The sequence below is a fragment of the Sebastes umbrosus genome, chromosome 13, assembly GCF_015220745.1.
Source record: "Sebastes umbrosus isolate fSebUmb1 chromosome 13, fSebUmb1.pri, whole genome shotgun sequence".
Taxonomy (NCBI): Eukaryota; Metazoa; Chordata; class Actinopteri; order Perciformes; family Sebastidae; genus Sebastes; species Sebastes umbrosus.
This window is the reverse complement of record NC_051281.1, coordinates 7,073,815-7,126,322: the sequence shown is the minus strand read 5'-3', so window position 1 is coordinate 7,126,322 and position 52,508 is coordinate 7,073,815. Positions and strand designations below refer to the sequence as shown.

General features: G+C 42.6%; 10 protein-coding genes and 1 long non-coding RNA gene across 11 annotated transcripts in view; all 11 read right to left on the bottom strand.

Moving 5' to 3' along the window:
• The window catches only part of LOC119499691, a 15,142-nt gene extending 8,969 nt beyond the window's left edge, over positions 1-6,173 (bottom strand). The window contains exons 1-5 of the mRNA XM_037788844.1: positions 6,089-6,173; positions 4,524-4,942; positions 3,561-4,238; positions 1,557-1,772; positions 1,086-1,517 (exon numbers count right to left, since the gene is read on the bottom strand). Coding sequence (XP_037644772.1) covers positions 1,086-1,517; positions 1,557-1,772; positions 3,561-4,238; positions 4,524-4,625 — 1,428 coding nt within the window. The 5' untranslated portion in view covers positions 4,626-4,942; positions 6,089-6,173. The remainder of the gene's footprint in view (positions 1-1,085; positions 1,518-1,556; positions 1,773-3,560; positions 4,239-4,523; positions 4,943-6,088) is intronic.
• LOC119499709 lies at positions 224-959 on the bottom strand. The gene is made up of 3 exons (XR_005209427.1): positions 864-959; positions 504-551; positions 224-358 (listed from the first exon to the last, which is right to left on the bottom strand). It is a non-coding gene; the product is annotated as an uncharacterized LOC119499709 (long non-coding RNA).
• A 5,768-nt stretch (positions 6,174-11,941) lies between the features above and the next one.
• Positions 11,942-12,862, bottom strand: LOC119500411 (olfactory receptor 6N2-like). Its single transcript, XM_037790117.1, has one exon. It carries the CDS (start codon positions 12,860-12,862, stop codon positions 11,942-11,944), a length of 921 nt encoding a protein of 306 aa, XP_037646045.1.
• Positions 12,863-18,018: 5,156 nt separating this feature from the next.
• LOC119499695 (olfactory receptor 11A1-like) lies at positions 18,019-18,945 on the bottom strand. The gene has a single exon (XM_037788851.1). It carries the CDS (start codon positions 18,943-18,945, stop codon positions 18,019-18,021), a length of 927 nt encoding a protein of 308 aa, XP_037644779.1.
• Positions 18,946-21,728: 2,783 nt separating this feature from the next.
• On the bottom strand, positions 21,729-22,656 carry LOC119500410 (olfactory receptor 13C2-like). The gene is given in 2 exon segments (XM_037790116.1): positions 21,729-22,397; positions 22,399-22,656. Coding segments are annotated over 2 exon segments (927 nt in total).
• A 4,853-nt stretch (positions 22,657-27,509) lies between these two features.
• LOC119499706 (olfactory receptor 13C2-like) lies at positions 27,510-28,436 on the bottom strand. Its single transcript, XM_037788860.1, has one exon. The coding sequence runs from the start codon at positions 28,434-28,436 to the stop codon at positions 27,510-27,512; it is 927 nt and encodes a 308-aa protein (XP_037644788.1).
• A 2,782-nt stretch (positions 28,437-31,218) lies between these two features.
• On the bottom strand, positions 31,219-32,145 carry LOC119499699 (olfactory receptor 11H2-like). The gene has a single exon (XM_037788854.1). It carries the CDS (start codon positions 32,143-32,145, stop codon positions 31,219-31,221), a length of 927 nt encoding a protein of 308 aa, XP_037644782.1.
• A 2,695-nt stretch (positions 32,146-34,840) lies between these two features.
• Positions 34,841-35,767, bottom strand: LOC119499705 (olfactory receptor 6K3-like). Its single transcript, XM_037788859.1, has one exon. The coding sequence runs from the start codon at positions 35,765-35,767 to the stop codon at positions 34,841-34,843; it is 927 nt and encodes a 308-aa protein (XP_037644787.1).
• Positions 35,768-39,466: 3,699 nt separating this feature from the next.
• LOC119499704 (olfactory receptor 6N2-like) lies at positions 39,467-40,393 on the bottom strand. Its single transcript, XM_037788858.1, has one exon. It carries the CDS (start codon positions 40,391-40,393, stop codon positions 39,467-39,469), a length of 927 nt encoding a protein of 308 aa, XP_037644786.1.
• Positions 40,394-43,992: 3,599 nt separating this feature from the next.
• LOC119499702 (olfactory receptor-like protein DTMT) lies at positions 43,993-44,919 on the bottom strand. Its single transcript, XM_037788857.1, has one exon. The coding sequence runs from the start codon at positions 44,917-44,919 to the stop codon at positions 43,993-43,995; it is 927 nt and encodes a 308-aa protein (XP_037644785.1).
• Positions 44,920-48,558: 3,639 nt separating this feature from the next.
• LOC119499701 (olfactory receptor 2K2-like) lies at positions 48,559-49,485 on the bottom strand. Its single transcript, XM_037788856.1, has one exon. The coding sequence runs from the start codon at positions 49,483-49,485 to the stop codon at positions 48,559-48,561; it is 927 nt and encodes a 308-aa protein (XP_037644784.1).
• Positions 49,486-52,508: the final 3,023 nt, after the last annotated feature.

Genomic DNA, 52,508 nt, shown 5'->3' with positions numbered 1-52,508 from the left:
CGACAACCACGACCAGCGCCGCCTCGACAACCATGACCAGCGCCCCCTCGAGCACGACGACCAGCACCCCCTCGACAACCATGACCATCGCCCCCTCGACAACCATGACCAGCGCCCCCTCGAGCACGACGACCAGCGCCCCCTGGACAACCACGACCAGCGCCCCGTCCACCACGACGACCAGCGCCCCCTCGACAAACACGACCAGCACCCCCTCGACAACCGCGACCAGCGGCCCCTCGAGCACGACGACCAGCGGCCCCTCGAGCACGACGACCAGCGCCCCCTCGAGCACAACGACCAGCGCCCCGTCCACCACATCGACCAGCGCCCCCTCGACAACCACGACCAGCGCCCCCTCGACAACCACGACCAGCGCCCCCCTCGACAACCACGACCAGCGCCCCCTCGACAACCACGACCAGCGCCCCCTCGTCAACCACCACCAGCGTCCCCTCGACAACGACCACCAGCTCCCCCTCGAGCACGACGAGCAGCGCCACCTCGAGCACGACGACCAGTGCCCCCTCGAGCACGACGACCAGCGCCCCCTCGACAACCACGACCAGCACCCCCTCGACAACCACGACCAGCGCCCCCTCGACAACAACGACCAGCGCCCCCTCGACAACGACCACCAGCGCCCCCTCGACAACGACCACCAGCGCCCCCTCGACAACGATCACCAGCGTTCCCTCGAGCACGACCACCAGCGCCCCGTCCACAACCACGACCAGCGCCCCCTCGACAACCACGACCAGCGCCCCCTCGACAACCACGACCAGCGCCCCCTCGTCAACCACCACCAGCGCCCCCTCGACAACGACCACCAGCTCCCCCTCGAGCACGACGAGCAGCGCCACCTCGAGCACGACGACCAGTGCCCCCTCGAGCACGACGACCAGCGCCCCCTCGACAACCACGACCAGCACCCCCTCGACAACCACGACCAGCGCCCCCTCGACAACCACGACCAGCTCGACAACCACGACCAGCGTCCCCTCGACAACCACGACCAGCTCGACAACCACGACCAGCGTCCCCTCGACAACCACGACCAGCTCGACAACCACGACCAGCGTCCCCTCGACAACCACGACCAGCTCGACAACCACGACCAGCGCCCCCTCGACAACCACGACCAGGGCCCCCTCGACAACGACCACCAGCGTTCCCTCGAGCACGACCTCCAGCGCCCCGTCCACAACCACGACCAGCGCCCCCTCGACAACCACGACCAGCTCGACAACCACGACCAGCGCCCCCTCGACAACCACGACCAGCTCGACAACCACGACCAGCGCCCCCTCGACAACCACAACCAGCGCCCCGTCCACAACGACGAGCAGCGCCCCCTCGATCACGACGAGCAGCGCCCCCTCGAGCACGACGAACAGCGCCCCCTCGAGCACGACGACCAGCGCCCCCTCGAGCACGACGACCAGCGCCCCCTGGACAACCACGACCAGCGCCCCGTCCACCACGACGACCAGCGCCCCCTCGACAACCACGACCAGCTCGACAACCACGACAAGCGCCCCCTCGACAACCACGACCAGCGCCCCCTCGACAACCACCACCAGCGCCCCGTCCACAACGATGACCAGCACCCCGTCCACCACGACGACAAACGTCCCCTCGAGCACGACGACCAGCGCCCCCTCGACAACGACCACCAGCGCCCCCTCGAGCACGACGAGCAGCGCCCCCTCGAGCACGACGAGCAGCGCCCCCTCGAGCACGACGACCAGCGCCCCCTCGACAACCACGACCAGCGCCCCCTCGACAACCACGACCAGCGCCCCCTCGACAACCATGACCAGCGCCCCCTCGAGCACGACGACCAGCGCCCCCTCGACAACCACGACCAGCACCCCCTCGACAACCACGACCAGCGGCCCCTCGAGCACGACGACCAGCGGCCCCTCGAGCACGACGACCAGCGCCCCGTCCACCACGACGACCAGCGCCCCCTCGACAACCACGACCAGCTCGACAACCACAACCAGCGCCCCGTCCACAACGACGACCAGTGCCCCGTCCACCGCGACGACAAGCGTCCCCTCGAGCACGACGACCAGCGCCCCCTCGACAACGACCACCAGCGCCCCCTCGAGCACGACGAGCAGCGCCCCCTCGAGCACGACGACCAGCGCCCCCTCGAGCACGACGACCAGCGCCCCCTCGAGCACGACGACCAGCGCCCCCTCGACAACCACGACCAGCGCCCCCTCGACAACCACGACCAGCGCCCCCTCGACAACCACGACCAGCGCCCCCTCGACAACCACGACCAGCGCCCCCTCGACAACCACGACCAGCGCCCCCTCGACAACCACGACCAGCGCCGCCTCGACAATCATGACCAGCGCCCCCTCGAGCACGACGACCAGCGCCCCCTCGACAACCATGACCAGCACCCCCTCGACAACCATGACCAGCGCCCCCTCGAGCACGACGACCAGCGCCCCCTGGACAACCACGACCAGCGCCCCGTCCACCACGACGACCAGCACCCCCTCGACAAACACGACCAGCACCCCCTCGACAACCACGACCAGCGGCCCCTCGAGCACGACGACCAGCGGCCCCTCGAGCACGACGACCAGCGCCCCCTCGAGCACGACGACCAGCGTCTCGTCCACCACCACGACTAGCGCCCCCTCGACAACCACGACCAACGCCCCATCGACAACCACGACCAGCGCCCCCTCGACAACCACCACCAGCTCCCCCTCAACAACGAACACCAGCGTTCCCTCGAGCACGACCACCAGCGCCCCGTCCACAACCACGACCAGCTCGACAACCACGACCAGCGTCCCCTCGACAACCACGACCAGCTCGACAACCACGACCAGCGTCCCCTCGACAACCACGACCAGCTCGACAACCACGACCAGCGTCCCCTCGACAACCACGACCAGCGCCCCCTCGACAACCACGACCAGGGCCCCCTCGACAACGACCACCAGCGTTCCCTCGAGCACGACCACCAGCGCCCCGTCCACAACCACGACCAGCGCCCCCTCGACAACCACGACCAGCGCCCCCTCGACAACCACGACCAGCTCGACAACCACGACCAGCTCGACAACCACGACCAGCGCCCCCTCGACAACCACGACCAGGGCCCCCTCGACAACGACCACCAGCGTTCCCTCGAGCACGACCTCCAGCGCCCCGTCCACAACCACGACCAGCGCCCCCTCGACAACCACGACCAGCTCGACAACCACGACCAGCGCCCCCTCGACAACCACGACCAGCTCGACAACCACGACCAGCGCCCCCTCGACAACCACGACCAGCGCCCCGTCCACAACGACGAGCAGCGCCCCCTCGATCACGACGAGCAGCGCCCCCTCGAGCACGACGAACAGCGCCCCCTCGAGCACGACCACCAGCGTTCCCTCGAGCACGACCTCCAGCGCCCCGTCCACAACCACGACCAGCGCCCCCTCGACAACCACGACCAGCTCGACAACCACGACCAGCGCCCCCTCGACAACCACGACCAGCTCGACAACCACGACCAGCGCCCCCTCGACAACCACAACCAGCGCCCCGTCCACAACGACGAGCAGCGCCCCCTCGATCACGACGAGCAGCGCCCCCTCGAGCACGACGAACAGCGCCCCCTCGAGCACGACGACCAGCGCCCCCTCAAGCACGACGACCAGCGCCCCCTGGACAACCACGACCAGCGCCCCGTCCACCACGACGACCAGCGCACCCTCGACAACCACGACCAGCTCGACAACCACGACAAGCGCCCCCTCGACAACCACGACCAGGGCCCCCTCGAGCACGACGACCAGCGCCCCCTTGACAACGACCACCAGCGCTCCCTCGAGCACGACGACCAGCGCCCCCTCGAGCACGACGACCAGCGCCCCGTCCACCACGACGACCAGCGCCCCGTCGAGCACGACGACCAGCGCCCCGTCGAGCACGACCACCAGCGCTCCCTCGAGCACGACCACCAGCGCCCCCTCGAGCACGACCACCAGCGCCCCCTCGAGCACGACGACCAGCGCCCCCTCGACCACGACGACAAGCGCCCCGTCCACAACGACGACCAGTGCCCCGTCCACCGCGACGACAAGCGTCCCCTCGAGCACGACGACCAGCGCCCCATCCACCACGACGACCAGCGCCCCCTCGACAACCACGACCAGCGCCCCCTCGACAACCACGACCAGCGCCCCCTCGACAACCACGACCAGCGCCGCCTCGACAACCATGACCAGCGCACCCTCGAACTTGACGACCAGCACCCCCTCGACAACCATGACCAGCGCCCCCTCGACAACCATGACCAGCGCCCCCTCGAGCACGACGACCAGCGTCCCCTCGACAACCACCACCAGCTCCCCCTCAACAACGAACACCAGCGTTCCCTCGAGCACGACCACCAGCTCCCCGTCCACAACCACGACCAGCTCGACAACCACGACCAGCGTCCCCTCGACAACCACGACCAGCGTCCCCTCGACAACCACGACCAGCGCCCCCTCGACAACCACGACCTGGGCCCCCTCGACAACGACCACCAGCGTTCCCTCGAGCACGACCACCAGCGCCCCGTCCACAACCACGACCAGCGCCCCCTCGACAACCATGACCAGCGCCCCCTCGACAACCACGACCAGCTCGACAACCACGATCAGCGCCCCCTCGACAACCACAACCAGCGCCCCCTCCACAACGACGACCAGTGCCCCGTCCACCGCGACGACAAGCGTCCCCTCGAGCACGACGACCAGCGCCCCCTCGACAACGACCACCAGCGCCCCCTCGAGCACGACCACCAGCGCCCCCTTGAGCACGACGACCAGCGCCCCCTCGAGTACGACGACCAGCGCCCCCTCGAGCACGACGACCAGCGCCCCGTCCACCACGACGACCAGCGCCCCCTCGAGCACGACGACCAGCGCTCCTTCGAGCACGACCACCAGCGCGCCCTCGAGCACGACCACCAGCGCCCCCTCGAGCACGACCACCAGCGCCCCCTCGAGCACGACGACAAGTGCCCCCTCGAGCACGACGACCAGCGCCCCGTCCACCACGACGACCAGCGCCCCGTCCACCACGACGACCAGCGCCCCCTCGACAACCACCACCAGCGCCCCCTCGACAACGACCACCAGCGTTCCCTCGAGCACGACCACCAGCGCCCCGTCCACAACCACGACCAGCGCCCCCTCGACAACCACGACCAGCTCGACAACCACGACCAGCGCCCCCTCGACAACCACGACCAGGGCCCCCTCGAGCACGACGACCAGCGCCACCTCGACATCGACCACCAGCGCTCCCTCGAGCACGACGACCAGCGCCTCCTCGAGCACGACGACCAGCGCCTCCTCGAGCACGACGACCAGCGCCCCGTCCACCACGACGACCAGCGCCCCCTCGAGCACGACGACCAGGGGCCCCTCGAGCACGACGACCAGCGTCCCCTCGAGCACGACGACCAGCGCCCCCTCGAGCACGACGACCAGCGCCCCCTCGAGCACGACGACCAGCGCCCCCTCGAGCACGACGACCAGCGCCCCCTCGAGCACGACGACCAGCGCCCCCTCGAGCACGACGACCAGCGCCCCCTCGAGCACGACGACCAGCGCTCCTTCGAGCACGACCACCAGCGCCCCCTCGAGCACGACCACCAGCGCCCCCTCGAGCACGACGACAAGCGCCCCCTCGAGCACGACGACCAGCGCCCCGTCCACCACGACGACCAGCGCCCCGTCCACCACGACGACCAGCGCCCCCTCGACAACGACGACCAGCGCCCCCTCGAGCATGACGACCAGCGCCCCCTCGAGCACGACGACCAGGGCCCCCTCGACAACGACGACCAGCGCCCCCTCGACAACGACGACCAGCGCCCCCTCGAGCACGATGACCAGCGCCCCCTCGAGCACGACGACCAGCGCCCCCTCGAGCACGACGACCAGCGCCCAGTCCACCACGACGACCAGCGCCCCCTCGACAACGACGACCAGCGCCCCGTCCACCACGACGACCAGCGCCCCCTTGAGCACGACGACCAGCGCTCCCTCGAGCACGACGACCAGCATTCCCTCGAGCACGACCACCAGCGCCCCCTCGACCACGACGACCAACGCATCGTAGTAGTATGGTGGCCTTAGTGGTAAGGCCACAATTCAAACGGTGCTCATGGCGTTCAACACCACTCACAAAAATGTTTTTTTTTTCTCCCAAAAATAAACAAATCATTACTGAGTCTGAGTTGGTTTCTTTTCTTTTGTTTTTTAAATAAGTCAAGGTCCAGACCCTGGAATAAAACACTGGTGGAAACCCATTGAGTCTTCTGATAAAACTGCGTGTGGTCCTCATTAGTAAAATCAACCTACTAACTAATAACCGTAATCAGCCCACCTTGTAATCTGTTGAATTACATTGCTCTTCAATAACCACCACAGAAAATCAGGAATGTTACCGACCTTTTTATTGCCATTCTGTTGCTGGGGCAACAACTTTTGGCCCTGTTTACTTCCTGTCAGCTGCTGCATTCACAAACATTACAACAGGAAATACAAATGGACCAATTTAGAATGTTTATGTTGTCAAGTTTGAAAAGCTCTATAGCCAGGGGGGTGGATTTGGGGTTTTAGCATCTCTACACTGGTTACCTGTGTCCTTGAGTGAATTTGACTATTAACTATTTTAACATGACACACAATAACTATATTCTGCTATTTCCCAATAGTTGGTAATTTATTTAATACATTTTCAGGAAAAGACTACAAAGTTAATTGATATGCTTTATTTCCATGTCTGCTGATAAATAGATAATAATTAGCAAATAACTTATTTCTTAAAAAATGTCTAGTACAAAACAATTGTTGTTGGCTATGGTGTTGCGTTGGCAGACACCTTGTGGTGTAGTTTGGGAGGTACACTAGCAAAACAACAATGCACCTGCACTATGGGGGGTAGCTCCTGTGGAGGAGGGGCAGCTACAGCAACAACTAGTGACTCTAGTGGGCATCAAATAAAAGGTGCCAGTAAAGTAAACAAAGGTTTACAAAAGAAGTTTGCTTACACACAACATGCACTAACTGAGATGCACGGCAGTAACAGTTGTGATGATGTTTCTTAAAGGTGACTCAAGCGGGACACGTGGAAGTAACAGCTGGGTGCAAACTTATATCACAGGGCTGTTTAGCACACTGTGGCTCTTATCTTAACTCAGGCTGTGGAATGCTTGGCAGTTACACAGCAAGGTACAAGCTCTCTATGTTACAACAGGGCCGGTGGCACGCTGTGTCATTAAAGGAACACTTAGATTACAGCAAAATATGACAACTAGACCAGATGCATTGAATACTTGGTATTCAAATGCTGAACCAAAATTCTCTCAAGTTCTACAGCGTAGGTCAACTTGAATTAGCAGCAAAAGCAAATTATTAAAATTAACACCATAAAGGCTTAAAGTGTTAATACTCAAAATCTCTCAAATAAACAATTCCAACCACAATGTACTTGTTTAAAAGTACAACTGGACTTCTACTCCTGTGGAAGACTAGTGGTGTAGAATGTAAACACTTTTGGTTTGTTTACAAGTGGAATATGAAATTTTTGTTTTGACCAGAAATTATGCTGAAAATTAATATTGCACAATTATGAACATTTGCCAACAAGAATAATATGCCTCACACGGGGCACCATTATGTAGGGATTCTACTTAGTAGGTTTTGGTTATTAGCAAATTAATTAATAAATAATAATAGGATTATTAATATTAATAAAGATTATCAATAAACATTAATAATAAACGGGGCACCACCCTGGAATCAGGGACCAATGACCAAAACGTTAATATAGTCTCATTATATATGCTAAACTATCTATTTGGAACGTTGATTAATAATTAAATTAATAACTATAACCAAAATAGATAGTAAAGGTTGAAGGATATTGGAGTTCTTGACATAGCAGAGGTTGGAATTATTCACTCTTGTGCAACATTAAAGAGACCAGCATGTATATTCCACAAACATTTATTTACAAGATAATAAAGGTTTAAAACACAATATTAATCTAACTAAACTAAACTAAACAAACCAAACACTGTGTGTGTGTGTGTGTGTGTGTGTGTGCGCGCGTGTGCGTGTGCGTGTGCGTGTGTGTGTGTGTGCGTGCGTGCGTGCGTGTGTGTGAGAGAGAGAGAGGGGGGGAAACAAGATGGCGTCTTGTTTCAAAATGTCTGAATGGCCTACAGACCAAAATGGCGAGCACTGTAAAACTACAAAGATGGCGGAATCAAAGATGGCCACAAGCATGTCATCACGTGACCTCTTTGTTCTTCTGAGCACATGTGCTCAAGAAGGACAGAGGGGGGGGGTGATGTGGGGTTAAAATTATCTGAAGCTGTATGTTTATGTTTAACTAATTCACAGTTTCTGTATGTGATCTTAATGTGTGTTAGATATGCAGTGGGTTAGAAAAGATGGTTAGTTTGCATGCAAGACCTTGTCTATGTGAAGCATAAACTAAACACATCAGATGTGGCGAAGCCACCTACCCAGATATCAAATACAGATAAATCAACACAGTCAAACTCAATGAATAACATTAAACCAAATCAATACAAGTACATTCTAGAAATCAAAGTTGGACAGTCTTGCTCAGCCATGTGCGATTGCTAATGCTACGGTAAGCCCAGTACGTTACCAATCCATGGAAGAACAGGGTTTGTAATTCCATGTGTTGAAGTTGTGGTTCCAAATCAAAGAGGTCGTCTTTGCTGTGCAGATTGGTTAACTTGGTGCTAACTGTGAGAAGGCAGGCGCTCGCGTCTTCTGCCTTTTAGTTCCTTGTGTTGCTAGGTCTGTTTCCTAACAGACCATAGATCAGAAGCAGAACTGCTTTGCAAGTTCTGGACTTGAGAGCCGCTCACTTCAAGCCAGTCAGGAAGTGAGGAGATGAAGAGCAGGAAGAGCGCAGCAGCTCACCTCTCGCATGTCAGGAGAGATGAGAAGATGAGTAGGAAAAGAGAGAGAACAAAGCGCCCCCTCGAGCACGACCACCAGCGCCCCCTCGACAACGACGACCAGCGCCCCGTCCACCACGACGACCAGTGTCCCCTCAAGCACGACCACCAGCGCCCCCTCAAGCACGACGACCAGCGCCCCTTCGAGCACGACGACCAGTGTCCCCTCGAGCACGACGAACAACGCCCCCTCGAGCACGACGACCAGCATTCCCTCGAGCACGACCACCAGCGCCCCCTCGAGCACGACCACCAGCGCCCCCTCGAGCACGACGACCAGCGCCCCCTGGACAACGACCACCAGCGTTCCCTCGAGCACGACCACCAGCGCCCCCTCGAGCACAACGACCAGCGCCCCCTCAAGCGTGACGACCAGGGCCCCCTCGAGCACGACAACCAGGGCCCCCTCGAGCACGACGACCAGCGCCCCCCTCGAGCACGACCACCAGCGCCCCCTCGAGCACCTCGACCAGCGCCCTCTCAACAACTTTTGACTTGTGGCCTTAGTGGTAAGGCCACAAGTCAAACGGTGCTCATGGAGTTCAACACCGAGCTCCATGAGTCTTCTGATAAAACTGCGTGTGGTCCTCATTAGTAAAATCAACCTACTAACTAATAACCGTAATCAGCCCACCTTGTAATCTGTTGAATTACATTGCTCTTCAATAACCACCACAGATGTGAAAATCAGGAATGTTACCGACCTTTTTATTGCCATTCTGTTGCTGGGGGAACAACTTTTGGCCCTGTTTACTTCCTGTCAGCTGCTGCATTCACAAACATTACAACAGGAAATACAAATGGACCAATTTAGAATGTTTATGTTGTCAAGTTTGAAAAGCTCTATAGCCAGGGGGGTGGATTTGGGGTTTTAGCATCTCTACACAGGTTACCTGTGTCCTTGAGTGAATTTGACTAATAGTTGGTAATTTATTTAATACATGTTCAGGAAAAGACTACAAAGTTAATTGATATGCTTTATTTCCATGTCTTAAAAAACTCCCTGAATCATTACATTAGCTATTTACCTTTGCATAGACAATAAGTCACACAATGGTGAGATTTGTGACTGATCAGAAGTGTCTTCTATTAGTTTTGGTTTTCTAGCTACGATGAAGGGCAGCGAACAGCCGCTTCTCAAGCCTAAGGGCCTTATTTTAACCATTATATTTTATTTCAGTATATAATCATTAAATAATATTTATTCTAAAGTAATTTTCGATACATTTTGAGGTAAATATTGGGATAATTTGGCAGTAATTCCAAAGAAATTCAAATAGGTTAATTGCTAATTATCACCCAATTACCATGAAATTTGGTTACCTGTAAGGCTGTCTTTATATCTCAACAAATCAAATAAAAAAAATTCGACAAATCAACAAAAAGCTGATCCTAATAGGTTACTAGGCCTACTGCACCATATGCGTAAGAATCCGCCACACTACACTTCCCACAATCCAACTTGTCTTTTGCGTGAAAACGCACCTGTGCAGTTAATTAGGCCTAGCCAGGTTTTACGGCACAGGTGTGCAGCAGTTCATGTTCCCTGTCGGCATCTTTGGCTTAGTTTGGGTGGGGAGAGAGTGAAGTCTATAGAAGAACCGGAACGCCACCATGGCTTCTGCACTGATGGCTTGGGTTTGGATCTGTTTAACACTAGCCCAGCTCAGCTACGCAAAAAGCCACCGGTACGCACACGGACATTTGGCCGGCCAGGACGAGCTTTCTGACGACAACCAGCAGCAGCTTGAAGCTCCAGAAGACTTGACTGAGAGAAGTTTCACAGCGCCAGTTTGGAATTTCCTCCAAGGTGAAAACATGCTGCTGACTATAGACTACTCCTTTTTATCATTTAGCATTAAAGAAACACACAACATAGCCTAAATGAACTGATAAACTGTCAAACTATTAATTTCAGACCACAAGTTCCAACTCATTAGCATCATGTTAATACTCTTTGCTGACATCATCTACTATACTGTACATCTGCCTGTTTTACACTCTTTGGCCAATAGGTGCAAATGGAGCCTTGTGAAATGAACCCTTTTGCTAACCAATGTGCTTGAGAGCTTCAATGCTTCATGAAGCTTCATCTCACATCACAAGTGTTCATTTTCTAATCCACTCTGATCATGCAGCTCTGGAATGGCTGTTGTCCTTTTAAGACCCTGAGGGGCAGCTGTCTCATTGGATTAACAATGATAAAATGATAATTTGACAGACACAATAGTTGGTTTAGTCGTTTATTTTTTACAATAAAATTAAAAACTGCTTTGTCTCTCAGGCCACAAAACTACAATTTCACTTAAATACACTGCCAAATCAGAAACGTGCACATGCTCTTGCTTTCAAGGCTGCTCATTTAAAATATTGACATGTATTCAGTGCATCACAACCCCCACCCCCCTCCATAACATATCAACCACTGCTGGATCACAACTCACTGCCTTTACATTGGAAGACCTCCTGCATCTATGCATTACATTGCACCTTATAATATCTATATCCCATTCTATACTATACTGTACTATATTATATTATATTATGATATATATTGTTATTTCATCTACTTATTTCTCTCTTGTGCTGCTGCAACGGCTGATTCCCCTCTAGGGATCAATAAAGGTTTATCTTGTGTATATTTTAGGGCCATTATAAAAACTTTTGTAATATACTCAGAGATGGTAATCATACCATTACTGGTAACATGGTTCTATTTTGCTGCACTTAATTAAAAACAAACTGGAAAAAGAATAATCAGAATTGTGATTACCTTTGGACTTTTGAAAAACTTCACCAAATCACTCAGTAATTATCATTACATTGTTGAAGTGGAAGATGCTCTGTGCATTGGTGTTTTAGAAATCACATCTCTGCATTATTATGACATAGAACAACACAATAACTGTACAACAGTTAGTGCGATTTGCAGAATAACCTCTTGAGGTGTTTAAAGATTTCTTTCATTTTTAGTCCATATATGATGGGATTAAAAAGAGGATGATACATTATCATTTGTAAAGCCATTATTAAACGTACAGTTCTGGGAAATTCTGTTTCCATTCGAACTAGAAGTACATCATACGCACTCAAACATGAAAAGTTGATTAGAACCAGCAGGTGGGGTAAACATGTCTGTGCAGCTTTTCTCCTGACTGCTTTGCTACTTTCATATGATATTATAAGTATCCTGATGTATGTAAAAAGTATGAAGAGCAGAGGGAGAAGCACAGCACTTACAAAAATAAACAAGCCATATATATTCAGCACTCTTGAACTCACACAGTGAAGTGTGTGAACTGTGCTGTTGCAAATTATTCCTTTCAAAATAAAGCTACAGAGCTTTTTATTAGCACTCACTATCATCGGCACTGAAATCTGACAAGCAGGCAGAATCCAAGCTAAAATCAGGGAAATAATAACAGTTGCTTTTCTCATGATAGTTTGATATTGCAGAGGTTTACATATAGACACATATCTATCATAGGCCATGACTGACAACAGGAAGAATTCTGAACCAGCTAGAGAGTAATATGTAAACCACTGTATGAGACAGGCTGAGTAAGATATGATCTGTTTTTCTGATAAAAAGTCAATCAAAAGCTTTGGGTAGATAGCAGTGCTGTAAATAACAGAGTTGATTAGCAAAGCTGCAATGAAAATGTACATAGGCTCATGGAGGGATTTGTGAATCACTATGATGTACACAATAGTGAAATTACTGCAAATTATTATAATATATGCTGTAAACATGATCACAAAATAGAGATATCTATATGTTTGCACTTCCACATGCCCATCAAAAGTTATATATGTCACATTTAATCTAGTATCCATTAATGATGATTGAAATTAAATGTTAATAAATAAAACAGGTACATTACTAGAAGTAATTCATTGTCTTACTCAGTCATCGGTACCTGACCTTGCTGTGCACTGGTGTGGTCCGGCAAACACAGAAACACAGACACTAGAAAGTGATCTGTTTGAGTCGGTTGGCTGTTTTTATCATACTGCTTCACCCTCTATGGATCTCATTAAACAAGAAGCTACGTAAACAATTTGATCAAACTCTAGAGGCCAGAGCCCCGTTTCAGAAAGCAGGTTTAACTAACTCTGAGCCTGAACTCTGAGTTGAGGTGGGAAACTCAGAGCAAAAAGTCTAGAAGTGTAAAATTCACTAATAGCTGAATTCAGAGTTATTTTCCTCGGCATAATGAACGTGCATCAGACCCACGGGACTGCACCGCCCTGCACGCTCATATGACACATCCAGTTCTGCCAGCTTCCTCCTAGCTGTATGCAGCTGTAATAATGGATTTATTGGCTGTAATTCATCACTTTTCTATTATCCTTATTATTATATAATCTTATAATACACCCATGAGCTGTATGCTGTAAGCCTGTACCGTGGTGGACGTATTAACGTCTCTGTTCCCAAACAACCGGCTATCGGCCAGTAGCTAGTGTTGAAGAAAAATTCCCTGACCTTGGCCAACAAAAGATAAGGCGTCTTCCTTCAGCACTTTTATCGTTATAATAATTAAAACTATTGGAGTTCTCAAAAATCAGGTTCAAAAATTGGTCGAGAGGAGTCAACAGATCTTGATGCAAAAGTGTTAATTTCTGTCACCAAAAACAAACACGAGTCATCAGTTCAAACGGAGGACTCACCGACATGACAAACCAGTCCTCCTTGTATACTCTGAGCTTCATTCACAATTCTCTTTCATGTTCTTTACCCTCAGTGGGCAAAATGCCCAAAACTCATTATTTTCTTGCAAACACAGCGATTCTGACTTATTTTGGTCCTACCTCTGACGGATTTACGATTCTGAATTTTTTACCCCGAGCCTCCTCCATTCATGCCACCAGCTCAAGGTGCAACATCTCAGAGCCTCCTCATCTTGCCTACAGCATCAGCCCCCATTCGTGTGTCGCCACTCGCTTGCAAACCGCCCCCCCCCCCCCCTCTTGCCCCTCTTGCACCTGGATGTAACGTTACAGCTGATGCTGCAGGCTTGCTGGAGCCTTGCTGGCCTGGTCGGCCTTTTGCTAGAAACCCCCTGCCATGCTCAACTCCTCCCAACTAGAGAGCCAGTGTGCTTTTCCCTCACTAATAAATCAGACACCCATTTTTACGTAATATCAACATTAGCTTGTGTGACAAAATACATGATATTTGATTGTCTCTAAGTTTACGTTTTAACCAAAAATACCCTAGTATATGAACATTTTGTGTAAATACATGATATAGTTATCTTAGATTATACTTTTATGAAAAAACACCATGCAAATCTACCACTACACTAGTAGTGCTATAGCATGACATAAACAGAATTTAATGTAGTTGTAGGCTATTTACTAACACACAGGGCAAAAGCACAGGACACAACCTCTTATACATCCATGGTGTGGGGTCTATTGTACATCTATTTTGGAAGTCTTTGACATGAAAAAGTTTGAGATTTCTCTAAAAATCTGTGTGCTGCAAAAATGTTTAATAAATAAATAAGTAAATAGTTATAAAAATATGCATATTTATGATATTTGTATTGTTCAACACAGGCCATTTCGGTAGAGACATAATTTTGTTTCAATTTTGTACGGCACTTTTAAGGCGGACGTTTTACTGGACGATTGACTTTCACTTCTTATCAATATAAGTACTTTGCTAAGTCAACGTAGATGTAACAGATGTAAACAGAAATTATCATTGTTAATAAAAATAACTTAGTTTGAAGTGTTGGCAATTTACAATTTGTGAAGTGCAATAAAATGAGAGAAACATACAATTTGTATTGGTGAATTTCAATATTTAACTTGAAATAAAGAAAATGTACCTTAAAGGGAGATTTGTCAAGTATTTAATACTCATATCTTTGGGGTTTTCTGTTATATTCCTGGTGTCTTTCATTCTAGTGTCTCCTGTTTTATTTTGTTCACTCCTCTTGTGTCTTGTCTGGTTTTACTTCCTGCCTTTGTTTTTTTCCCGCCTTTGTGATTGTCTGGCTCACCCTGATTTGTTCCACCTGTGTTTAATCATCCTGCTCTCCATGTGCATTTAGTTTGTGTGTTTCCCCTGTTTCACTGTCAGTTCATTGTCATATTGAGTTCATATTGAGTTTTTATTCCAGTGTTTTGTAGTTCAAGTTTATTCCTTTTGACCATACTTTGTGGATTGTCTTTTCTGTAACCTGCCTGCTGGACCTGCCGCATTTCGTGTTCTACGTACGTTTTTTCATTATGAAATCATTGTACTCTGACTGTTGCCTCCTCATCCTTACTTGCATTGGGGTCCAAGCCTGTTATCCTGAAAACCTGACAGTTTCATTTCCCTCTACAAACATAGTAGTTTTAAGCCCAACCATGTTGTTTTTTCCTAAACCTAACTAAGTGGTTTTGTTGCCTAAACCTAAAGTGACGCCAAGGGGAGTGACAAAGCGTCAGTATGTGACGAGTTGGGGTGAAAATGTGTTTAATTTAGGGATGGTTACCGAAACCTGGTATTAAGGAGCTAAAAACCGTAGTATTTATTATCACGCTAACGCCTCTCCCCTTCTCCATGTCAGGGCTGTGGAGGAGCTCTCCACATACACGCAGCAAAGCCAGCTAACAGCAGATCGGAGAGGCTGCAGTGGAGACGGTGAAGTGAAGATTTGATACTACACTCGTTATTATAAGTAAGTCAAATAAAACCTTTGCAAGTATAAAGCCAATAATTTATTAATGCACCTGTTCAACAAGCTAATGACCTATAGGTGAGGGTTGGAGCGTAGATGGAGTGGTAAATCAAGAGCTTTGCCTTCCGGCTCAGCTCCCTCTTCACCACAATGGTCCGGTACAGGGGCCCTTATAACTGCAGAAGTCGCACCGAAAAGCCTGTCCATCTCCCGCTCCATTTTTTGGCTAATAGTGAATTGTTACAAACGTGTAAGCTATTTTGTTAAGTATAAGTGAAGGCTCTTTCATTGAATAACTTTAGTTCCCTCTAGTAAGCAGTGTTCCAGTGTATGTGTCCGGGGATTTTATTGTGAAGGGTGGAACGAAAGGAGTGAAGAGGTGATGCGCTGTTGTTGACAAAGTTGGAGTAATAAAGTTGTTGCCTTCTTGGTGCAGACTAGGGAGCCTCCGTGTTATACAAGCTAAAACAAATGCTGTCTGTGTGTAGTCTAACTGTGTAGCTAAGTTTGCCACGTATCTTAAAATTTGGCAAATTCTTGTACCTCTACAAACAAACTTACAAACAAAGGCAACCCACATTCTAAAAAAGACAAAAGGCCAGACTGGACACAGATAAATACAATTCAGTCAGGAACACTTTAGTCAAAGAAAACTTTATTTCCATTTGCAGTAATATATACAGTATATTGGCGGTATGGCTCTACTCTGGGACCTCCCTGCCCATCCACGCGCATATGTGGATCCACGTGCCTACATGGTAGCATAAGGCAAGGAGAGCACACCTCCTCGCCCTTTCATGTGCATACATGGAAAGCCAAAGGCAGGGAGAGCAGCAGCAAAGACCCATTGATTAAGTCACACACAGTATTAAAAGGAGGTGGTGGGGTGGAGGTGGGTTGCCAGCGTCTTGTAGAGGAAGCAGCAAAGGTATGGCAGGCTGAAGCAGCTTAAATAAGGTGCCCTGTATAAAATTTGCCAATGAATGCATAGAGGGGAATCAGCTGATTGGGCTGGCTTAAGATCAACTGCTATCAGCTGATAACTGTCATATGAGCAGAGTTTGACTTCATGGCCTGCCTGAACTAACGCTACACTTAATTGATGTTTTAGCCTATATCATTTTTTTTCAGCATATGGCAAGAATATCAAAACTGTGTATCATGCAGTAGGGACCTAAACTAATCCATAGGAGAATTAAGATGTCTAATAATTGGGCCCCAGGTACTCCTTCCACACCTCCTCAGTCAACTCAACACCAAGATCTGCCTCCCAGGCAGATTTGATATGGTTTGATGATGCAGCAGTAATATTAGAAAACAACAACACAAATTTTGATACAAGCTGTTGAGAACGAGGATGTTATTTCATTAAAGCATAAAAATAGTGTTCCTTGGGTTGGTTATCAAAATGTGAGAAAGGGAGATTTGTCAAGTATTTAATACTCTTATTAACATGGGTGTTGGCAAATATGCTTGCTTTATATAAATTTATGTATGTACTTATTATTGGAAATCAATTAACAACACAAAACAATGATAAATATTGTCCGGAAACCCTCACAGGTACTGCATTTAGCATAACAAATATGCTCAAATCATAACATGGCAAACTTTTTATTTATTTGACCTTTATTTAACCAGGTAAAATCAAACTGCAGCCCAACAGGCAACAACAACTGTCAGTGTGTCAATGTGCTGACTTGACTCTGACTTGCCCCAAACTGCATGTGATTATCATCAAGTGGGAATGTCTGTAAAGGGGAGAATTTCTGAATTTAAAGACAACCAGGCTGACGTAGAAAATGTGTAGCTAATATGCACACTTCAATATTTGTTAAGTCATATCGTCATCACAATATTGAACAATGTTATCACAGATTTTCCTCATAACGTGCGGGCCTAGTGTACAAATCGATTCAGATCCCGTAAAGGTTTGTTGCATGTCAACCGACCCACCCATGTTGCTGAAACACGTGGACACTATAGCCAAATGTCACATTTATATTATGGGAGAAACCTTAGGAGAGGCCATTCAAAGTGACATGCTCCCTCTTAAGACAGTCAATTAACAACAATTAACAAAAACGTATTTATTTAATAACTGCAGCATGTAAATGAATCATTACATTGTTCAAACTGAAGATACTCTTTGCTGTTTCCGTAAAAAAAGGATCTTTACAATGTGGAAACAAATCCTTACATACTTTCCAAAGATCAGAACATTCACATCTCTGCATTATTATCACAGAAGAAATGACTGCACATTAGCATCACTAACATCATTATTACTGTAAGATCACTTTTAATACATTAGACCAGTTTGGCTTGACAGAACAACCTCTTCAGGTGTTTAGAGATTTCTTTCATTTTTAGTCCGTATATAATTGGATTAAAGAGAGGATTATACAAAACCATTTGTAAAGTCATTATGGAATTCACAATTTTTGGAAAATTAGATCCCAGTCGAGCTATCGCGATATCATATGCACACAAACAGGAAAAGCTGATTAAAACCAACAGGTGAGGTAAACAGGTCTCTGCTGCTTTTTTCCTGACTTCTCTGCAACTTCGATGGGTTATTATAAGTATTTTTGTGTATGTAAAAATAATGAAGAGCATGGGCAGAATTGCAAGATCTAATAAAGCAACAACACCATATATAGTAATTACTCTTGAACTTACACATTGAAGTTTATAAATTGCATTATTACAAAATATTCCTTGTAAAGTTAAGCTACACAGTTTAGTTTCAGCACTCAGTATTGTTGGGAGTACAATATGACAAGCAGGCAGAAGCCAAGCAAAAAACAGGAAAATACTCATCGTGTTTTTTGTCATGATAGTTGGATATTGCAGAGGTTTACATATAGACACATACCTGTCATAGGCCATGGCTGACAACAGTAAGAATTCTGAACTGGCTACAGCATAAAATATATAAAATTGAAAGAGACAGGCTGAATATGATATGATCTGTTTTTCAGATAAAATGTCAACCAAAAGCTTTGGGTAAATAGCAGTGCTTAAAACAACCGAGTTCAGTAATAAAGCTGCAATGAAAATGTACATAGGCTCATGGAGATTCTTGTGTATAAAGATAAGGTACAGAATAGTAGAATTACTGCATATTATTAGAATATATACTGTGAATATAACCAAAAAATAAACATATCTGTATTTGTTAACGTCCATATGCCCACCAAGAGTTATATATGTTGCATTTAACTTATCATCCATTATGGTTGTCTAAAATATATGTTCAGTAATAAAACAGGAAGATTTTATATCCGGCATACATGAATTAAACTATGAAAAGAAGTCTCACTTTGATGATAATATATAACATCCAACCTGTACTGAAGCATCCTATTCATTCAAAGAAAGGCACTTGGTGTTTGTCCATCTCCAGAATTCAGAAAGTGAACTGTTTCAGTCTGTGGAAAGTTTTTATTAAATTGCTTCACCCTCCAAGGATCTCATTAAATTGTTTTACCTCTTTTGAGCATTACGCAATCTTTCCAACTCAAAATATCGGCCGTAGTATTCCACAACAACTTAACAGCCCTCTTTGTTTCACGCGAATGGTCGCAATGGTCTGCCATGGCCTGTTTGGTATCTGATGAGAGGAGAGATTTGAGGCATGTTGTTCCTGGCATAGGGAAAATCTTTTCCCATGCAAGTCGTCACAGTCAGGCAAGTGCTTTTTGGGTAGTGTGGGAGACAGGGGAGACACCGGAGTTTTGGTCGGAGACGATAACGTTACTCGCTGCAGAGGCCCGTCACTTCACAAGACACGGGAAACCTCTGTTGGTCTGGAGGAGCTGCAGCATTTATTTCTGCACAAACGTCCACTGTACACTCACTAGATATTCTCAGTTATAAACTAACTCTTCTGCAGTGTGTAGTGTGTGCACATGCACGTGAGAGTGGAGCGAAAGAGTGAGAACGAGCGCGGTGTGTGAGTGAAGGCAAGCAGGCAGGCAGAGGAGCAGAGGAGCAGAGTACAGCAGAGACTCCGGCCCTGGAGACCAAAGCTACTTTGCAGTTTTGGTGCTTCCGTGTAGTTTGTGTTGGAGTCTTGTCTGAACAGCGTAGCCACACGCGAGCGCGCATGGGACACCGACCCGGATTGATTTATACGTGAAGGAAGTTACAAACAGTCCCTTTAAGTCCTGCACCTTTTCTCATGGCAAAGGCAAAGAAGAAGACCACAAGTTCCAACTCATCAGCATCATGTTAATACTCTTTGCTGACATCATCTACTATACTGTACATCTGCCTGTTTTACACTCTTTGGCCAATTGGTGCAAATGGAGTCTCGTGAAATGAACCCTTTTGCTAACCAATGTGCTTGAGAGCTTCAATGCTTCATGAAGCATACTCCTTCCAACTAGAGAGCCAGTGTGCTTTTCCCTCACTAATACATCAGACACACATTTTTACGTAATATCAACATTAGCTTGTGTGACAAAATACATGATATTTGATTGTCTCTAAGTTTACGTTTTAACCAAAAATACCCTAGTATATGAACATTTTGTGTAAATACGTGATATAGTTATCTTAGATTATACTTTTATAAAAACACCATGAAAATATACCACAACACTAGTAGTGCTATAGCATGACATAAACAGAATTTAATGTAGTTGAAGGTTATTTACTAACACACAGGTCAAAAGCACAGGACACAACCTCTTATACATCCATGGTGTGGGGTCTATTGTACATCTATTTTGGAGGTCTTTGACAGGAAAAAGTTTGAGATTGCTCTAAAATCTGTGTGCTGCAAAAATGTTTATGAAAAATAAATAAGTAAATAGTTATAAAAAATATGCATATTTATGATATTTGTATTGTTCAACACAGGCCATTTCGGTAGAGACATTCAAATGATGACAATAGAATAGAAATAATTTTGTTTCAATTTTGTACGGCACTTTTAAGGCGGACGTTTTACTGGACGATTGATTTTCACTTCTTATCAATATATGTACTTTGCTAAGTCAACGTAGATGTAACAGATGTAAACAGCAATTATCATTGTTAATAAAAATAACTTAGTTTGAAGTGTTGGCAATTTACGATCTGTGAAGTGCAATAAAATGAGAGAAACATACAATTTGTATTGCTGAATTTCAATATTTAACTTGAAATAAAAAAAATGTACCTTAAAGGGAGATTTGTCAAGTATTTAATACTCATATCCACATAGGAGTGGGCAAATATGCTTGCTTTATATACATTCATGTATATATTTAGTATTGGAAATCAATTAACACAAAACAATGACAATATTGTCCAGAAACCCTCACAGGTACTGCAATTAGCATAACAAATATGCTCAAATCATAACATGGCAAACTCCAGCCCAACAGACAACAACAGCTGTCAGTGTGTCAGTGTGCTGACTTGACTATGACTTGCCCCAAATTGCATGTGATTATCATAAAATGGGCATGTCTGTAAAGGGGAGAATTTCTGAATTTAAAGACAACCAGGCTTACGTAGGAAATGTAGAGCTAATATGCACACTTCAATATTTGTTAAGTCATATCGTCATCGCAATATTGAACAATGTTATCACAGATTTTCCTCATAACGTGCAGGCCTAGTGTACAAATCGATTCAGATCCCGTAAAGGTTTGTTGCATGTCAACCGACCCACCCATGTTGCTGAAACACGTGGACACTATAGCCCAATGTCACATTTATATTATGGGAGAAACCTTAGGAGAGGCCATTCAAAGTGACATGCTCCCTCTTAAGACAGTCAATTAACAACAATTAACAAAAATGTATTTATTTAATAACTGCAGCATATAAATGAATCATTACATTGTTCAAACTGAAGATACTCTTTGCTGTTTCCGTAAAAAGGATCTTTACAATGTGGAAACAAATCCTTACATACCTTCCAAAGATCATAACATTCACATCTCTGCATTATTATCACAGAAGAAATGACTGCACATTAGCATCACTAACATCATTATTACTGTAAGATCACTTTTAATACATTAGACCAGTTTGGCTTGACAGAACAACCTCTTCAGGTGTTTAGAGATTTCTTTCATTTTTAGTCCGTATATAATTGGATTAAAGAGAGGATTATACAAAACGATTTGTAAAGTCATTATGGAATTCACAATTTTTGGAAAATTAGATCCCAGTCGAACTATCGCGATATCATATGCACACAAACAGGAAAAGCTGATTAAAACCAACAGGTGAGGTAAACAGGTCTCTGCTGCTTTTTTCCTGACTTCTCTGCAACTTCGATGGGTTATTATAAGTATTTTTGTGTATGTAAAAATAATGAAGAGCATAGGCAGAATTGCAAGATCTAATAAAGCAACAACACCATATATAGTAATTACTCTTGAACTTACACATTGAAGTTTATAAATTGCATTATTACAAAATATTCCTTGTAAAGTTAAGTTACACAGTTTAGTTTCAGCACTCAGTATTGTTGGGAGTACAGTATGACAAGCAGGCAGAAGCCAAGCAAAAAACAGGAAAATACTCACCGTGTTTTTTGTCATGATAGTTGGATATTGCAGAGGTTTACATATAGACACATACCTGTCATAGGCCATGGCTGACAACAGTAAGAATTCTGAAGTGTTTACAGCATAAGCTATATAAAATTGAAAGAGACAGGCAGAATAAGATGTGATCTGTTTTTTCAGATAAAATGTCAACCAAAAGCTTTGGGTAAATAGCAGTGCTTACAACAACCGAGTTCAGTAATAAAGCTGCAATGAAAATGTACATAGGCTCATGGAGATTCTTGTGTATAAAGATAAGGTACAGAATAGTAGAATTACTGCATATTATTAGAATATATACTGTGAATATAACCAAAAAATAAACATATCTGTATTTCTTAACTTCCACATGCCCACCAAGAGTTATATATGTTGCATTTAACTTATCATCCATTATGGTTGTCTAAAATATATGTTCAGTAATAAAACAGGAAGATTTTATATCCAGCATACATGAATTAAACTATGAAAAGAAGTCTCACTTTGATGATAATACATAACATCCAACCTGTACTGAAGCATCTTATTCATTCACAGAAAGGCACTTGGTGTTTGTCCATCTCCAGAATTCAGAAAGTGAACTGTTTCAGTCTGTGGAAAGTTTTTATTAAATTGCTTCACCCTCCAAGGATCTCATTAAATTGTTTTACCTCTTTTGAGCATTACGCAATCTTTCCAACTCAAAATATTGGCCGTAGTAGTCCACAACAACTTAACAGCCCTCTTTGTTTCACGCGAATGGTCGCAATGGTCTGCCATGTCCTGTTTGGTATCTGTTGAGAGGTGAGATTTGAGCCATGTTGTTCCTGGCATAGGGAAAATCTTTTCCCATGCGAGTCGTCACAGTCAGGCAGGTGCTTTTTGGGTAGTGTGTCTGCTTGTGGTAGGGGCAATTCTACGCAACCTCTTTCTCATTAGGAGCTGCTTAGATGACTTAAACCAGTTGACTGATAAGTTGCAGTGTACCAAGAGAGGACAAGTATGGACCAGCTCCTGGGCATCTTCCTTTGTCCAGTATGAAGTTGGCAGAGCTTACCACTCTTTCAGCCGTCCCTGCACAGCACATGCTCAGTGTCCCATGAAGCTGTCGGAGATGACTAACTCCAGCACTCCATGTCTGGCGAACATGGCCATCAGCTTTCTCGTGACAGTTACTGTGGTAGTAAACAACAAAACAACTCTGTCGGAACAACATTACCCACACAGAATGTGATGTACCATGTAGTACAATCCTTGAGTTCATCAATGTCCTCTCCATGTTCATTAAAGATCACTTCCCTGCCTCTTTGAACTGTTGCTGTCAGGGAAGCGCTGTGTCAGGGGTCTCAGCCGACTTCAAGCCAGGTCCTGAGACGGGAGTCTGAGCTGACTTCAAGCCATGTCCTGAGTCAGGAGTCTGAGCTGACTTCAAGACAGTTTGCGTGTCGGGTGTACCAGCCCTCTTGTCCTTGATTTTGGTTTCTAGGCTTTGGGGTTTTCTGTTATATTCCTGGTGTCTTTCATTCTAGTGTCTCCTGTTTTATTTTGTTCACTCCTCTTGTGTCTTGTCTGGTTTTACTTCCTGCCTTTGTTTTTTTCCCGCCTTTGTGATTGTCTGGCTCACCCTGATTTGTTCCACCTGTGTTTAATCATCCTGCTCTCCATATGCATTTAGTTTGTGTGTTTCCCCTGTTTCACTGTCAGTTCATTGTCATATTGAGTTCATATTGAGTTTTTATTCCAGTGTTTTGTAGTTCAAGTTTATTCCTTTTGACCATACTTTGTGGATTGTCTTTTCTGTAACCTGCCTGCCGGACCTGCCGCATTTTGTGTTCTACGTACGTTTTTTTCATTTGAAATCATTGTACTCTGACTGTTGCCTCCTCATCCTTACTTGCGTTGGGGTCCAAGCCTGTTATCCTGAAAACCTGACAGTTTCATTTCCCTCTACAAACATAGTAGTTTTAAGCCCAACCATGTTGTTTTTTCCTAAACCTAACTAAGTGGTTTTGTTGCCTAAACCTAAAGTGACGCCAAGGGGCGTGACAAAGCGTCAGTATGTGACGAGTTGGGGTGAAAATATGTTTAATTTAGGGATGGTTACCGAAACCTGGTATTAAGGGGCTAAAGACCGTAGTATTTATTATCACGCTAACGCCTCTCACCTTCTCCATGTCAGGGCTGTGGAGGAGCTCTCCACATACACACAGCAAAGCCAGCTAACAGCAGATCGGAGAGGCCGCGGTGGAGACGTGAAGTGACGATTTGATACTACACTTGTTATTATAAGTAAGTCAAATAAAACCTTTGCAAGTATAAAGCCAATCATTTATTAATGCACCTGTTCAACAAGCTCATGACCATAGGTGAGGGTTGGAGCGTAGATGGAGTGGTAAACCAAGAGCTTTGCCTTCCGGCTCAGCTCCCTCTTCACCACAATGGTCCGGTACAGGGGCCCGTATAACTGCAGACGTCACACCGAACAGCCTGTTCATCTCCCGCTCCATTTTTTGGCTAATAGTGAATTGTTACAAACGTGTAAGCTATTTTATTAAGTATTAGTGAAGGCTCTTTCATTGAATAACTTTAGTTCCCTCTAGTAAGCAGTGTTCCAGTGTATATGTCCGGGGATTTTATTGTGAAGGGTGGAACGAAAGGAGTGAAGCGTTGATGCGCTGTTGTTGACAAAGTTGGAGTAATAAAGTTGTTGCCTTCTTGGTGCAGACTAGGGAGCCTCCGTGTTATACAAGCTAAAACAAATGCTGTCTGTGTGTAGTCTAACTGTGTAGCTAAGTTTGCCACGTATCTTAAAATTTGGCAAATTCTTGTACCTCTACAAACAAACTTACAAACAAAGGCAACCCACATTCTAAAAAAGACAAAAGGCCAGACTGGACACAGATAAATACAATTCAGTCAGGAACACTTTAGTCAAAGAAAACTTTATTTCCATTTGCAGTAATATATACAGTATATAGGCGGTATGGCTCTACTCTGGGACCTCCCTGCCCAACCACGCGCATGTGTGGATCCACGTACCTACGTGGTAGCATAAGGCAAGGAGAGCACACCTCCTCGCCCTTTCATGTGCATACATGGAAAGCCAAAGGCAGGGAGAGCAGCAACAAAGACCCCCCCGGATGCAGAACAGAGCCGGCATCAATGACAACAGAAATTACATTGATTAAGTCACACACAGTATTAAAAGGAGGTGGTGGGGTGGAGGTGGGTTGCCAGCGGCTTGTAGAGGAAGCAGCAAAGGTATGGCAGGCTGAAGCAGCTTAAATAAGACGCCCTGTATGAAATTTGCCAATGAATGCATAGAGGGGAAACAGCTGATTGGGCTGGCTTAAGATCAACTGCTATCAGCTGATAGCTGTCATATGAGCAGAGTTTGACTTCATGGCCTGCCTGAACTAACGCTACACTCAATTGATGTTTTAGCCTATATCATTTTTTTTCAGCATATGGCAAGAATAGCAAAACTGTGTATCATGCAGTAGGGACCTAAACTAATCCATAGGAGAATTAAGATGTCTAATAATTGGGCCCCAGGTACTCCCAATTTTTCTTTTTTTGAAAACCATGTGTGTTGCTTCGAAGCCTCTCGAGCTGTATCTGAGACCTATTTTTTCTAAACCATCTGGAGAAACAAGGAGCGCGAGGAAAAACTGTCATGGCCATTTTCAAAGGGGTCCCTTGACCTCTGACCTCCAGATATGTGAATGAAAACGGGTTCTATGGGTACCCACGAGTCTCCCCTTTACAGACATGCCCACTTTATGATAATCACATGCAGTTTGGGGCAAGTCATAGTCAAGTCAGCACACTGACACAATGACAGCTGTTGTTGCCTGTTGTTAATTGATTTCCAATAATAAATATATACATATATTTGCATAAAGCAACATATTTGTCCACTCCCATGTTGATAAGAGTATTAAATATTTGACAAATCTCCCTTTAAGGTACATTTTGAACAGATAAAAAATGTGTCATTAATTTGCAATTAATCACGATTAACTATGGACAATCATGCGATTAAATATTTTAATCGATTGACAGCTCTATTTAGGATACATCTTGTTAATCTTTTTTTTTTAATAATGTAATCTGTGTATGACCTTGAACTGAATCAGCTGTTACCTGGCATTAATTGAATTTAAGTGAATCCTCTCCATCCCCTCCTTCCACACCTGCTCTGTCAACTCAACACCAAGATCTGCCTCCCAGGCAGATTTGATATGGTTTGATGATGCAGCAGTAATATCAGAAAACAACAACACAAATTTTGATACAAGCTGTTGAGAATGAGGATGTTATTTCATTAAAGCATTAAAAGGGTGTTCCTTGGGTTGGTTATCAAAATGTAAGAAAGAGAGATTTGTCAAGTATTTAATACTCTTATCAACATGGGAGTTGGCAAATATGCTTGCTTTATATAAATGTATGTATATATTTATTATTGGAAATCAATTAACAACACAAAACAATGACAAATATTGTCCGGAAACCCTCACAGGTACTGCATTTAGCATAAAAAAATATGCTCAAATCATAACATGGCAAACTTTTTATTTATTTGACCTTTATTTAACCAGGTAAAATCAAACTGCAGCCCAACAGGCAACAACAGCTGTCAGTGTGTCAGTGTGCTGACTTGACTATGACTTGCCCCAAACTGCATGTGATTATCATAAAGTGGGAATGTCTGTAAAGGGGAGAAATTCTGAATTTAAAGACAACCAGGCTTACGTAGGAAATGTAGAGCTAATATGCACATTTCAATATTTGTTAAGTCATATCATCATCGCAATATTGAACCATGTTATTACAGATTTTCCTCATAACGTGCAGGCCTAGTGTACAAATCGATTCAGATCCCGTAAAGGTGTGTTGCATGTCAACCGACCCACCCATGTTGCTGAAACATGTGGACACTATAGCCCAAAGTCACATTTATATTATGGGAGAAACCATAGGAGAGGCCATTCAAAGTGACATGCTCCCTCTTAAGACAGTCAATTAACCACAATTAAAAAAAATGTATTTATTTAATAACTGCATCATATAAATGAATCATTACATTGTTCAAACTGAATATACTCTTTGCTCTTACCGTAAAAAGGATCTTTACAATGTGGAAACAAATCCTTACATATTTTCCAAAGATCATAACATTCACATCTCTGCATTATTATCACAGAAGAAATGACTGCACATTAGCATCACTAACATCATTATTACTGTAAGATCACTTTTAATACATTAGACCAGTTTGGCTTGACAGAACAACCTCTTCAGGTGTTTAGAGATTTCTTTCATTTTTAGTCCGTATATAATTGGATTAAAGAGAGGATGATACAAAACGGTTTGTAAAGTCATTATGAAATTCACAATTTTTGGAAAATTAGATCCCAGTCGAACTATCGCGACATCATATGCACACAAACAGGAAAAGCTGATTAAAACCAACAGGTGAGGTAAACAGGTCTCTGCTGCCTTTTTCCTGACTTCTCTGCAACTTCGATGGGTTATTATAAGTATTTTTGTGTATGTAAAAATAATGAAGAGCATAGGCAGAATTGCAAGATCTAATAAAGCAACAACACCATTTATAGTAATTACTCTTGAACTTACACATTGAAGTTTATAAATTGCATTGCTACAAAATATTCCTTTTAAAGTTAAGCTACACAGTTTCGTTTCAGCACTCAGTATTGTTGGGAGTGCAATATGACAAGCAGGCAGAAGCCAAGCAAAAAACAGGAAAATACTCACCGTGTTTTTTGTCATGATAGTTGGATATTGCAGAGGTTTACATATAGACACATACCTGTCATAGGCCATGGCTGACAACAGTAAGAATTCTGAACTGCTTACAGCATAAGCTATATAAAATTGAAAGAGACAGGCTGAATATGATATGATCTGTTTTTCAGATAAAATGTCAACCAAAAGCTTTGGGTAAATAGCAGTGCTTAAAACAACCGAGTTCAGTAATAAAGCTGCAATGAAAATGTACATAGGCTCATGGAGATTCTTGTGTATAAAGATAAGGTACAGAATAGTAGAATTACTGCATATTATTAGAATATATACTGTGAATATAACCAAAAAATAAACATATCTGTATTTGTTAACTTCCACATGCCCACCAAGAGTTATATATGTTGCATTTAACTTATCATCCATTATGGTTGTCTAAAATATATGTTCAGTAATAAAACCGGAAGATTTTATATCCGACATACATGAATTAAACTATGAAAAGAAGTCTCACTTTGATGATAATACATAACATCCAACCTGTACTGAAGCATCTTATTCATTCACAGAAAGGCACTTGGTGTTTGTCCATCTCCAGAATTCAGAAAGTGAACTGTTTCAGTCTGTGGAAAGTTTTTATTAAATTGCTTCACCCTCCAAGGATCTCATTAAATTGTTTTACCTCTTTTGAGCATTACGCAATCTTTCCAACTCAAAATATCGGCCGTAGTATTCCACAACAACTTAACAGCCCTCTTTGTTTCACGCGAATGGTCGCAATGGTCTGCCATGGCCTGTTTGGTATCTGATGAGAGGAGAGATTTGAGGCATGTTGTTCCTGGCATAGGGGAAATCTTTTCCCATGCAAGTCGTCACAGTCAGGCAGGTGCTTTTTGGGTAGTGTGGGAGACAGGGGAGACACCGGAGTTTTGGTCGGAGACGATAACGTTACTCGCTGCAGAGGCCCGTCACTTCACAAGACACGGGACACCTCTGTTGGTCTGGAGGAGCTGCAGCATTTATTTCTGCACAAACGTCCACTGTACACTCACTAGATATTCTCAGTTATAAACTAACTCTTCTGCAGTGTGTAGTGTGTGCACATGCACGTGAGAGTGGAGTGAAAGAGCGAGAACGAGCGCGGTGTGTGAGTGAAGGCAAGCAGGCAGGCAGAGGAGCAGAGGAGCAGAGTACAGCAGAGACTCCGGCCCTGTAGACCAAAGCTACTTTGCAGTTTTGGTGCTTCCGTGTAGTTTGCGTTGGAGTCTTGTCTGAACAGCGTAGCCACACGCGAGCGCGCATGGGACACCGACGCGGATTGATTTATACGTGAAGGAAGTTACAAACAGTCCCTTTAAGTCCTGCACCTTTTCTCATGGCAAAGGCAAAGAAGAAGACCACAAGTTCCAACTCATCAGCATCATGTTAATACTCTTTGCTGACATCATCTACTATACTGTACATCTGCCTGTTTTACACTCTTTGGCCAATAGGTGCAAATGGAGTCTCGTGAAATGAACCCTTTTGCTAACCAATGTGCTTGAGAGCTTCAATGCTTCATGAAGCATACTCCTTCCAACTAGAGAGCCAGTGTGCTTTTCCCTCACTAATACATCAGACACACATTTTTACGTAATATCAACATTAGCTTGTGTGACAAAATACATGATATTTGATTGTCTCTAAGTTTACGTTTTAACCAAAAATACCCTAGTATATGAACATTTTGTGTAAATACATGATATAGTTATCTTAGATTATACTTTTATAAAAACACCATGAAAATATACCACAACACTAGTAGTGCTATAGCATGACATAAACAGAATTTAATGTAGTTGAAGGTTATTTACTAACACACAGGTCAAAAGCACAGGACACAACCTCTTATATATCCATGGTGTGGGGTCTATTGTACATCTATTTTGGAGGTCTTTGACAGGAAAAAGTTTGAGATTGCTCTAAAATCTGTGTGCTGCAAAAATGTTTAATAAATAAATAAGTAAATAGTTATAACAAATATGCATATTTATGATATTTGTATTGTTCAACACAGGCCATTTCGTTAGAGACATTCAAATGATGACAATAGAATAGAAATAATTTTGTTTCAACTTTGTACGGCACTTTTAAGGCGGACGTTTTACTGGACGATTGACTTTCACTTCTTATCAATATATGTACTTTGCTAAGTCAACGTAGATGTAACAGATGTAAACAGCAATTATCATTGTTAATAAAAAATAACTTAGTTTGAAGTGTTGGCAATTTACGATCTGTGAAGTGCAATAAAATGAGAGAAACATACAATTTGTATTGCTGAATTTCAATATTTAACTTGAAATAAAAAAAATGTACCTTAAAGGGAGATTTGTCAAGTATTTAATACTCATATCCACATAGGAGTGGGCAAATATGCTTGCTTTATATACATTCATGTATATATTTAGTATTGGAAATCAATTAACACAAAACAATGACAAAATTGTCCAGAAACCCTCACAGGTACTGCAATTAGCATAACAAATATGCTCAAATCATAACATGGCAAACTGCAGCCCAACAGGCAACAACAGCTGTTAGTGTGTCAGTGTGCTGACTTGACTCTGACTTGCCCCAAACTGCATGTGATTATCATAAAGTGGACATGTCTGTAAAGGGGAGACATTCTGAATTTAAAGACAACCAGGCTGACGTAGGAAATGTGTAGCTAATATGCACACTTCAATATTTGTAAAGTCATATCGTCATCACAATATTGAACAATGTTATCACAGATTTTCCTCATAACGTGCAGGCCTAGTGTACAAATCGATTCAGATCCCGTAAAGGTTTGTTGCATGTCAACCGACCCACCCATGTTGCTGAAACACGTGGACACTATAGCCCAATGTCACATTTATATTATGGGAGAAACCTTAGAAGAGGCCATTTAAAGTGACATGCTCCCTCTTAAGACAGTCAATTAACAACAATTAACAAAAATGTATTTATTTAATAACTGCAGCATATAAATGAATCATTATATTGTTCAAACTGAATATACTCTTTGCTGTTTCCGTAAAAAGGATCTTTACAATGTGGAAACAAATCCTTACATACTTTCCAAAGATCATAACATTCACATCTCTGCATTATTATCACAGAAGAAATGACTGCACATTAGCATCACTAACATCATTATTACTGTAAGATCACTTTTAATACATTAGACCAGTTTGGCTTGACAGAACAACCTCTTCAGGTGTTTAGAGATTTCTTTCATTTTTAGTCCGTATATAATTGGATTAAAGAGAGGATGATACAAAGCCATTTGTAAAGTCATTATGGAATTCACAATTTTTGGAAAATTAGATCCCAGTCGAACTATCGCGCTATCATATGCACACAAACAGGATAAGCTGATTAAAACCAACAGGTGAGGTAAACAGGTCTCTGCTGCTTTTTTCCTGACTTCTCTGCAACTTCGATGGGTTATTATAAGTATTTTTGTGTATGTAAAAATAATGAAGAGCATAGGCAGAATTGCAAGATCTAATAAAGCAACAACACCATATATAGTAATTACTCTTGAACTTACACATTGAAGTTTATAAATTGTATTGCTACAAAATATTCCTTTTAAAGTTAAGCTACACAGTTTAGTTTCAGCACTCAGTATTGTTGGGAGTACAGTATGACAAGCAGGCAGAAGCCAAGCAAAAAACAGGAAAATACTCACCGTGTTTTTTGTCATGATAGTTGGATATTGCAGAGGTTTACATATAGACACATACCTGTCATAGGCCATGGCTGACAACAGTAAGAATTCTGAACTGCCTACAGCATAAACTATATAAAATTGAAAGAGACAGGCAGAATAAGATGTGATCTGTTTTTCAGATAAAATGTCAACCAAAAGCTTTGGGTAAATAGCAGTGCTTAAAACAACCGAGTTCAGTAATAAAGCTGCAATGAAAATGTACATAGGCTCATGGAGATTCTTGTGTATAAAGATAAGGTACAGAATAGTAGAATTACTGCATATTATTAGAATATATACTGTGAATATAACAAAAAAATAAACATATCTGTATTTGTTAACTTCCACATGCCCACCAAGAGTTATATAAGTTGCATTTAACTTATCGTCCATTATGGTTGTCTAAAATATATGTTCAGTAATAAAACCGGAAGATTTTATATCCGGCATACATGAATTAAACTATGAAAAGAAGTCTCACTTTGATGATAATACATAACATCCAACCTGTACTGAAGCATCTTATTCATTCACAGAAAGGCACTTGGTGTTTGTCCATCTCCAGAATTCAGAAAGTGAACTGTTTCAGTCTGTGGAAAGTTTTTATTAAATTGCTTCACCCTCCAAGGATCTCATTAAATTGTTTTACCTCTTTTGAGCATTACGCAATCTTTCCAACTCAAAATATCGGCCGTAGTATTCCACAACAACTTAACAGCCCTCTTTGTTTCACGCGAATGGTCACAATGGTCTGCCATGGCCTGTTTGGTATCTGATGAGAGGAGAGATTTGAGGCATGTTGTTCCTGGCATAGGGGAAATCTTTTCCCATGCGAGTCGTCACAGTCAGGCAGGTGCTTTTTGGGTAGTGTGTCTGCTTGTGGTAGGGGCAATTCTACGCAACCTCTTTCTCATTAGGAGCTGCTTAGATGACTTAAACCAGTTGACTGATAAGTTGCAGTGTACCAAAAGAGGACAAGTATGGACCAGCTCCTGGGCCTCTTCCTTTGTCCAGTATGAAGTTGGCAGAGCTTACCACTCTTTCAGCCGTCCCTGCACAGCACATGCTCAGTGTCCCATGAAGCTGTCGGAGATGACTAACTCCAGCACTCCATGTCTGGCGAACATGGCCATCAGCTTTCTCGTGACAGTTACTGTGGTAGTAAACAACAAAACAAGTCTCTGTCGGAACTACAGAGACTTGTTTGTTGCAGGATTTGATGTACCATGTAGTACAATCCTTGAGTTCATCAATGTCCTCTACATGTTCATTAAAGATCACTTCACTGCCTCTTTGAACTGTTGCTGTCAGGGAAACGCTGTGTCAGGGGTCTCAGCCGACTTCAAGCCAGGTACTGAGTTGGGAGTCTGAGCTGACTTCAAGACAGGTCCTGAGTCGGGAGTCTGAGCTGACTCCAAGCCAGGTCCTGAGTCAGGAGTCTGAGCTGACTCCAAGACAGTTTGCGTGTCGGTGGGTACCAGCCCTCTTGTCCCTGATTTTGGTTTCTATGCTTTGGGATTTTCTGTTATATTCCTGGTCTCTTTCATTCTAGTGTTTCCTGTTTTATTTTGATAAGTTCACTCCTCTTGTATCTTGTCTGGTTTTACTTCCTGCCTTTGTTTTTTTCCTGCCTTTGTGATTGTCTGGCTCACCCTGATTTGTTCCACCTGTGTTTAATCATCCTGCTCTCCATATGCATTTAGTTTGTGTGTTTCCTCTGTTTCACTGTCAGTTCATTGTCATATTGAGTTCATATTGAGTTTTTATTCCAGTGTTTTGTAGTTCAAGTTTATTCCTTTTGACCATACTTTGTGGATTGTCTTTTCTGTAACCTGCCTGCTGGACCTGCCGCATTTTGTGTTCTACGTACGTTTTTTTCATTTGAAATCATTGTACTCTGACTGTTGCCTCCTCATCCTTACCTACGTTGGGGTCCAAGCCTGTTATCCTGAATACCGGACAGTTTCATTTCCCTCTACAAACATAGTAGTTTTAAGCCCAACCATGTTGTTTTTTCCTAAACCTAACTAAGTGGTTTTGTTGCCTAAACCTAAAGTCACGCCAAGAGGCGTGACAAAAAGCGTCAGTATGTGACGAGTTGGGATGAAAATGTGTTTAATTTAGGGATGGTTACCGAAACCTGGTATTAAGGGGCTAAAGACCGTAGTATTTATTATCACGCTAACGCCTCTCCCCTTCTCCATGTCAGGGCTGTGGAGGAGCTCTCCACATACACACAGCAAAGCCAGCTAACAGCAGATCGGAGAGGCCGCGGTGGAGACGGTGAAGTGAAGATTTGATACTACACTTGTTATTATAAGTAAGTCAAAAAAAAACCTTTGCAAGTATAAAGCCAATAATTTATTAATGCACCTGTTCAACAAGCTCATGACCTATAGGTGAGGGTTGGAGCGTAGATGGAGTGGTAAATCAAGAGCTTTGCTTTCCGGCTCAGCTCCCTCTTCACCACAATGGTCGTACAGGGCCCGTATAACTGCAGACGGCCAAACTGTCATGGCCATTTTCAATGCGGTTCCTTGACCTCTGACCTCAAGTTATGTGAATGAAAACGGGTTCTATGGGTACCCACGAGTCTCCCCTTTACAGACATGCCCACTTTATGATAATCACATGCAGTTTAGGGCAAGTCATAGTCAAGTCAGCACATAACGTGCTGGCCTAGTGTACAAATCGTTTCAGATCCCGTAAAGGTTTGTTGCATGTCAACCGACCCACCCATGTTGCTGAAACACGTGGACACTATAGCCCAATGTCACATTTATATTATGGGAGAAAACTTAGGAGAGGCCATTCAAAGTGACATGCTCCCTCTTAAGACAGTCAATCAACAACAATTAACAAAAAGGTATTTCTTTAATAACTGCAGCATATAAATGAATCATTACATTGTTCAAACTGAAGATAGTCTTTGCTGTTTCCGTAAAAAGGATCTTTACAATGTGGAAACAAATCCTTACATACCTTCCAAAGATCATAACATTCACATCTCTGCATTATTATCACAGAAGAAATGACTGCACATTAGCATCACTAACATCATTATTACTGTAAGATCACTTTTAATACATTAGACCAGTTTGGCTTGACAGAACAACCTCTTCAGGTGTTTAGAGATTTCTTTCATTTTTAGTCCGTATATAATTGGATTAAAGAGAGGATGATACAAAACGATTTGTAAAGTCATTATGGAATTCACAATTTTTGGAAAATTAGATCCCACTCGAACTATCGCGATATCATATGCACTCAAACAGGAAAAGCTGATTAAAACCAACAGGTGAGGTAAACAGGTCTCTGCTGCTTTTTTCCTGACTTCTCTGCAACTTCGATGGGTTATTATAAGTATTTTTGTGTATGTAAAAATAATGAAGAGCATAGGCAGAATTGCAAGATTTAATAAAGCAACAACACCATTTATAGTAATTAATCTTGAACTTACACATTGAAGTTTATAAATTGCATTGTTACAAAATATTCCTTGTAAAGTTAAGTTACACAGTTTTGTTTCAGCACTCAGTATTGTTGGGAGTGCAATATGACAAGCAGGTAGAAGCCAAGCAAAAAACAGGAAAATACTCACCGTGTTTTTTGTCATGATAGTTGGATATTGCAGAGGTTTACATATAGACACATACCTGTCATAGGCCATGGCTGACAACAGTAAGAATTCTGAACTGCCTACAGCATAAAATATATAAAATTGAAAGAGACAGGCAGAATAAGATGTAATCTGTTTTTCAGATAAAATGTCAACCAAAAGCTTTGGGTAAATAGCAGTGCTATAAACAACCGAGTTCAGTAATAAAGCTGCAATGAAAATGTACATAGGCTCATGGAGATTCTTGTGTATAAAGATAAGGTACAGAATAGTAGAATTACTGCATATTATTAGAATATATACTGTGAATATAACCAAAAAATAAACATATCTGTATTTCTTAACTTCCACATGCCCACCAAGAGTTATATATGTTGCATTTAACTTATCATCCATTATGGTTGTCTAAAATATATGTTCAGTAATAAAACCGGAAGATTTTATATCCGGCATACATGAATTAAACTATGAAATGAAGTCTCACTTTGATGATAATACATAACATCCAACCTGTACTGAAGCATCCTATTCATTCACAGAAAGGCACTTGGTGTTTGTCCATCTCCAGAATTCAGAAAGTGAACTGTTTCAGTCTGTGGAAAGTTTTTATTAAATTGCTTCACCCTCCAAGGATCTCATTAAATTGTTTTACCTCTTTTGAGCATTACGCAATCTTTCCAACTTAAAATATTGGCCGTAGTATTCCACAACAACTTAACAGCCCTCATGGTTTCACGCGAATGGTCGCAATGGTCTGCCATGGCCTGTTTTGTATCTGATGAGAGGAGTGATTTGAGGCATGTTGTTCCTGGCATAGGGAAAATCTTTTCCCATGCGAGTCGTCACAGTCATGGCAGGTGCTTTTTGGGTAGTGTGTCTGCTTGTGGTAGGGACAAATCTACGTAACCTCTTTCTCATTAGGAGCTGCTTAGATGACTTAAACCAGTTGACTGATAAGTTGCAGTGTACCAAAAGAGGACAAGTATGGACCAGCTCCTGGGCATCTTCCTTTGTCCAGTATGAAGTTGGCAGAGCTTACCACTCTTTCAGCCGTCCCTGCACAGCACATGCTCAATGTCCCATGAAGCTGTCGGAGATGACTAACTCCAGCACTCCATGACTGGCGAACATAGCCATCAGCTTTCTCGTGACAGTTACTGTGGTAGTAAACAACAAAACAAGTCTCTGTCGGAACTACAGAGACTTGTTTGTTGCAGGATTTGATGTACCATGTAGTACAATCCTTGAGTTCATCAATGTCCTCTACATGTTCATTAAAGATCACTTCACTGCCTCTTTGAACTGTTGCTGTCAGGGAAGCGCTGTGTCAGGGGTCTCAGCCAACTTCAAGCCAGGTACTGAGTTGGGAGTCTGAGCTGACTTCAAGACAGGTCCTGAGTCGGGAGCCTGAGCTGACTCCAAGCCAGGTCCTGAGTCAGGAGTCTGAGCTGACTCCAAGACAGTTTGAGTGTCAGGGGTACCAGCCCTCTTGTCTCTGATTTTGGTTTCTAGGCTTTGGGATTTTCTGTTATATTCCTGGTCTCTTTCATTCTAGTGTTTCCTGTTTTATTTTGATAAGTTCACTCCTGTTGTGTCTCGTCTGGTTTTACTTCCTGCCTTTGTTTTTTTCCCGCCTTTGTGATTGTCTGGCTCACCCTGATTTGTTCCACCTGTGTTTAATCATCCTGCTCTCCATATGCATTTAGTTTGTGTGTTTCCCCTGTTTCACTGTCAGTTCATTGTCATATTGAGTTCATATTGAGGTTTTATTCCAGTGTTTTGTAGTTCAAGTTTATTCCTTTTGACCATAATTTGTGGATTGTCTTTTCTGTAACCTGCCGCATTTCGTGTTCTACGTAAGTTTTTTCATTATGAAATCATTGTACTCTGACTGTTGCCTCCTCATCCTTACTTGCGTTGGGGTCCAAGCCTGTTATCCTGAATACCTGACAGTTTAATTTCCCTCTACAAACATAGTAGTTTTAAGCCCAACCATGTTGTTTTTTCCTAAACCTAACTAAGTGGTTTTGTTGCCTAAACCTAAAGTGACGCCAAGGGGCGTGACAAAGCGTCAGTATGTGACGAGTTGGGGTGAAAATGTGTTTAATTTAGGGATGGTTACCGAAACCTGGTATTAAGGGGCTGAAGACCGTATTATTTATTATCACGCTAACGCCTCTCCCCTTCTCCATGTCAGGGCTGTGGAGGAGCTCTCCACATACACACAGCAAAGCCAGCTAACAGCAGATCGGAGAGGCCGCGGTGGAGACGTGAAGTGACGATTTGATACTACACTTGTTATTATAAGTAAGTCAAAAAAAACCTTTGCAAGTATAAAGCCAATAATTTATTAATGCACCTGTTCAACAAGCTCATGACCTATAGGTGAGGGTTGGAGCGTAGATGGAGTGGTAAATCAAGAGCTTTGCCTTCCGGCTCAGCTCCCTCTTCACCACAATGGTCTGGTACAGGGCCCGTATAACTGCAGACGGCCAAACTGTCATGGCCATTTTCAATGCGGTTCCTTGACCTCTGACCACAAGTTATGTGAATGAAAACGGGTTCTATGGGTACCCACGAGTCTCCCCTTTACAGACATGCCCACTTTATGATAATCACATGCAGTTTGGGTCAAGTCATAGTCAAGTCAGCACACTGACACACTGACAGCTGTTGTTGCCTGTTGTTAATTGATTTCCAATAATAAATATATACATATATTTGCATAAAGCAGCATATTTGTCCACTCCCATGTTGATAAGAGTATTAAATATTTGACAAATCTCCCTTTAAGGTACATTTTGAACAGATAAAAAATGTGTGATTAATTTGCAATTAATTACGATTAACTATGGACAATCATGCGATTAAATATTTTAATCGATTGACAGCTCTATTTAGGATACATCTTGTTAATCTTTTTTTTTTTAATAATGTAATCTGTGTATGACCTTGAACTGAATCACCTGTTACCTGGCATTAATTGAACTTAAGTGAATCCTATCCATCCTCTTCTTCCACACCTGCTCTGTCAACTCAACACCAAGATCTGCCTCCCAGGCAGATTTGATATGGTTTGATGATGCAGCAGTAATATCAGAAAACAACAACACAAATTTTGATACAAGCTGTTGAGAACGAGGATGTTATTTCATTAAAGCATTAAAATGGTGTTCCTTGGGTTGGTTATCAAAATGTGAGAAAGGGAGATTTCTCAAATATTTAATACTCTTATCAACATGGGAGTTGGCAAATATGCTTGCTTTATATAAATGTATGTATGTACTTATTATTGGAAATCAATTAACAACACAAAACAATGATAAATATTGTCCGGAAACCCTCACAGGTACTGCATTTAGCATAAAAAATATGCTCAAAACATAACATGGCAAACTTTTTATTTATTTGACCTTCATTTAACCAGATAAAATCAAATTGCAGCCCAACAGGCAACAACAGCTGTCAGTGTGTCGGTGTGCTGACTTGACTATGACTTGCCCCCAAACTGCATGTGATTATCATAAAGTGGGCATGTCTGTAAAGGGGAGAATTTCTGAATTTAAAGACAACCAGGCTAACATAGGAAATGTATAGCTAATATGCACACTTCAATATTTATTAAGTCATATCGTCATCGCAATATTGAACAATGTTATTACAGATTTTCCTCATAACGTGCAGGCCTAATGTACAAATCGATTCAGATCCCGTAAAGGTTTGTTGCATGTCAACCGACCCACCCATGTTGCTGAAACATGTGGACACTATAGCCCAATGTCACATTTATATTATGGGAGAAACCGTAGGAGAGGTCATTCAAAGTGACATGCTCCCTCTTAAGACAGTCAATTAACAACAATTAACAAAAATGTATTTATTTAATAACTGCAGCATATAAATGAATCATTACATTGTTCAAACTGAAGATACTCTTCGCTGTTTCCGTAAAAAGGATCTTTACAATGTGGAAACAAATCCTTACATACCTTCCAAAGATCATAACATTCACATCTCTGCATTAGTATCACAGAAGAAATGACTGCACATTAGCATCACTAACATCATTATTACTGTAAGATCACTTTTAATACATTAGACAAGTTTGGCTTGACAGAACAACCTCTTCAGGTGTTTAGAGATTTCTTTCATTTTTAGTCCATATATAATTGGATTAAAGAGAGGATGATACAAAGCCATTTGTAAAGTCATTATGGAATTCACAATTTTTGGAAAATTAGATCCCAGTCGAACTACCGCGATATCATATGCACACAAACAGGAAAAGCTGATTAAAACCAACAGGTGAGGTAAACAGGTCTCTGCTGCTTTTTTCCTGACTTCTCTGCAACTTCGATGGGTTATTATAAGTATTTTTGTGTATGTAAAAATAATGAAGAGCATGGGCAGAATTGCAAGATCTAATAAAGCAACAACACCATTTATAGTAATTACTCTTGAACTTACACATTGAAGTTTATAAATTGTATTGCTACAAAATATTCCTTTTAAAGTTAAGCTACACAGTTTCGTTTCAGCACTCAGTATTGTTGGGAGTACAGTATGACAAGCAGGCAGAAGCCAAGCAAAAAACAGGAAAATACTCACCGTGTTTTTTGTCATGATAGTTGGATATTGCAGAGGTTTACATATAGACACATACCTGTCATAGGCCATGGCTGACAACAGTAAGAATTCTGAACCGCCTACAGCATAAACTATATAAAATTGAAAGAGACAGGCAGAATAAGATGTGATCTGTTTTTCAGATAAAATGTCAACCAAAAGCTTTGGGTAAATAGCAGTGCTTAAAACAACCGAGTTCAGTAATAAAGCTGCAATGAAAATGTACATAGGCTCATGGAGATTCTTGTGTATAAAGATAAGGTACAGAATAGTAGAATTACTGCATATTATTAGAATATATACTGTGAATATAACCAAAAAATAAACATATCTGTATTTGTTAACTTCCACATGCCCACCAAGAGTTATATATGTTGCATTTAACTCATCGTCCATTAAAGTTGTCTAAAATATATGTTCAGTAATAAAACCGGAAGATTTTATATCCGGCATACATGAATTAAACTATGAAAAGAAGTCTCACTTTGATGGTAATACATAACATCCAACCTGTACTGAAGCATCTTATTCATTCACAGAAAGGCACTTGGTGTTTGTCCATCTCCAGAATTCAGAAAGTGAACTGTTTCACTCAGTGGAAAGTTTTTATTAAATTGCTTCACCCTCCAAGGATCTCATTAAATTGTTTTACCTCTTTTGAGCATTACGCAATCTTTCCAACTCAAAATATCGGTCGTAGTATTCCACAACAACTTAATAGCCCTCTTTGTTTCACGCGAATGGTCGCAATGGTCTGCCATGGCCTGTTTGGTATCTGATGAGAGGAGAGATTTGAGGCATGTTGTTCCTGGCATAGGGAAAATCTTTTCCCATGCGAGTCGTCACAGTCAGGCAGGTCCTTTTTGGGTAGTGTGTCTGCTTGTGGTAGGGGCAATTCTACGCAACCTCTTTCTCATTAGGAGCTGCTTAGATGACTTAAACCAGTTGACTGATAAGTTGCAGTGTACCAAAAGAGGACAAGTATGGACCAGCTCCTGGGCCTCTTCCTTTGTTCAGTATGAAGTTGGCAGAGCTTACCACTCTTTCAGCCGTCCCTGCACAGCACATGCTCAGTGTCCCATGAAGCTGTCGGAGATGACTAACTCCAGCACTCCATGTCTGGCAAACATAGCCATCAGCTTTCTCGTGACAGTTACTGTGGTAGTAAACAACAAAACAAGTCTCTGTCGGAACAACATTACCCACACAGAATGTGATGTACCATGTAGTACAATCCTTGAGTTCATCAATGTCCTCTCCATGTTCATTAAAGATCACTTCCCTGCCTCTTTGAACTGTTGCTGTCAGGGAAGCGCTGTGTCAGGGGTCTCAGCCGACTCCAAGCCAGGTCCTGAGTCAGGAGTCTGAGCTGACTCCAAGACAGTTTGAGTGTCAGGGGTACCAGCCCTCTTGTCTCTGATTTTGGTTTCTAGGCTTTGGGATTTTCTGTTATATTCCTGGTCTCTTTCATTCTAGTGTTTCCTGTTTTATTTTGATATGTTCACTCCTGTTGTGTCTTGTCTGGTTTTACTTCCTGCCTTTGTTTTTTTCCCGCCTTTGTGATTGTCTGGCTCACCCTGATCTGTTCCACCTGTGTTTAATCATCCTGCTCTCCATATGCATTTAGTTTGTGTGTTTCCCCTGTTTCACTGTCAGTTCATTGTCATATTGAGTTCATATTCAGGTTTTATTCCAGTGTTTTGTAGTTCAAGTTTATTCCTTTTGACCATACATTGTGGATTGTCTTTTCTGTAACCTGCCTGCTGGACCTGCCGAATTTCGTGTTCTACGTACGTTTTTTTCGTTTGAAATCATTGTACTCTGACTGTTGCCTCCTCATCCTTACTTGCGTTGGGGTCCAAGCCTGTTATCCTGAATACCTGACAGTTTCATTTCCCTCTACAAACATAGAAGTTTTAAGCCCAACCATGTTGTTTTTTCCTAAACCTAACTAAGTGGTTTTGTTGCCTAAACCTAAAGTGACGCCAAGGGGCGTGACAAAAAGCGTCAGTATGTGACGAGTTGGGATGAAAATGTGTTTAATTTAGGGATGGTTACCGAAACCTGGTATTAAGGGGCTAAAGACCATAGTATTTATTATCACGCTAACGCCTCTTCCCTTCTCCATGTCAGGGCTGTGGAGGAGCTCTCCACATACACACAGCAAAGCCAGCTAACAGCAGATCGGAGAGGCCGCGGTGGAGACAGTGAAGTGAAGATTTGATACTACACTTGTTATTATAAGTAAGTCAAAAAAAACCTTTGCAAGTATAAAGCCAATAATTTATTAATGCACCTGTTCAACAAGCTCATGACCTATAGGTGAGGGTTGGAGCGTAGATGGAGTGGTAAATCAAGAGCTTTGCTTTCCGGCTCAGCTCCCTCTTCACCACAATGGTCGTACAGGGCCTGTATAACTGCAGACGGCCAAACTGTCATGGCCATTTTCAATGCGGTTCCTTGACCTCTGACCTCAAGTTATGTGAATGAAAACGGGTTCTATGGGTACCCTCGAGTCTCCCCTTTACAGACATGCCCACTTTATGATAATCAGATGCAGTTTGGGGCAAGTCATAGTCAAGTCAGCACACTGACACACTGACAGCTGTTGTTGCCTGTTGTTAATTGATTTCCAATAATAAATATGTGCATATATTTGCATAAAGCAGCATATTTGTCCACTCCCATGTTGATAAGAGTATTAAATATTTGACAAATCTCCCTTTAAGGTACATTTTGAACAGATAAAAAATGTGTGATAAATTTGCAATTAATCACGATTAACTATGGACAATCATGCGATTAAATATTGTAATCGATTGACAGCTCTATTTAGGATACATCTTGTTAATCTTTTTTTTTTTTAATAATGTAATCTGTGTATGACCTTGAACTGAATCAGCTGTTACCTGGCATTAATTGATTTTAAGTGAATCCTATCCATCCCCTCCTTCCACACGTGCTCTGTCAACTCAACATCAAGATCTGCCTCCCAGGCAGATTTGATATGGTTTGATGATGCAGCAGTAATATTAGAAAACAACAACACAAATTTTGATACAAGCTGTTGAGAATGAGGATGTTATTTCATTAAATCATTAAAATGGTGTTCCTTGGGTTGGTTATCAAAATGTGAGAAAGGGAGATTTGTCAAATATTTAATACTCTTATCAATATGGGAGTTGGCAAATATGCTTGCTTTATAGAAATTTATGTATATATTTATTACCGTTTATAAACCCTCACAGGTACTGCATTTAGCATAACAAAAATATTCTCAAATCATAACATGGCAAACTTTTTATTTATTTGACCTTTATTTAACCAGGTAAAATCAAACTGCAGCCCAACAGGCAACAACAGCTGTCAGTGTGTCAGTGTGCTGACTTGACTATGACTTGTCCCAAACTGCATGTGATTATCATAAAGTGGGAATGTCTGTAAAGGGGAGAATTTCTGAATTTAAAGACAACCAGGCTGACGTAGGAAATGTGTAGCTAATATGCACTCTTCAATATTTGTTAAGTCATATCGTCATCGCAATATTGAACAATGTTATTACAGATTTTCCTCATAACGTGCAGGCCTAGTGTACAAATCGATTCAGATCCCGTAAAGGTTTGTTGCATGTCAACCGACCCACCCATGTTGCTGAAACACATGGACACTATAGCCCAATGTCATATTTATATTATGGGAGAAACCGTAGGAGAGGTCATTCAAAGTGACATGCTCCCTCTTAAGACAGTCAATTAACAACAATTAACAAAAATGTATTTATTTAATAACTGCAGCATATAAATGAATCATTACATTGTTCAAACTGAAGATACTCTTTGCTGTTTCCGTAAAAAGGATCTTTTCAATGTGGAAACAAATCCTTACATACCTTCCAAAGATCATAACATTCACATCTCTGCATTAGTATCACAGAAGAAATGACTGCACATTAGCATCACTAACATCATTATTACTGTAAGATCACTTTTAATACATTAGACCAGTTTGGCTTGACAGAACAACCTCTTCAGGTGTTTAGAGATTTCTTTCATTTTTAGTCCGTATATAATTGGATTAAAGAGAGGATTATACAAAACCATTTGTAAAGTCATTATGGAATTCACAATTTTTGGAAAATTAGATCCCAGTCGAACTATCGCGATATCATATGCACTCAAACAGGAAAAGCTGATTAAAACCAACAGGTGAGGTAAACAGGTCTCTGCTGCTTTTTTCCTGACTTCTCTGCAACTTCGATGGGTTATTATAAGTATTTTTGTGTATGTAAAAATAATGAAGAGCATAGGCAGAATTGCAAGATCTAATAAAGCAACAACACCATTTATAGTAATCACTCTTGAACTTACACATTGAAGTTTATAAATTGCATTGTTACAAAATATTCCTTGTAAAGTTAAGCTACACAGTTTAGTTTCAGCACTCAGTATTGTTGGGAGTACAGTATGACAAGCAGTCAGAAGCCAAGCAAAAAACAGGAAAATACTCACCGTGTTTTTTGTCATGATAGTTGGATATTGCAGAGGTTTACATATAGACACATACCTGTCATAGGCCATGGCTGACAACAGTAAGAATTCTGAACTGGCTACAGCATAAAATATGTAAAATTGAAAGAGACAGGCTGAATATGATATGATCTGTTTTTCAGATAAAATGTCAACCAAAAGCTTTGGGTAAATAGCAGTGCTTAAAACAACCGAGTTCAGTAATAAAGCTGCAATGAAAATGTACATAGGCTCATGGAGATTCTTGTGTATAAAGATAAGGTACAGAATAGTAGAATTACTGCATATTATTAGAATATATACTGTGAATATAACCAAAAAATAAACATATCTGTATTTCTTAACTTCCACATGCCCACCAAGAGTTATATACGTTGCATTTAACTTATCATCCATTATGGTTGTCTAAAATATATGTTCAGTAATAAAACAGGAAGATTTTATATCCGGCATACATGAATTAAACTATGAAAAGAAGTCTCACTTTGATGATAATACATAACATCCAACCTGTACTGAAGCATCTTATTCATTCACAGAAAAGCACTTGGTGTTTGTCCATCTCCAGAATTCAGAAAGTGAACTGTTTCAGTCTGTGGAAAGTTTTTATTAAATTGCTTCACCCTCCAAGGATCTCATTAAATTGTTTTACCTCTTTTGAGCATTACGCAATCTTTCCAACTCAAAATATCGGCCGTAGTATTCTACAACAACTTAACAGCCCTCTTTGTTTCACGCGAATGGTCACAATGGTCTGCCATGGCCTGTTTGGTATCTGTTGAAAGGTGAGATTTGAGGCATGTTGTTCCTGGCATAGGGAAAATCTTTTCCCATGCGAGTCGTCACAGTCAGGCAGGTCCTTTTTGGGTAGTGTGTCTGCTTGTGGTAGGGGCAATTCTACGCAACCTCCTTCTCATTAGGAGCTGCTTAGATGACTTAAACCAGTTGACTGATAAGTTGCAGTGTACCAAAAGAGGACAAGTATGGACCAGCTCCTGGGCCTCTTCCTTTGTCCAGTATGAAGTTGGCAGAGCTTACCACTCTTTCAGCCGTCCCTGCACAGCACATGCTCAGTGTCCCATGAAGCTGTCGGAGATGACTAACTCCAGCACTCCATGTCTGGCGAACATGGCCATCAGCTTTCTCGTGACAGTTACTGTGGTAGTAAACAACAAAACAAGTCTCTGTCGGAACAACATTACCCACACAGAATGTGATGTACCATGTAGTACAATCCTCAAGTTCATCAATGTCCTCTCCATGTTCATTAAAGATCACTTCACTGCCTCTTTGAACTGTTGCTGTCAGGGAAGCGCTGTGTCAGGGGTCTCAGCCGACTTCAAGCCAGGTACTGAGTTGGGAGTCTGAGCTGACTTCAAGACAGCTTCTGAGTCGGGAGTCTGAGCTGACTCCAAGACAGTTTTCGTGTCGGTGGGTACCAGCCCTCTTTTCCCTGATTTTAGTTTCTATGCTTTGGGATTTTCTGTTATGTTCCTTGTCTCTTTCATTCTAGTGTTTCCTGTTTTATTTTGATAAGTTCACTCCTGTTGTGTCTTGTCTGGTTTTACTTCCTGCCTTTGTTTTTTTCCCGCCTTTGTGATTGTCTGGCTCACCCTGATCTGTTCCACCTGTGTTTAATCATCCTGCTCTCCATATGCATTTAGTTTGTGTGTTTCCCCTGTTTCACTGTCAGTTCATTGTCATATTGAGTTCATATTGAGGTTTTATTCCAGTGTTTTGTAGTTCAAATTTATTCCTTTTGACCATACATTGTGGATTGTCTTTTCTGTAACCTGCCTGCTGGACCTGCCGCATTTCGTGTTCTACGTACGTTTTTTTCGTTTGAAATCATTGTACTCTGACTGTTGCCTCCTCATCCTTACTTGCGTTGGGGTCCAAGCCTGTTATCCTGAATACCTGACAGTTTCATTTCCCTCTACAAACATAGAAGTTTTAAGCCCAACCATGTTGTTTTTTCCTAAACCTAACTAAGTGGTTTTGTTGCCTAAACCTAAAGTGACGCCAAGGGGCGTGACAAAAAGCGTCAGTATGTGACGAGTTGGGATGAAAATGTGTTTAATTTAGGGATGGTTACCGAAACCTGGTATTAAGGGGCTAAAGACCATAGTATTTATTATCACGCTAACGCCTCTTCCCTTCTCCATGTCAGGGCTGTGGAGGAGCTCTCCAAATACACACAGCAAAGCCAGCTAACAGCAGATCGGAGAGGCCGCGGTGGAGACAGTGAAGTGAAGATTTGATACTACACTTGTTATTATAAGTAAGTCAAAAAAAACCTTTTCAAGTATAAAGCCAATAATTTATTAATGCACCTGTTCAACAAGCTCATGACCTATAGGTGAGGGTTGGAGCGTAGATGGAGTGGTAAATCAAGAGCTTTGCTTTCCGGCTCAGCTCCCTCTTCACCACAATGGTCCGGTACAGGGCCCGTATAACTGCAGACGGCGAAACTGTCATGGCCATTTTGAATGCGGTTCCTTGACCTCTGACCTCAAGTTATGTGAATGAAAACGGGTTCTATGGGTACCCTTGAGTCTCCCCTTTACAGACATGCCCACTTTATGATAATCAGATGCAGTTTGGGGCAAGTCATAGTCAAGTCAGCACACTGACACACTGACAGCTGTTGTTGCCTGTTGTTAATTGATTTCCAATACTAAATATGTGCATATATTTGCATAAAGCAGCATATTTGTCCACTCCCATGTTGATAAGAGTATTAAATATTTGACAAATCTCCCTTTAAGGTACATTTTGAACAGATAAAAAATGTGTGATTAATTTGCAATTAATCACGATTAACTATGGACAATCATGCGATTAAATATTGTAATCGATTGACAGCTCTATTTAGGATACATCTTGTTAATCTTTTTTTTTTTTTAATAATGTAATCTGTGTATGACCTTGAACTGAATCAGCTGTTACCTGGCATTAATTGATTTTAAGTGAATCCTATCCATCCCCTCCTTCCACACCTGCTCTGTCAACTCAACACCAAGATCTGCCTCCCAGGCAGATTTGATATGGTTTGATGATGCAGCAGTAATATTAGAAAACAACAACACAAATTTTGATACAAGCTGTTGAGAACGAGGATGTTATTTCATTAAAGCATTAAAATGGTGTTCCTTGGGTTGGTTATCAAAATGTGAGAAAGGGAGATTTGTCAAATATTTAATACTCTTATCAATATGGGAGTTGGCAAATATGCTTGCTTTATATAAATTTATGTATATATTTATTACCGTTTATAAACCCTCACAGGTACTGCATTTAGCATAACAAAAATATTCTCAAATCATAACATGGCAAACTTTTTATTTATTTGACCTTTATTTAACCAGGTAAAATCAAACTGCAGCCCAACAGGCAACAACAGCTGTCAGTGTGTCAGTGTGCTGACTTGACTATGACTTGACCCAAACTGCATGTGATTATCATAAAGTGGGCATGTCTGTAAAGGGGAGAATTTCTGAATTTAAAGACAATCAGGCTGACGTAGGAAATGTGTAGCTAATATGCACACTTCAATATTTGTTAAGTCATATCGTCATCGCAATATTGAACAATGTTATTACAGATTTTCCTCATAACGTGCAGGCCTAATGTACAAATCGATTCAGATCCCGTAAAGGTTTGTTGCATGTCAACCGACCCACCCATGTTGCTGAAACATGTGGACACTATAGCCCAATGTCACATTTATATTATGGGAGAAACCGTAGGAGAGGTCATTCAAAGTGACATGCTCCCTCTTAAGACAGTCAATTAACAACAATTAACAAAAATGTATTTATTTAATAACTGCAGCATATAAATGAATCATTACATTGTTCAAACTGAAGATACTCTTCACTGTTTCCGTAAAATGGATCTTTACAATGTGGAAACAAATCCTAACATACTTTCCAAAGATCATAACATTCACATCTCTGCATTATTATCACAAAAGAAATGACTGCACATTAGAATCACTAACATCATTATTACTGTTAGATCACTTTTAATACATTAGACCAGTTTGGCTTGACAGAACAACCTCTTCAAGTGTTTAGAGATTTCATTCATTTTTAGTCCGTATATAATTGGATTAAAGAGAGGATGATACAAAACGGTTTGTAAAGTCATTATGAAATTCACAATTTTTGGAAAATTAGATCCCAGTCGAACTATCGCGATATCATATGCACACAAACAGGAAAAGCTGATTAAAACCAACAGGTGAGGTAAACAGGTCTCTGCTGCTTTTTTCCTGACTTCTCTGCAACTTCGATGGGTTATTATAAGTATTTTTGTGTATGTAAAAATAATGAAGAGCATAGGCAGTATTGCAAGATCTAATAAAGCAACAACACCATATATAGTAATTACTCTTGAACTTACACATTGAAGTTTATAAATTGCATTGCTACAAAATATTCCTTGTAAAGTTAAGTTACACAGTTTAGTTTCAGCACTCAGTATTGTTGGGAGTACAGTATGACAAGCAGGCAGAAGCCAAGCAAAAAACAGGAAAATACTCACTGTGTTTTTTGTCATGATAGTTGGATATTGCAGAGGTTTACATATAGACACATACCTGTCATAGGCCATGGCTGACAACAGTAAGAATTCTGAACTGCTTACAGCATAAACTATATAAAATTGAAAGAGACAGGCTGAATATGATATGATCTGTTTTTCAGATAAAATGTCAACCAAAAGCTTTGGGTAAATAGCAGTGCTTAAAACAACCGAGTTCAGTAATAAAGCTGCAATGAAAATGTACATAGGCTCATGGAGATTCTTGTGTATAAAGATAAGGTACAGAATAGTAGAATTACTGCATATTATTAGAATATATACTGTGAATATAACCAAAAAATAAACATATCTGTATTTCTTAACTTCCACATGCCCACCAAGAGTTATATATGATGCATTTAACTCATCGTCCATTAAAGTTGTCTAAAATATATGTTCAGTAATAAAACAGGAAGATTTTATATCCAGCATACATGAATTAAACTATGAAAAGAAGTCTCACTTCGATGATAATACATAACATCCAACCTGAACTGAAGCATCTCATTCATTCACAGAAAGGCACTTGGTGTTTGTCCATCTCCAGAATTCAGAAAGTGAACTGTTTCAGTCTGTGGAAAGTTTTTATTAAATTGCTTCACCCTCCAAGGATCTCATTAAATTGTTTTACCTCTTTTGAGCATTACGCAATCTTTCCAACTCAAAATATCGGCCGTAGTATTCCACAACAACTTAATAGCCCTCTTTGTTTCACGCAAATGGTCACAATGGTCTGCCATGGCCTGTTTTGTATCTGATGAGAGGAGAGATTTGAGGCATGTTGTTCCTGGCATAGGGGAAATCTTTTCCCATGCGAGTCGTCACAGTCATGGCCAACAGCTTTTTCGTGACAGTTACTGTGGTAGTAAACAACAAAACAAGTCTCTGTCGGAACAACATTACCCACACAGAATGTGATGTACCATGTAGTACAATCCTTGAGTTCATCAATGTCTTCTCCATGTTCATTAAAGATCACTTCCCTGCTTCTTTGAACTGTTGCTGTCAGGGAAGCGCTGTGTCAGGGGTCTCAGCCGACTTCAAGCCAGGTACTGAGTTGGGAGTCTGAGCTGACTTCAAGACAGGTCCTGAGTCGGGAGCCTGAGCTGACTCCAAGCCAGGTCCTGAGTCAGGAGTCTGAGCTGACTCCAAGACAGTTTGCGTGTCGGTGGGTACCAGCCCTCTTGTCCCTGATTTTGGTTTCTAGGCTTTGGGATTTTCTGTTATATTCCTTGTCTCTTTCATTCTAGTGTTTCCTGTTTTATTTTGATAAGTTCTCTCCTGTTATGTCTTGTCTGGTTTTACTTCCTGCCTTTGTTTTTTCCCCGCCTTTGTGATAGTCTGGCTCACCCTGATCTGTTCCACCTGTGTTTAATCATCCTGCTCTCCATATGCATTTAGTTTGTGTGTTTCCCCTGTTTCACTGTCAGTTCATTGTCATATTGAGTTCATATTGAGTTTTTATTCCAGTGTTTTGTAGTTCAAGTTTATTCCTTTTGACCATACTTTGTGGATTGTCTTTTCTGTAACCTGCCGCATTTCGTGTTCTACGTACGTTTTTTTCATTTGAAATCATTGTACTCTGACTGTTGCCTCCTCATCCTTACTTGCGTTGGGGTCCAAGCCTGTTATCCTGAATACCTGACAGTTTCATTTCCCTCTACAAACATAGTAGTTTTAAGCCCAACCATGTTGTTTATTCCTAAACCTTACTAAGTGTTTTTGTTGCCTAAACCTAAAGTGACGCCAAGGGGCGTGACAAAGCGTCAGTATGTGACGAGTTGGGATGAAAATGTGTTTAATTTAGGGATGGTTACCGAAACCTGGTATTAAGGGGCTGAAGACCGTAGTATTTATTATCACGCTAACGCCTCTCCCCTTCTCCATGTCAGGGCTGTGGAGGAGCTCTCCACATACACACAGCAAAGCCAGCTAACAGCAGATCGGAGAGGCCGCGGTGGAGACGGTGAAGTGAAGATTTGATACTACACTTGTTATTATAAGTAAGTCAAAAAAAACCTTTGCAAGTATAAAGCCAATAATTTATTAATGCACCTGTTCAACAAGATCATGACCTATAGGTGAGGGTTGGAGCGTAGGTGGAGTGGCCTTCCGGCTCAGCTCCCTCTTCACCACAATGGTCCGGTACAGGGGCCCGTATAACTGCAGAAGTCGCACCGAAAAGCCTGTCCATCTCCCGCTCCATTTTTTGGCTAATAGTGAATTGTTACAAACGTGTAAGCTATTTTATTAAGTATTAGTGAAGGCTCTTTCATTGAATAACTTTAGCTCCCTCTAGTAAGCAGTGTTCCAGTGTATGTGTCCGGGGATTTTACTGTGAAGGATGGAACGAAAGGAGTGAAGCGGTGATGTGCTGTTGTTGACGAAGTTGGAGTAATAAAGTTGATGCCTTCTTGGTGCAGACTAGGGAGCCTCCGTGTTATACAAGCTAAAACAAATGCTGTCTGTGTGTAGTCTAACTGTGTAGCTAAGTTTGCCACGTATCTTAAAATTTGGCAAATTCTTGTACCTCTACAAACAGGCTTACAAACAAAGGCAACCCACATTCTAAAAAAGACAAAAGGCCAGACTGGACACAGATAAATACAATTCAGTCAGGAACACTTTAGTCAAAGAAAACTTTATTTCCATTTGCAGTAATATATACAGTATATAGGCGGTATGGCTCTGTTCTGGGACCTCCCTGCCCAACCACGCGCATGTGTGGATCCACTCGCCTACGTGGTAGCATAAGGCAAGGAGAGCACACCTCCTCGCCCTTTCATGTGCATACATGGAAAGCCAAAGGCAGGTAGAGCAGCAGCAAAGACCCCCCCGGATGCAGAACAGAGCCAGCATCAATGACAATAGAAATTACATTGATTAAGTCAGACACAGTATTAAAAGGAGGTGGTGGGGTGGAGGTGGGTTGCCAGCGTCTTGTAGAGGAAGCAGCAAAGGTATGGCAGGCTGAAGCAGCTTAAATAAGGCGTCCTGTATGAAATTTGCCAATGAATGCATAGAGGGGAATCAGCTGATTGGGCTGGCTTAAGATCAACTGCTATCACCTGATAACTGTCATATGAGCAGAGTTTGACTTCATGGCCTGCCTGAACTAACTCTACACTCAATTGATGTTTTAGCCTATATCATTTTTTTTCAGCAAATGGCAAGAATATCAAAACTGTGTATCATGCAGTAGGGACCTAAACTAATCCATAGGAGAATTAAGATGTCTAATAATTGGGCCCCAGGTACTCCTTCCACACCACCTCAGTCAACTCAACACCAAGATCTGCCTCCCAGGCAGATTTGATATGGTTTGATGATGCAGCAGTAATATTAGAAAACAACAACACAAATTTTGATACAAGCTGTTGAGAACGAGGATGTTATTT

Coding starts and splice junctions, on each gene's coding strand:
- LOC119500411 (XM_037790117.1), bottom strand. CDS start 12,862: ATGGATACTAGATTAAATGTGACATATATAACTTTTGATGGGCATGTG.
- LOC119499706 (XM_037788860.1), bottom strand. CDS start 28,436: ATGGATGATAAGTTAAATGCAACATATATAACTCTTGGTGGGCATGTG.
- LOC119499695 (XM_037788851.1), bottom strand. CDS start 18,945: ATGGATGATAAGTTAAATGCAACATATATAACTCTTGGTGGGCATATG.
- LOC119499705 (XM_037788859.1), bottom strand. CDS start 35,767: ATGGATGATAAGTTAAATGCAACATATATAACTCTTGGTGGGCATGTG.
- LOC119499702 (XM_037788857.1), bottom strand. CDS start 44,919: ATGGATGATAAGTTAAATGCAACGTATATAACTCTTGGTGGGCATGTG.
- LOC119499699 (XM_037788854.1), bottom strand. CDS start 32,145: ATGGACGATAAGTTAAATGCAACTTATATAACTCTTGGTGGGCATGTG.
- LOC119499701 (XM_037788856.1), bottom strand. CDS start 49,485: ATGGACGATGAGTTAAATGCATCATATATAACTCTTGGTGGGCATGTG.
- LOC119499704 (XM_037788858.1), bottom strand. CDS start 40,393: ATGGACGATGAGTTAAATGCAACATATATAACTCTTGGTGGGCATGTG.